At 39.8% G+C, this 66,299-nt stretch overlaps 2 protein-coding genes across 5 annotated transcripts in view; both read left to right on the top strand.

The window, feature by feature from the left end:
* Positions 1-5,773: 5,773 nt before the first annotated feature.
* On the top strand, positions 5,774-52,765 carry LOC131227213 (uncharacterized). Of its 4 annotated transcripts, XM_058222961.1 has the most exons (8): positions 5,777-5,935; positions 6,203-7,320; positions 10,979-12,338; positions 13,134-13,413; positions 30,180-30,287; positions 30,389-30,667; positions 33,186-33,329; positions 52,107-52,765. In XM_058222961.1, exons 2-8 carry the CDS (start codon positions 6,261-6,263, stop codon positions 52,293-52,295), a joined length of 3,420 nt encoding a protein of 1,139 aa, XP_058078944.1. In that variant the 5' UTR covers positions 5,777-5,935; positions 6,203-6,260; the 3' UTR covers positions 52,296-52,765. The 4 variants fall into 4 exon arrangements, with proteins under 4 accessions (XP_058078946.1, XP_058078945.1, XP_058078944.1 ...); XM_058222960.1 differs by having other exon boundaries at positions 5,777-7,320; XM_058222962.1 differs by lacking the exon at positions 33,186-33,329 and having other exon boundaries at positions 5,775-7,320.
* An 8,560-nt stretch (positions 52,766-61,325) lies between these two features.
* Positions 61,326-66,299, top strand: part of LOC131226645 (transmembrane 9 superfamily member 2) — an 8,047-nt gene continuing 3,073 nt past the window's right edge. Inside the window, exons 1-3 of the mRNA XM_058222239.1 lie at positions 61,326-61,549; positions 65,237-65,277; positions 65,996-66,299. The exon at positions 65,996-66,299 is cut by the window's right edge and continues 282 nt beyond it. Coding sequence (XP_058078222.1) covers positions 61,413-61,549; positions 65,237-65,277; positions 65,996-66,299 — 482 coding nt within the window. The 5' untranslated portion in view covers positions 61,326-61,412. The remainder of the gene's footprint in view (positions 61,550-65,236; positions 65,278-65,995) is intronic.

Genomic DNA, 66,299 nt, shown 5'->3' with positions numbered 1-66,299 from the left:
CAGAAGAAGGCGTCTCATACCAACCGAACCGAACCAAACCAAATTTATCTTTCAATTATTCTATTCATCATTTACGTTTCTTAGTATAATTATAATGTCCCAGATTTTCATCATCTGAAATAATTTTCTTAAAAAAATTTTCACTATAATTAGCTTATGTTGTCGCTTACTATCCCTTACCACTCGATGTTAAACTATACACGATGTTACCAATAAATAACTGCACAAATCCGGTTAATTAGCCATAAGAAGCTAACGAATTTGTCCAATCACTTAAACCTCGAGTCTAGTCTTGTGATTTATTCATTTAGGGCCCTAAATCTAGCTGACCTATCACTGACTAATTAATATAGTCATAACTAAATAAAGAATTACATAAAGCCGACACAACCAGGGGTCATATCTTAATTAACAAACTAAACTGACTAAGTTACTATTTTATCTTAAGAACCAACCGTTTATAGTGTTTATGATCGAATCGTTATTTTCACTAGTTGTAAATATACCACAATATGAACTTAGTTAATCCAAACCCTAATCATATTGCATAAGCAATCTTGTTACACATTCATTCCAAAAATACCTTGATTATCTGAACAAGTTCTAAACCGCTCGTTAGTGGGTCATTAAACTCGAGACTATAGAAAGACATTCATCTTAGTAGGCTTAACATCTATCAAAAAACATCGAGTCGAGATTGCATCTCGAATCATTCAACTTAGACTCACAAGGCCAGTGCATGAGATATGTATCTTTTTTTAATTAATCAAAAACTTAAGTTAATTGTTTATATATGGTCTTTGCCAAAGTTGTGTCTTTCGGACCGTTAGATGATGGACAAATTTAGGGTATCGATCAAGATTATAACCCTGCTCACATCCATATAGTTATAGACCCAATCGGCGCTTGGTGACCATCGATCTAAGTTAGGGCCTTCCTGATTGATTGACACATCTGATTATCAGATGGTTGTGTCCAAATATAAATCATCTATTGGGACACTTATCTCATGACTTAGATTGACCCATACACCTCCTAATGGGTCCTATTAGTTAGAAACAACCCCTCTATTGTTAATATAATGAATAAAGGATCATTGAGGACATTTGTGCACCTTCTACCACTATAAAAACCATTTTATTTCACATCCTCTCTCTATACGAATTTGTACCCTAGCTTTATAAGAGATAGAGAAAGAAGATAAATGATAAAGAGAGAGAGAGAGAGTGTGTGTGTGTGTGTGTGGAAGAACTTGTTCTTTTCCCATTCGATTAGCGATCTAGTCACAACTAGATCCTTCGTTGGAGTCTTCTCGACGCCGATTAGAGGTAATTGTTGAATCACAATTGTAATTTAAGATTTTAATAGTTGTCTACCCCAAATCTTACGAGTTCGTATGCCTGGTTAGGTTTTTCGACAATTTTCCATAAAATCCCAACTCTATAAGCACTAAGTCAGGCGAATCATTGCAAATGTGCAGATCATTATTCCTAAGTTGTCGTTTATCGACCAGTGAGGGTCTCAGTTAATGATTCTTGATTATAAATGAGTTGATGCATAATAACATGTCTATATTTCAATTTTATGTGCAAATAATGTTATTACTTGCTTATTAATGCTTGCGTGTTTGATAAAATTCTTGACTGAATAAGATGTTAAAATTAGGATTTATGTGAAATCTTATTATGATTATCTAATGGATTATTAGTATTTGGTGTCGTTTAAAACTGCCTACAATGTTGGGTTAGTCTGCAAATTACTTGAATTAAGGGGTGACCCAAGTTAGGTTGGCCATCTTAATCTTGTTTAATCGGCTTAGGCCGAACACGGACGATTGACAGTAATTGGACTATGTGGGATGGTTGCACCTAATGTTGGTTGTGCCGGGGTTCTCCCGGGTTAATCAAATTAGTCTAATAGTTAATTGATCATGCATGTTCACAATATATGACAACTATCAATTGAATTTAGAATACTCTCGTTCCCATTGAATGAGTATACTTATAACTGTTAACGATACGATCCTACAAAGACTCATGAGATGGATATGGTGGTATGAGACACCATATCTGAGTTGTCAGCCTACGCTGGGGTGACATGCCTACTATATTAATAAAAAATGAGGTGATGAGCCAGCCATACTGGTATAAAATTAGGTGACGAGCCTCCCCATAGTGACCATTGAGCACATGTGAAGGCTATGAGCGTACCGTATTATAAATGGAATTGATGTCATGACTCTACCACATTTGTGTTTGGGTGATGCCCCTTACATTATCTGTGGATGTCCTTGGATGACAAATTCTAAAATGGATCAATGGGACACATGTGAGGAGCCGCTATGGGTGCATCGAGCCTTGTGATCTAGGTAGAGACTTATGATATAGTGGTGATATCTTAGCTTCGTCAATCTGTTGTATGAATTGTGATTAATAACCAATAGGCTAATCGTATATATCAATCGCATTGCACTAGATTAGGCTGTTGTGATTTGGCATTGGAATTGCAAGATAATAGAGTGTTGGCATTTACGAAATAAGCATTAAAATTGCTTGTGAGGGAATGCTGGATTGTAAGGCGCACACATCATTTCATAATCTTAATCATGTATTTAACAAAAGTATTTAGAGGTGGTTGTTTACCTACTTTATTGTTATTTTGTGTTGATTCAGTTGATAACATATATAATTTAGAACTAATGAAATAATTGAGTTAGTTACTCACTCCCACCCAGGACGATGCTTTAAAATATCAATTAGATGATTTTATTGATGTAGGTGTTATCAATATCTCAAATGGGTAGGCTTAGATCAGTTTAAAACACCGCCGTTATGTTTTGAAGGATCAGGCGAAAATTGAAAACTTTACACTTTATTCGTTCTACGTATATATATTGTGACTTATATAATCTCCATTTGGCGGATACCACTTTTAAAAATATAAAATTTGAACATTAGTCTTATATTTTTGAGTTTAGTTATATTTAATTACCTTTTGATATCGCGTATTTAAAGCTACTATGATTTTAACCATATGTGAATGTTAACCAGACCTCGTGGGCACGTGTGAACTCGCCCATGTGTGTTTTCACCTGGTTTACACCTGCGAACTTGAGATTGGAGTTCTCATGCTCAAGTACTTATTTTCAGGGCGTGACAATAATCATTAGCTTTATCTGTCATTTACATTCCTCAGTGTAATCCGTAGTAATAATCAACTAGTTGTTAACTTTAATTATAATTCGAGTTTATACTCGTATACTAAATTCAGTTTGAATATCAATTAAAGTTTTTAATTTAGAGAAGCATTTTGTAGTTGCTCTCTATAGTTGATTGTAAGAATTTTATTTTTTGTTTTATCCGTATTGAAGAGAAATTCCTTTTTTACAGAAGACTGATGTAATCCATTCTAGAGGACGAACTCCACCCTATAATAATCACTTGATCGTCTTGAGCAACATTGTACAAGTGGCTGAATAGGTGATCAATTTTATTTGCTCTCAAGTAAATATGATCAATTTTCAACTTATAATCTGCCTATTTTAATGCTTAGATTTATAATTGTTAGGTTTGAAATGAGCCGCACGTTCAATTATACCACTGCTGTACTAATCATACTAAGGGAATTGAAATAACAACGATGAATGTCTTTGAGAAATAGGCATCGATATTTTTTAGCACAATGAGCATGTATTTTTCTGTCCTTTGTAGGAATACGCTGGACACGTGATGACATCTAATTTACTTATTTAAATTGCATCAGATCAAGTGTAAACATGGACTAAAAGCGGTCGGTATGAAGGAATCCTAGCCCTTCTTCTAACGACCTGCAAACGGTACGTTAGGGAAAGAATTGCTGCAAGGGATGGCGGCGACATTCCTTGTCCGTGAGAAGTGATGAAGATGGTCGATGTTCAACTCGTATTACGTGGTGCATAACACAATCACGATGTTGGTACAGTGTTGTTGTAGCAAAGCTTTGTGGGGCCCACTATCATGTATATGTTATATCCATACTGTCCATATATTTTTCCAAATCATTTTTAGGTCATGAGCCAAAAATTGAATAGATCAGAAGCCTAAGTAGACCACACCACGGAAAACAACGGAAAATGACACTCATTGTTGAAACCTTCCAAAGGGCCCACCATTATGTTCATTTTCCATCCAACCTGTTGATAAGGTAATATATACCTGGATGAAGGGAAAACACAAATATCAGCTTGATCTAAAACTTCTGTGGCCCTGAGCAAGTTTTCAACGGTAGGCGTTCAATCCCCACTTGAGAATTGGAACTGCCTAATTAGCCCAAAAATGATCCGGCAAAATGGATGGACGGTGTGGATATAACACATACATCATGATGGGGCCACATAACCGTGGCACTTCAACGCGAGTGCCGACCTCGGTGCTCTGTTCTACGCTACGCAATCCCAGTCCGTCCATCGAGGGAGGTGGGAAGGTTGATCCTACCAACGGTCTTGATCACCGAACCGTTGCAGCCTTCGCGAACTCAAAAGTTTCTGGGATTCCGGGCACGTTAATAGGGATCCGACAAATACCCCCCGTGAGCGCTTTAGAAATTCCAACTCGCGAGTGCATATTTTAAAGTGCAATCTCTAGGCACGCTCGCATTCCCCCACTGGCAATGTGAGATCCGGGCTGTTCATCAGATGGTCTCGATCCTTCCATATCCTTTTTTAAGAAAAGACTGGCCTCTCATGCAACGAACCACACAAGTACATCGAATATGGACTTTTAGGCGTCCATTTCTTTCCTGTACATTAGTCCTGCAAGATATGTTTATGTGATTGATGGTGGCTCAGGAAGTTTAGGCTGTGGATCCCACACGATGAGTGGCTTGGATCTCATACTTCGGCACGTGTGGACGCGAGTATATTTCAAACTCTGCTGACGCGAGTATACTTCGCATTTCTCATTTTGATTTTGGTCCGGGCGCTTCTCAACCTTCGTAATTCATTTAAAAAGAAAAAAGAAAGAAAAAAAAAGAAGAAAAACCACCAAGAGATAAGATGATGTGTGCAAGCACGTCTCTCTAAAAGATGCTCGCTCAAACTACTTGGCCCTTCTGGCCCACCATGAAATGATCCAGACCACTCATTTAGAAGCCCTTAGTGTAGATGGTTCATCTGAAAAAATCCCACTCAATAAGAGATCTCCTCATCCACAGAAAAATGTCTTAGAAACAACGGGTTACAGAGTCTGTTGACTCACATTCAAATGAACGGCCATAATCTCATTTGAAAGAGACTCTTCCATTTTTTCTATAGCAATCAATTACTGTAGTATCTTCCATATGAACGGTCTGGATCACAACATGGCAGGGCCGAAAGGCGTGAGCAGAGGGAGCGAACCGCTAGGGGGGAGAACCTTGATATCAAACTTCAAATCAAAGAGAAAGACTTTGATGCTCCGGCAGAGCGTTATGGATGATGCTCGGGAACATAAAAATTACAAGTAAAGTATCCAAATAATGGGTCCCAGTTTAGAAGAATATGCTTATTTGATCCTGTCTCCACTCTCTTGGACGGTCACGATTTAACAGACAAGTGTATGTGAATTTGAGGTCGGGATCATCCACATAATGTCAATTTAGGATTGTACTTTTCCACAATGGTTTTAACAATTCAGTCAGTTTAGTTTTGGGTTACTACATGCCACGTGTACAATTTCCAAGTGCCTGCGTATCAGGTGGCATAGTCTACCAGAGTATCAAACAACTTCCAGATAAAATACTTTCTGTACAGTTGGGTGTTGTTTGTTACCTCCTCTGCTGCTGCTGATGGCGATGCAATCCAAGGCCCAGCGACAGACCCCATCGTCATCAGCATCGTCCAATCATCTCTTCTCAGAAACGCACCATCAGCATCACCTCTTCCTCTGCTCAAATTCGATCTCAACCGTCCATTCATTCTGTAAGTCTTCTGCCCCTCTCTCCTCCTTCCCATCCATGCCCATTTCTTCCTTTTTCTTTCTTTTCTTCGCCTTCTTTGGTTTGGGGTTTTTTCTCCAGAACTAGGGTTCTGTTTACAGAAATTCTAGGGTTGTTCTTCAACCCGCTGGATCTCAGCATCAACAACTCAGATTCGTCGGCTTTGTCGTCCCACATTCGTTTCGGATTTCTGGAATTTCTTTCTATTTCCTCTTTTTCTCCCACAATTTTTTGGGGGGTTATTTTTCAGGCTTCGAAAGCTTGATTTTCTAGCCCCCGGCTCATTTTAGCGTCGATTGTTGGGCGTCATGGCGGAATCGGTCGATGTCATTTTGGAGTTCCTGAAACAGAATCGCTTCACGCGGGCTGAGGCAGCTCTCCGCCGTGAGCTCAGTGGCCGATTGGATTTGAATGGATCGGTTCCGAACCTTCTTTCGGAGGGAAAAGACGCTGGCAGTGATCGGATGGCAGAAGAAGGAAATGATGAGAAAACAGCGGTAAAAGGCGGCATTGGACACTCTCAAAGTGGCGAAGTTTCGAAAGAACTTATAGTCAAGGAGGTTGATTGCAGGACAGTTGGAAATGGGGCTAACATGAAATTTAAATCCGCGTCTGTTGGGGAAAGAAACAAGGCTGGTGAATTCTCTGGGTCAAGTGAAAAGAATGGTTTGGATGATCTGTACTTGTGGAATTCGAATCCTGAAAATGGCAACATGGGCCCTTTTCTGAAAGATGGCTGTGTGGTCACTAGCAATTTTTCGGAGCTTCAATTGTCTGGGCAATCAAAATCTCGTTCTGTCCCAGTTCCCAACCCAAGGAGTTCAGTTGGAACGGTTGATTTTGGACAGAGCTATGGGACCGGGTCGGGGGAGCAAAGAATGTCATGGGTCGGAAGCACAAGTAAAACAAGCAGCGAAATGAAGCATGAGAGTAATAGGACAGGGGACAGTTACTCTAAAGAGCATATATTGGATAATTTGTGGTCAATGGGTGAGGGACCCGTGCATTCTTCTTTGGACATATGGAAGGAGTGCTCTGTAAAGACTGTTTTGCCATTCCCGATGGCGGATGCGTCATCCTGTTATGATAGCATTTTCAGTTCCAGCGATAGTAGAAAAGAAGGGAGGCAGAAATCTGAACGGATGGATATTGGGAGCTTGGATTTGCCGCCTGTGGCAGAGAACCACAAGGAAGAGCTGCCACGGTTGCCGCCTGTTAAGCTCAAGTCGGAGGACAAAACAATGAATATGCATTGGGAGGAGAAGGACAATTATCGTGGGCCCGGAGCAAAGATGTCGAGTACTGACAATGACTTTTTGGTGGGATCATTTATCGATGTTCCATTCGGGCAAGAAATCAACTCTTCAGGTTTGTTCGAGATAATAATGTTTTGAGCTTATGATTTTCGATCTAGTTAATATTTTTTTGAGTTTGATCAGTAAAAAATGGTGAATTTAATATGCTGTACTTTATGTAGCTTTGGATATTTCCTTAATGGACTAGTTGGAACTTAACTGCATAAATATTCTACTCATCTCTGCTTCCTCTCCTGCTTCTTGGTTGTTTAGTTGCTTACCTTTTGAAATGGACACTTCCACTCTCCTGCTTCCCATCACACTTTGGGCAAATATATTTTAGAGTCCATTCACAGTCCTTGTTCTAAGCTTATATAGTCTCTATCATTCAATGATATTTACTGATGGATGAAGCATGCCAAGAACGAATATGCTATAGAGGCGTGCTTTCTTATTTTTTATTTTTTGAGAATTCAGGTATTTAGGTTTGCTAGTCCCACATGCACCATTACATAGCACATGTCAACCTGGCAAATTTAGGAGTTGTTCAAGTAATGTACTAGGTTGTCACCACCATGAATATGACCATACAAAAGATCAGGTTTGTCCACTCATCAGGTTCGCCACCCCTTTATGGAAAGAATGGATGGTTTAAAGGAACTTTCCAACAGTCCGTATTCAACTTGTACTTATGACCTGCCTGATTGAGCAGATAGGCTTCTTTTCTTGAATGGTCTGCCTTTTGCAACAATCAGATAGTCCCACTCACTTTCCAGGTTGGCAGGCATGCGGTGTGTGGAGATTGTGCATCGTGGCTAGCAAACCCTTAAATGTCATCCACTCATAGGTCCTATGAAAAGCATACGTGAGAAAACCTATCCTTGACTGCTAACTAGGCAAGATGTTCATTGGGTGGTGGGGATCTTCTTAATCTCAGTCAATGTACTTATCTTTGGAGCTATTCCTTCAATATGAAATATTTTGAAAGATTGCGAAAGATTGCATAGAAAGTGTAGATATTTTTGGACTGTGGGCCCTCTCTCTAGAGTCTAGACTGCTGGCCTTCTCTCTCTGGACCATGGGCCGTTTCTTGTTCTCCTGTTATTTCTCTTATTATTTTTCTTCCTTCTCTTTTTACTCTTTTTTTCCAAGGGTATTTTATGTAATTTGGGACATCATGTAATATAAATAAGAAGGGGACTGGATGTCCAACCCTAGTTAGAGTTTTTCCTCTCTCAAGGCGCTCTCTCTCTCTCTCTCTCTCTCTCTCTCTCTCTCTGTGACATGGTATCATAATTAAAAAGATCATAAGGTTTTCTCTGCATCCTCCCTTCTTGATCTCCCTTTCTCTTCTCTTCTTTCCTTTTTCTTCTTAGAATTTTCTCTCTCGGTTCGAGAGTCTTGCAACCTAATCAATGATTAAAATTGATTAACAAGGAGTAAGGTGTGCCAAAGAGGTTATGTAATAGTTGTATGAACCGTTACATGATGGTATTGGCCAACCCCGTTACGTGATATAGGGTCAAATCGGTGAGCCCTGAAAAAATGCACCAGAACGGTCTGTTACGGACCCGTAATGGTCATAATGGTGCCATTTACCACTTCTTTACATCTCATCTCTTCTCCTCTCTCTCTCTCTTTCTCTCTCTCACACTCTCTCTCTCTCTCTCTCTCTCTCTCTCTCCCTCTCTCTCTCTTCTTCTCTTGGCTGTAAGTGCATGTCTCTCTCTCTCTCTTCCTCTCCTTTTCTTTTAACTGTACGTGGCTGCTTTTTATCCATGTTTTGTATTTTTTTGAAAGGTAATTGTATTTTTTATTTTGTACTTAATACACTCAACCTGTGGGATTTCAATTTCTTTTTGTACTTGTAACTTGTAGTTTCAATTAGACATTATTAATTATAGTTTGCTTAAAAAGTTGTCGATATGATAATAATTTGATTTGGCTTATGTATGTGAATTGGACTTTTGATAAATGATGATTAATAACTTGTTTGATCGTGCTTATACTTGAAAAAATGAATAATCTTTTAGGATTTTTTATATTTCCATTTTTAAATTAAAAAATAAAAGTATCATGTAGCTTACACTACACGCTATGCTACTTACGCCACACGCTACATAGGGCTGAATGCTACGCAACATACTACCTCTATTTAAAACACCAGCCTAACAGCAGATAACTTCTAACCTTTTGTGTGTGTGAGAAATCCACTCCATCCAGTAGGTTTGCCTCATCACGAGGATTGCCTTTTGCAATATTCAGGCATATCCACTTGTTAAGTGGACCACACATATTTTTTTGCTATTTATCGATGGCTAGAAATTTTTATCTGTGGTATGGCCCACTTTCAGTAGATATTGAATTTTTTTTCACCAGGTGGCCCTCATTTTAAGGCCAATCTATTTGAAAGGTTGGATTTCACATGCTCTAATCAGTTGGAAGTTATTTGTTGGGTGGACTGTAGCTTGTGGTCCAAACCAATTTGACTTGAGAACTTCTCTTTTTAACTTATAAAATGCTCTGGTGGTGCAGTTGATACACGCACAGTTAAAAAATTTGGACATGTGACATGTATTAAATCAAACTAAACCCAGTAAAATGTGGGGCTTACTATTGCTGATTCATAATTCCAAAATATAACTATTGATTTGAGGACACTTGTTTATTGAAATATGACCATGGGATTTTTAAAATTTTCACTGTTGAATAAATGCCCACCAATCTGATAGTTGAATGGTGAAATAAGCATAATTTGGAGCCCGTTGTATTAGTGAAATGAGTGCCATGGATTGCATGTATTCTTTTTAAATTTAATTCTTTTTTTTTTTTTTAAAAAGGAGAAAATAATATCAAATGCTTAGGAATATGTATTAATGGGATGAGTGCTATATGTTGCATGAATTTGGGGTTGATTTGGGGGCATTTAGGTGGTCCCCCGAATTGGTGGCCACTATCCGTGATCTAGACTATTTGAGTGGGTCTTGTGCACTTTTCTTAAATCACATGGATTAGATGATCCTATCATCATCCAGTTGGTGGACCTTTATGCATCCAATCTTGAGCGTTGCCAATATGCATTCCTACCATCCATTTGCTGGTGCCCAATCAGTGAGGTTTTCCTCCCATACCATTCCATGGTGGGATCCATCCAACGGACTTCATGGATCATGGACTGCATGTTACTAATTGCAGTGCACCAGAATATGAGATTGATATACTGTATCAGGTTAGGCTTCTCTATAATTAATTTGCACTTTTTATTTTTTTATCATCCCTGGTATTTGCCATTGTGCACGTCTGTCACAACTGGGTGTGCATCTCTTTCTAAGCCTCAAAACAATGCTTTTTGTGTAATGCTGTGCCTGATTTTACAGCTGCAGCAGTGATGTGTGCATGGTTTTCACAATCCATTTATCAAAATCTCAATATTAGTCATCGATTCATAGTTCTACATCATTAACGTATCTGTTGTTTTCTTTTTTAATTGATGAAGGGTACTGTATCTGAATTGTCTATGATTTGCAAACTCATTGGCATCATAACAAAATTTGGGTAACCTTTTACTCAGATAAGAAGAATAGTATCCAAAGTCCATTTACACCCTTCAATTCAAGTGTTATATCTTAATCTTTGGTTTGAGAATTCTCCTCCTGATCACCACTTTCTGATTTGTATGTGAGTAGACTGCATTCTTTATTGCATTCCAACCCTGTAAATGTTCGCAACAGGTGGAAAGAGGACTGTTGGAAGTAGCTGGCTATCCGTAAGTCAGGGAATCGCTGAGGATACATCTGATTTAGTTTCTGGTTTTGCAACTGTTGGTGACGGCGTGAGCGAATCTATTGACTATCCAAATGAATATTGGGATTCTGATGAATATGATGATGACGATGATGTTGGATACATGAGACAGCCTATTGAAGATGAGGCCTGGTTTCTGGCTCATGAGATTGACTACCCAAGTGACAATGAGAAGGGAACAGGGCATGGAAGTGTTCTGGAACAGCAGGAAAGAGGACCAACAAAAGATGGGGATGATGACCAATCTTTTGCTGAAGAGGACTCTTTTTTCTCTGGCGAACGGTATTTTCAGACAAAAAATATCCAGCAAGTTTCTGCATCTGATGATCCTGTAGGGCTTTCAATGGCTTCAATGTATGGAAGAAGAGATGAAAATGATTTAATAGCTCAATATGATGGACAATTGATGGATGAAGAGGAGCTAAATTTGATGCGTGCAGAACCTGTTTGGCAGGGTTTTGTTACTCAGTCAAATGAACTTACCATGTTTGGAGGCAATGGGAGAGTTCTCAACGAGTGTGGACGGCCACAGCCAGATGATTTATGCATGGAAGATGATCAACATGGTTCAGTCAGATCTATCGGTGTAGGAATCAACAGTGACGCTGCTGACTTCGGCAGTGAAATACGAGAAAGTTTGGTTGGGGGGAGTAGTGAAGGGGACTTGGAATACTTCCGTGATCGCGATGCTAGTATTGGTGGGTCCAGGCATTCTCAGCATTACACAGACAAGGGTTATCTTGAGCAACCAGCCAGGGATAGATCAAATAAAACCAAACCAGATACAAATAAGTATATTGTAGGAGCTGAAAAGGGTTCTCTGGGAGTGAGTTTTACTGAGAGTGGATTTTCATTCCCACCCCCTTTGAGAGCTGTGGATGTGGTGCAGGAGGACCCTGGCAGAACTTTATGGTCAAGCAAGGGCAAGTTGGTGACCGGTGATGAAGCAGATAAACATGGCAATGGTTTGATGGGGACTGACGATATGCTTGCCACATGGAAGCGAAAAAATAGTGATTCTTCACCTGGGAAGAGCTCTAGGGATGAAAATATTGCTGACCCAGCAACAAATTCAACTGCATCGACACTCTCAAATGATGGTTATCCTGAAAGAGAGTTTGTCAAGAAAGATCAAGATGACAAAGCAGGTGATGTAATAGAAGGAGATCCAGGAACAATGCTAGAAGATGAAGAAGCAGCAGCTGTACAAGAGCAAGTAAGACAGATAAAGGCTCAGGAGGAAGAATTTGAAACCTTTAACCTCAAGATTGTGCATAGGAAAAACAAGTATGTTTGTTCTGTTCTGATTTCTTTGAACCTTAAGCATACTAAAATAAAAATTTGTATACCTTGGTACCTGGTTATGTTCATCTCTGGGGTTTGTTCTGCTAATATCAGTACCTGAGCTCTTCTTATGGGACTGACCTGGAAATGATTTAGAATCCTCTTTGGGGAATATGTGAGCATGGAATGCATAGCTGCACATCTAGTGGGCTGTACTGTTTGCCCCTTCACTAAAAAATAGGCCAGTCTTCTTATCATCAGGTGGGTCACATGTGTACAATAAAAAATGAACATGTAAAATAAAATGACTGATATTCCTCATTCAACATGAAAGTGTGGTTTACCTGATGAGTGGACGTGCCTGGTTTTGGTCAGGACATGTTCGTGGAGGAGCCCTCCTGATGAATGGCCTGGATGTTGCACACATATGCTCGGGTGGGTCCCATAGGTATGATGAGATGGACATCTAAATAAATTGACCACTGTTGAAATTCAACACGCATGTGTCGACATTCAACATGCCTGTGTGGCTCACCCGATGAGTGGACCGTTCTGATTTTGGTTAAGGGGATGTTCATGGCTCACCCGATAAGTGGATTGTCTGGATGTTGCATTCCATATACATTGAAGAGGATTCTCAATCCTCTTTGTGTGACTCTCATTTGCAAATTTCCCCATTCTTTGCTTGTTGCTGCTCATGCAGTTCTTGTTGGGGGAGGGGAATTTTCTCTCTCTACATTTCTGTTACTTTTTCTATCAGTTTTTTTAAAAACTTATTTTTTGTTGTCTGTTTCTCAGAACTGGCTTTGAGGAGGATAAAAACTTCCATGTTGTTCTGAATTCAGTGATTGCTGGTCGTTATCACGTTACGGAATTTCTAGGATCAGCTGCATTCAGCAAAGCTATTCAAGCGCATGACTTGCACACAGGCATGGATGTCTGTGTGAAGATTATAAAGAACAACAAAGACTTCTTTGATCAGAGCCTTGATGAGATAAAGCTTCTCAAGTTTATTAACAGGAATGATCCTGCTGACAAGTACCATATTCTCCGTTTGTATGATTACTTCTATTATCGTGTAAGTAAAATGTTTACTCATCACAACATTCCGTCGTGTTACGTTTTCATGTTGATGTATAATTTGTTTAATTTGGTTGTCAATATAGATTTTTTATATTTTTTATTTTTAAAATGCGGGTGCCTTCCATTAATAGGTTTTCTTGCTTTTATAGTAGACCAAACGTCAATTTTAAATTTTGTTCTTACCTTATAATTTATGTTGCTGATCATCATTGTTTTCATCATCTAAACCTTATCCCAATTAATTGGGGTCAGCTATATGAATCTTGTTCCACTATTCCACTCAAAACTTGAATTCAAGATCATCATCATCATACCCTTATCCCAACTAATTCAGGTTGGCTATATGAATCATTTCTACGCCATTCCACTCTATTAAGGGCCATAACTTCAGTTAGACCATAGGTTATCAAGTCTTTATATACGACCTCCACCCATGTCCTTTTGGGCCTTCCCCTTGCTCTTTTGGAGCCTTCAACTTGTACCAACTCACTCGTAACCGATGTAGTTTTTGGTCTTCGTTGTACATGACCAAATCATCTAAGTCTATTTTCTCTCATGATTTTACTTATCAGTGCTACTAATTCCCTTGAATGCGTTCATTTCTAATTCTATCCTTCCTTGTCTTGCCACTCGTAGAATTATAGATTAAAGAGAGAAAAAGAGAAGAAAAGAGAGAAGAAAGTTGGGCGAAGAGAGGAGAGGTGAGTTAGGGTTGGACACCCGCCCTCTCCCCTTTATATTAATAGTAAAAAGTGAATATGGCAAAAATACCCTTAGTAACAAAAGAAGAAAAAATATCTTACACATATAATAGCAAAAAGAAAAAAACTAACAAAAAGAAGAAATAATTAAAAACAAAGTCTAGGTGGGTCGTAGAGTGGTATGGCCCACATTTCCACATCTGTTAGCACTCTCCCTCAAGCTGGAGCATAGAAGTTGTCAATGCCAAGCTTTGAGTATATGTGTGTAGATTGACCATGACTAAGGACCTTGGTGAACACAAAAGAAGTGGATTTGAGGAGCAATCAATGGAGGAAATAGGAAAGGAGTAGAGAGAGAGAGAGAGAGAGAGAGAGAGAGAGAGAGAGAGAGGCTGATGCAGGACATGGAAAATTAAATATGATATGCAAGATTGCAGGCTTAGATCACACCAATTCAGAAACAATCACACAAATTCCACATCCCACATGAAAATCCAAACATTCAATTAAAGGGGAATCTATGCGGGTCCAAGCCGACACAGGCTAGGACTGGACCAATAAAATTATAAACCAAACAATGTCAAAGGGAAATAAAATCAACTACTCATGCATAAAAATCAGTCCCTAATCCAAGGGATTCCCTAATTTCAATTCAAGGAACCCTAAGGTGATAAAAAGGGGCAAATCAATTAGGGATCATGTAATATAGGGTTAGGATTCATGAAAAAATGACTATGAGAGGATAAAGAGGATAAAAACCTGAGCCAAAAGATGATCCCGCGTGTGGACAACAACAATGGCCCAAACGGACGTGCGTGTGATCCCAGCCGCACGTGTGTGGGGCCCACTATTCAGAAAAAGGCCACCTTGGCCCTGGTCAGCCAGGGATGGACTCCAAAACCTCCAAATTTCAGCTCGATCCGATGTACGGTTTGTGCGTGGTGCTCCGCCGAAGTTTCAGCTCGCCTGCGGGCCGAAATCTGGAAACAATGAAGAAATCTGATGCAACAAAAGGACAAATTCAAAGTACGGATGGTGGGGAAGATGGAAAAAAAAGATGATGGAAGATGGGGGTGAATTGGGATCGATGTGGCTTCGCACCACGGTAGTTAGCCCTTCGAAAAGGGAGGGCTTCGCACCCACTTTTGAATTCTTCCACAACTCACGAAGAGAGCAGAAAAATAAAGCAGGAATTTTTTATTAACTTCAATCAATTGAAAAGAACTACAAAGGGTGCCTATTTATAGGGAAAACCCTATACCCAAAAACTCGCACCATGTGCGACACCTATTACTTGGCGATGAAGTAAACTAAAATAAAAACCAAACGAGGAAATCTAAAGCGTTCACGATGTTCTAAATAATAACAATAAGCAAAACCTAAAATATAAAACCAATCTGACGAGTGGGCCACGATCATGAGATCCCATGGTGGGCTTTTCTTGACTATCGGGCCACTTTTCTGAACCAAAACTTGACTTCTAGCTAGGAGGCCCTTCCTGGACGTCGTCATCGAGGCAGATCGATGGTGGGGTCCTCCATCTACGTACGTACGTGCGTAGGGGGGGCGGCGTAAGTGCGCGTGTGCGCGTGATGTCCCCATCAGAGGCTAAGGCAACTTGTTGTGTTTGCATGTTAGTCTTTAAGCAAGCACACGATAACACACACATATTAACTTGAGAGAAACATACAATGCTCCATGGGAGTACAAAATGCACAAAAAAAACACAATTACATGTATTTCCACAAAAAAAAAAATCAACAAGTTAATCCTTAGACTAGACATATGACATAGAGAATTCTCCATTGGAGACCTTTTCACATATGTAGTGTTAGTTGACTTCAATATGTGTAGTTCTCTTATGATAGACCGAATTATTTGTAATACGGGATGCTGGCTGCTTATCACAAAGCAATTGCATAGGTAGATTCACTGCAAACCCCATTTCCTGCAATAGTTTCTCGGTTCACTCTAACTCACAGGTAGTATGAGCCATTGCTCTATATTCCGCTTCTATGCTTGATTGGGCCACAACACCTTTCTTCTTTCCCTTCCAAGTGACTAGATTTTCTCTCACAAATGTACAATACCCAGTAGAGACCGCCTATCTGTTAAAGAACCTGTCTAGTTTGCATCAGAGTACTCTATGATCTGAAGATGGTTGTTTCGTCTATATAGAATTCCCCATCTTGGCGCTCCTTTAAGATACTGCAGAATTTGAACAATTGCATCCATGTGAGGTACCTTTGGAGATATAAATTGGCTCACCATGCTCACAGTATATGTTTGGCCAAGTGATGGCTAAATAGATGAGCCTCCCTGGGTTTCCAAATATATCTCCTTGATCATCAACCATTTTGTGCTTCAGATCCATTGGTGTATCAACTGGCTTAATACTAAGAGGACCGATCTTCGTGAGCAGATCCAAAACATATTTCCGTTGAGACAAATTAATTCATTCCTCGGATCCCACAACTTCTATGCTGAGAAAGTATCGAAGATGACTAAGATCTTTCTTTAGAACATGCCTTTAAATGTACTTCTTAAGCTCCTTAATCCCTTTATTGTCACTTCCTGTAATAACAATTCCATCAATATACACCACTAATACAATAAGACCTGAGGTGCTTTTTTGTACAAAGACGTAATGATCAACATGACTTCGAACAAAGTCATAATTCAACACAACGTTACTGAATTTGCCAAACCATGCATGTGTTGACTGCTTCAGCCCACAAATCACCTTGTTCAATTTACACACCGTCTAACTCCCTCGAGTAACAAATCGAGGTGGTGACTTCATATAAACCTTCTCTATAAGATCACTATGAAGAAAGGCTTTTTTATTTTTATTTTACGTCCAGTTAAAAGAGGGGGCATCCATGATTAATGACCATGACAAGGATAACACGAATAAAGTTCAACTTGGCAACAAGAGAGAAGGTTTTAGTATAATCAACGCCAAGGGTTTGAGCATATCCCTTCGCCACGAAGGGAGCCTCTAAATGTTCAACCGTACCATCAGAGTGAAACTTAATGGTGTACACCCACCTGTAACTAATAGCATGTTTATCAATAGGTAACTTAGTGAATTCCCAACTATTGTTCTGATAAACAGTAACAATTTCCTCTTCCATTTCCTGCTTGCACCTCTTATGTAACAATACTTCCTATTAGACTTAAGAATAGAATGAGAAGATGAGGATAGAGAAAATCTGCGAAAATTGGGAAATAAGCATTGAAAGGACACATATTTGTACATGCATGCTTACCTTTTCCCAAGGCAATAGGAATATCAAACCTATCTAGAGAACTCATCGGATCACTAGGCTCGGAAGAGGATATGGGAGATGGCACATCATGGTTGGCCGTACTATCCATTTTCACCTTGAGTGGATTTTTAGTTAATGCATGGTGGGAATAGAGGAGTCAACAGAGGGAAGAGATTGGATTATGTCTTTTTCAATCGCAACAGGTACTAGCACATTTTCCATATCAAGATATTTATTGTCTTTTAATAAGAATGGAGTGGACTAAAAAAAATTATAACATCTGCACACGGTCTTTGAAGAGAATGACTATAACAACGATAACCTTTGTGTTCGGGGGTACACAAGAAAAATACATTTCATGGCTTTAAGATCTAGTTTGTCATGGTCCAATGGCAATTGATGAACAAAGCATGTATATAAAAAACTTTGGGAGGTAAAGGAAATAACAAAGTATCTGGGGAGTAAAACTTCATGAGAGGATTTACCAATTTAAACAACCAGGGGCATTCGATTTATAAGAAAACACACCATGAGTACTGCATCACGCATAAAACTCAGGGAACATTAATTTGAATTAATAAAGCACGAGTCATCATTAATTTGAATTAATAAAGCGCAAGTCACCTCAAGTAGGTGATGATTTTTCTATTCTACAACACCATTTTATTATGGGGTATGGGCACATGATGTTTGATGCAATATTCCCATTTTAGAAAAATGCAGACTAAAAGATTAGGACATATATTCCTTGGCCACATGATACTCCTCTCGTTGCTGATGTTGCCTTTTCAAATCAATAGTAAGGGGTTGATATGTATTCAACTCCTACATTTCTTTAAGTTTTGAATAATATTCTCCCAATGATTTATCTCCTTATTGAAGCTCAATTATTTCCTTAAATAATGGATACATTTGAGAGATATATTTGTCGAATAAATACCTCTCTCGTAATGCATCTCACACGTCTTTTACATTAAAATATTAAAAAAGATTACATTTGCAATAATTAAAGGTTCCATACTATTCCACAACCATGTCATAATCTGAGCATTCTCATGGATCCATTGATCATACGTATTGACACTCTCATCAAGCTTTTCGTTGAAGTATTTTAATTCGCCCTTAGCTGTTAAAAACATTTGGATGAATTTGGACCACTGAAGATAGTTCATTTAATTTAATTTAATAGAGGTTATTCGGACCCTTAAAAAATCAGATGGATTTATGAATCTAGTTACCGAATCACTTTTTTTTATATATTACATCTAGGACAATGGACTAGAATATATACTGCAAGCTTATATAAACACGAGCCAACCTTTTGTGACCAACAAATACCTAAATTATACGCTTTACATGGTATGCACACCATATTTGAAGAGAATAGTTACCCACACGTCTGCACGTTCCAACCAATCACGATGGTCAATGATCATGAACACTGCCTACAATGAAGGGAATCGGCCCATATGTTCACACGTCCCACACACAAGAGGTGATGATCACGAATACTTCATCTCCTTCTCATGCACAATCCATCATAAAGGCTCAACACAACAAAAAGAAGAGGAACCCTGAGTTTCTTAAAAGATTCTCAGCACAAGAGGGATGAGAGAGACAAAGAATAAAAGAAGGAAAAATAATTATAGGATGAAAGGGAGAAGGATGGATTAGAGAAGAAATAAGGATGCTCCGATACCATGTAGAATTATAGAATAAAGAGAAGACGAGAAGAGAAGAAAAGTGGGAAAAAAGAAAGTTGGGAGACTAGAGGAAATGTTAGGGTTGGACGCCCACCCTCTTCCATTTGTGTTAATAATAATGAATAAAAAGCCAATATGACAAAAATACTCTTAATAACAAAAATAAAAATATCCTATACATCCCAGAGCAAAGTAAACAACTAGTAACAAGAAGAAAAAATAATGCCTAGGTGGGTCGTACAGTGTTATGGCCCACATCTCCACATCCGTTAACACCACTCATCCACCTCAACTTACTCATTTCAGCTACACTCATCTTATGAACTTGATTGTTCCTCAACAGCCCAACATTCTACCTCATAACGCATGGATGGTCTTATAGGCATAGCCATCCTATAAAACTTCCCTTTTAGTTTCAATGGTCCATGGGATCTTGCTGATGTTATTCGGTAATTATTGATAAAAATGACCTTATTTGTCCTTGATAGAGTGGAATGGTGGAACAAGATTCATGTAGCCAATACCAATTAGTTGGGTTAAGGCTGCGATGATGATGATGATTGGTAAAAAAAACCTTATTATTTTTAAATTTTTTTTTTGAAAGATGACAATTCATTATATAAAAACGAAGGGAATACAAAAAAAGGGGTGCAGCCTGCTGAGCAAGCGAACAGGCCACCTAAATACCCCAGAAGAACATAGTATTACAAAAGCTTCTAGGCAAAACTATGATGGCCCATTCGACTACAAGAAAGTAGGTCCTCTTGATCAGGTACCCCACCTCATGAGATTCCCCTTTGAAGCACCTCCCATACCTTTCTTCCCAAATCGTCCACCATACGACAACTAGGACCATTCTCCAAATGACGTTAACTTGTTTGCCAAAATCTATTCCTTGCCAAGCATAGAGCAGAGCATCCAAAGAGAAAGGATGGACCCATGTAGATTTAAACCAGGATAGAACAATAGGCCAAATCTGTTGGGTCAGCGGGCAATGAATGAAAAGGTGATTGACAGATTCTGCATCTTCCATACAGCATAGACATATGTTGGGAATGCACATACCTCTTTTCCTCAGATTGTCAACTGTCAACATCTTTCTGACGCTAACCAGCCAGCAAAAAACCACAAACTTGGGGGGGATTTTGATCTTCCAAGGATAATCTAGCCTTGGACCTGATGGAGTGACTGAGTTTTTGTATAAAAGATTGTACAAAGACTTTACTCTGAACAGACCTTTCTTGTCAAGAGACCAGAGAGGATTGTCCTGGGCCTGCTGATTTATAGCAGGGTAACCAAGAAGGGAGAGGAGGCTCGCTAGCTGTTCTATCTCGCAGTCGTGAAGGTTTAGCAACGAATGTTCCACACTGCATTGGAGCTGGAGACGGCGATGGAGTCTGCCGCCGATATGTTCCGATCAGGAGCCAACTCAAAGATGGACGGGAAAGAATCTTTAAGGGGAATACTGCCAATCCAAACGTGATGCCAAAATGAGATTTTTGCTCCGTTGCCAACCGAGAACCGAATCCCTTTCACCACTTCTTGCTTCATATCAAGGATGCCCTTGCAGATCGCTGAGGCTCTATAGGAGGAGGACTTTCTAGTCCACCACCATCCAACTGCCTTACCGTATTTGCATTTAACCAGCTGGTTCCACAGGGAGTCATGCTCTGTTGCAAGTCTCTATGTCCATTTTCCTAAAAGAGCCCGGTTCATTAACTTCAAATTTCTGACCCCTGCCCCTCCATCTCTAGTATGAGAGCATACAGTGCTGCAATCCACCAGATGGAAGTTCTTCTTGTCTCCCTTGCAAAACCACAAAAAGTCCTGTCTAATTCTTTCGAGCCTGTCTATGATGTTTTGCGGGCATTTAAATAATGACATATGATAAAGAGGCAAGCTGGATAATACTGCTTTGATCAAAGTGAGACGGTCCCCTATGGAGAGGTACTTGCATTTCCAAGAAGCAAGGTGCTTCTCAAATTTGTCTATAACTTTGTCCCACATGAATTTAGGGGGCTTACCCACGGCTAGGGGGAGACCCACAAACGTTGTCGGAAGGGAACCCGTTGCACAGTTGAAGATGGCTGCAAAATCCTCAAGCTCCTCCTCACTCAAATGAACGCCAAAGATTGTGGACTTGGCCAGGTTGATTCTGAGGCTTGAGACCGCCTCAAAATAGTGGATGATGGTTTGAAGGTTGCTGACCTTCTCCCGGTTAGCTTCACAGAATAATAGAGTATCGTCCGCGTATTGCACGTGGGATATTGGTGCCATCCCACTTATATGACAACCACCGATGATATCACCCTCAATTCCTTTCAGCAGCATCTTGGACAACGCTTCTCCCACTACCAAGAAAAGAAAAGGAGATAGGGGATTTCCCTGGCGAAGATCTCTCGAATTGGCAAAAAAACCTTTTGGGGGAAACGTTGATAAGAACCGAGGAAAAGGCGGAACCCACACATGCTTTGATCCACCCGCACCATTTCTCTCCGAAGCCCATGCGCTGGAGCATATAGAGCAAGAAATCCCAATCGACGTGGTCATATGCCTTCTCGATGTCTAGCTTGCAAAGGATACCCTTGGATTGTGCTTTGTTGATAGAATGAAGACACTTGGACGCGATCAAAGCACTATCAATAATTTGTCTGCCTGGCAGGAATGCACTTTGATTTTCTGAAATGATATGCCCCATCACCCTTCTTAGACAAGATGCGAGAATTTTCGCCAGGATCTTATACGGACCGCCTATTAAACTGATCGGCCTGAAGCCCTTCAAAGCCACATCACCCGGGATCTTTGGGATCAGAGCGATGAAGGTAGCTCCCATGTCTTTGGATAGACAGCTTCTGTCTTGAAATTCCTGGATGAAGGCCATAATGTCACCCTGAAGGACTTCCCAAAAGGACTGAAAAAAGAGCATAGGAAACGCGGAACCACCATTTGGTAATTCATTTGTGATTTTACCTCATGTCTAATGGATTTGCAAGCAGGACATGTCTCCCAAAAGGAAACTATTAGATCTCTTCCCTTCCTCTATGCATGGGTTCATTTGTGGAATCTCTCCAACAAAGGCAATTATAACAATTTTCAGCACAAAAACGTCAAAAATATTCCCGCCAACCAGCATCAGGACTCTTTTCTAAGTAAGCTTTACTTTTTAAAGAGACAATTCACTGAATCAATTGTTATCTTGTGGTTCCTTTATAAGAATCCTGGAATCTTCCAGTGTTGGACATAGCAACATTGGTTGAAGGGTGCCACTGTCATGTCCAGCTGAAAAACCACTAGCGCAGTAGCTAGGTAGCTTTGTTACCCTTTCTAGCAAGGGCCTTTCTGCCATCGAGGAGACGTACCTTGATTTCGGATTTTCAAGATCTTATCAGTTTCTCAGCCTTTAGGATGAGCAGTCTGGTAAGGGTTATGAAGATCATGATTGTGGAATAGGAAATTTATGAATCTTATAAGTTTTACTATTTCTGTGCTATGGTTGAATTATGTGTATTCTATATGGATTGTTTACAAACCAGGACAAAATTGATTTGGCTTTTCATTATTCTAGCATGGTGTTGAAAGAACATTTCTTGTGAATCTTAAAGACAAGGGGATTCAGCCCCATTTTGACAGTGGATAGCCCTGATTTGCTTTCTCGTCTTTCTTCAACATGGCCTCATGGTTTATGGAGCGCCTGAAGAGTTTGCTTCGCTTTCCACCATCACATGGGGACAGCTGCAGCATATACTTGCTTCACTTCTTTCCCGTCATAGTTGAGCAAAACTTCTATATCAGCCTTGGTCTTTTGCAATTATTACTGAGGTTTTTGCCGTTAACTAATTGAGCTCCTGTTTATTCCATTCAGAAATTTGGTTTTTCATTGAGGTCGATGGTCAAAAAGGTCTTTTTCTTCAGCCTGATAATGCCCTATGATTCATAAAAGAAGGGCTCTTTTCTCTATGGACATGGTGGTTCCGCATTTCCTTTAAAAACGAAAGACCTAAAAAAACTCTCATGAAATGAAAAAGACATTCAACTACAACAGATATTTAAGATCAAGTATATATTTAGCTCCTTGATTGCATAGAAGAGATGGTGTGATGCAGGACATGAAAATTAAATATGATATGCAAGATTTCAGGCTTTAGATCACATTAATTTTAGAACAATCACAAAAATTCCACATCCCACATAGAGTCAAGCATTCAACAAGGGGAATCTACGAGGGTCCAAGCCTACACATGTTAGGGTTGAATCAATTAAAATTATAGACCAAACAATACTTAAAGGAGAATAGATTCATCCACATAAGCAAAGGATTACTTCCCAATCCAAGGGATTCACGTGTTTCAAATCGGGAAAACCTAGGGTTTGCAAAAAAAATGGAATAGGACTTGGGATTTAGGATTATCTAGGGTTAGAGTTATGGAAATAAGGCGAGAGAGGAGTGAAATAGAGAAAAAAGACAAACTCGGAATGATCCACACGTGTGAACAACAACAGGGTCCAAACATACGTGTGTGGGATCCTGCCCGCACGTGTGTGGGGCCCACGGATATGAAATCGGTCAGCTAGGGGCTGGTCGGCCAGGGGAGGTCCACATTCACGCTAAGTTTCACGTTGATCGGATATCCTGTTTGTGCACGGTGTTCCGCTGAAGTTTTAGATCTCATGCAGGGCTTGATTTTGCAAATTTGCTGTAGGGGAAGAATTGGCTGCAAAAAGGGGTGAATTTGGAGAGGGGATGGTTGTGGGAGATGATGAATATAGAGGGTAGGAGATGGGGGCGATTTGAGATAGGTGTGGCTTCGCACTACAGTAGTTAGCCCTTCGAAGAAGGGAGGGTTTCGTACCCAATTGGATTGAGAATTAGAGAAGCAGGAAAACGCAGAATTTTATTAATAATCTTCAATGAGAAAATCTACAAAGGGTTGCTTATTTATAAGAAAACCCTATATCCCAAAAGCCGCGTCATGTATGCACACTATTACTTAGAGATGAAGTAACAAAAATAACAACTAATCAAAACAATCTAAATCATTCATGATGCTCCTAATAACGATAATAAGCAAAACTCAAAGTCCTTAGATCATCTAGGGTAGTGGGCCACGATCATGAGATCCAATGGTGGGATCCACATGATGATCGGGTCCGCTTCGAGGAACCAAAACACAGTCCTCTAACTAGGAGGCCCTCCCTTGACGTTGTCATTGATCCCCTCCTTGTGTACGTGCGTAGGGGGCGTGCAAGTGTATGAGATGTCCCCATCAATTCTCCCCGGCTGCGAAGATTTCGCCATTGGTGAAACAAAACTCCTGAACCACTCCAAGATGTTAGGATCAACTTGGTGAAACTCCTCCTCAGTGAGCCACGTATTATCTGAACCTGGGCGTGACTTAACTCAGCCAGGTACTTTTGAAACCCGCCGTCCGACGTTGATACTATTTGATGGTCCAAAATATCCTTTATCTATTCTCTGGGTGTGGGAAGGGAAGGTATGAGAGGTAGAGGCTGGGAAGAAGGGTCGGGAAGAGGCCATGGATCAATGGGTCTGGGGAATCATGATGGTGAGGTGAGAGACTGGACAATGTATTAGAGGTTCCCTGAAATGTAACTAGATCATCCACATTGAATGTAAAACTAATTCCCATGGAAGGTGGAAGATCTACCACATACGCATTGAGACCGTTTCGTTTGATAATTTTGAATGGTTTAGTGCTACGCACGTGTAATTTATGAACGGCTCCGTGAGGGTATCGCTCTGGCCTGATGCAGACCATCACAGAGTCCCCTACATTGAATTCCTTGAATCGTTTATGTCGGTCTGTAGAAATTTTGTAATGTTTATTACTATTGATCTTTTGCCTGATTTCTTGATGCAATGAATGAATGGGATGTGCAAAGGACTCTGCAGACTCTGATGGCCTATGTGACAGGGAAATAAGGACAAGATCAATAGACTTCCTAGGTTTATGTCCCAAACTGAATAAGAATAACATCACACCAAAATGTGTCTTTATATGGTCCAAACTGAATAGGAACAAGACAATGGTGCAAGATTGGAATTGAAGTTTCATCAACCCAAGACACTCTATAGGGTTGGGGATGGGCTTCAAGCTTCAAGCCTAGACGGGACACAGTGCCAATTGATGCCATGTTGGCACAACTATCGCTATCCACGATCATCTTGCAGCTATTATCACTACATTTTGTGTAAGTATCAGAGATTGTGTTGCGGCGCCAATCGTTGGTATTCTTTGCTTGTGCAAAGGCGCAACGCACAACTGCAAGGGTCGCGGGCTCTTGTGCTACCTCTTCCTCATCACTAGGGGTTTCTGCTAGCTCATATTCTTTCTCCTCACCGTCACTTTCTGGGGGCACTACTTCCACTTGCCCCTTAAGAAGGAACACTTTGGTGCCAAGGTATCCCGTATCGGTATCGGTTGGCGTAACGGTGCCCTCCAAAACCGATACGGATACGGGGGCGTAACGGTGATACGGGGCCTTAACGGCCCGTAATGGCGCAAAAATTTTTTTTGCCAAAAAAAATGAAAAAATATGGATTAAATCCGCAATATTCTAAGTATTCCAAATATGTATTCATTTATAAATTGGAACATGTTTATGGTGGTGTAACGGTCCACTCTTTGGTGAGAAGTTGTATCGGACTGTCTGATTAATTTTTGAACCAGGTAACCTGAATTTGACTACAAACTTCATATATTGAATTTTCTAAATATTTAATTTATATACTTAACAATTTGATATCATTTCTCCCAATAGTTCTTTAAAAAAATGAAATTAAATTTAGGTAGATGGCGTTGCCAATTTGGGGCTGACTTGGAGGATCAATCTATGCCCCAAATTAGCCTCAAATTCATGCAATTTATTGCCATTATCCCACTTATGAATTGGTGGACATTTATTGGATAGTGAATCGTGAAAAAAAATCAAAAGGCCTTATTTTAAAAAATAAAAGTCCACAAATTAACAATTAAAACTATTCAAACAATTTGATTTTGACATTGTGAGTTAGCAATTGCAGTCCATAATTTAATTGGTAAATTTTAAGTTAATATATGTCTAGTGTACAATTTTTTAAGGGCCCGAATTAGGCGGGACTCGAATTGTGAAGTGTAGCACACGTGTCAAAGTTTTTTGGGCCCCACCCGTGATGAATGTGTTATATCCACACCGTCCATCCATTTTGCCAAATAATTTTAGCGCATGAGCCCAAAAATGAGGCACATCCAAAGCTCAGGTGGACTGCACCATAAGAAACAACAATAATTAAACATCCACCGTTAAAAATTTATTGAGGGGTACAAAAGTTTTAAATCAAGTTGACATGTGTGTTTTCTCTTCATCCACGTCAATGTGACCCAATTAATAGGTTAGATGAAAAATAAACATCACAGTGGACCCTAAGAAATTTTTAACGGTGAAAATTATCATCTCCGCTGCTATTTTTTGTGTGGTCTAGACGATCTTTGGATACGGTTCATTTTTTGGGTTATGCTCTAAAATGATATTTTAAAATAGATGAACAGTGTAGATATAATAAATACATCACTGTGGAGCCCACGTAACTTTGATCTCCTTTGAACCGTTCGTACAACTCGGAGATCGAGGAGTGTCAGCGCTTGTCTTAGCGTGACGCGTACCTACAGCAGCAGCTAAGCGCTCGTCTTAGCGTGACACCTGCGAAAAAAAAAAGAGAAAAGAAAAAGGGAGAGAGGGAAACCGGAAAGAAAAAAAGGGAAAGGGAAAGAACAGAGAGAGAGAGAGAGAGAGAGAGAGAGAGAGAGAGAGAGAGAGAGAAGAAGAAGAAGAAGAAGAAGAAGAATGCCAAGGCCGCAGCCGCAGCCGTAGTTGCCCGAGAAGAGGAAGAAGAAGAAGAAGAAGAAGAAAAGAAGAAGAAGAAAAGAAAGGAAAAAAAGGTAAGTTTTTTTTTTTTTTCCAGGGCCTGTAACAGCCGTTACCGGTCTGTGTCGGCCGTTACCGTTACGTATTAGCTGATACAGCCGTATCGTAACCGATTTGGGATACCTTGTTTGGTGCCCTCTTTCGTGCTACACTGGTGGGCAAAGTGGCCAAACCCCTGACATCTAAAACACCTAGTCGCATCGCTTCTGCCCGAGCTAGATCCGACAACTTCTTTACTCTTATCATCCTTGGGCCTAGACTGAGAACTACTGGAAGGCTTGTACTGATATCCAGTGCCAGGTTTATTCCCAGAAGGGTTGGCCTGAGCGTTAGAATCACGAGACTCAAACTGCTTTCCCACATATGCTTTGAGGTATTACTCGATCTCCAACACTACTTGATACATCTGTTCAGGAGTGTCTATGTCCTTGACGAGCAATTCTCTCCTAATGTCAGAATGGAGGCCCGTCTTAAATCAAGCAAGAGTGAGTACGGGGTCCTCATCCACTTCACATCGGGTCAAGTACTCTTTAAACTTCTCAATGTATTCAGCAAAAACCCATGGAACCTTGTCGAAGAGACTGCCATTCCTTAACCAACCTGATGTGATAAGAGAAAGGGAGGTACTTCTCCTTAAGAGTTTCTTTCATTTCTTTCATTTCTTTCGCTCAAGAGTAGCCCAAAACCTCTTTGTTTGGCCCACAAGCTTCATCTTGGCGAATCGGACCTGACGAGCATCCAACATGTCATACCACTCAAAATAGTGATCCATATCCGCCAACCAATATAGAAAAGCCGTAGGGTCCAAGTGGTCATCAAACGTAGGGGCCTTTATTCTAACTCCCTTGAGGAGTTGCGCATCTGGGTCATAATGATCATGATGCCCCTCGCGGTGTGGGTGTACGGGTACGCGCACATAACTAATTCCTTGGCCACCTCCATTCCCTGGTCTATCCACTTGACCACCTGCCTGAGATTGGACATCTTCCCCAATGGTGAGGTTTGCCTGGGTAGAGGTCTCTAATTGGGTGACGCGCACATTAAGTTGTTTAAAGCGTTGGTCCATACGTTATTCCAAGCACCTAGCCAAATGACTCAAACTGTCGGGTTATATTGTTCATTGATTCTTGCATTTGCTCCATGTTTAGCGTAAGGTGCAAGCCAAAACCACGATCAATACGTGTGGGCATACAACTACTCACTCAACTCAAAGACCCTCTAATGCAACTATATGCGTCTAAATGAGACTAAATGATCCTATAGGACTCTATATGAGGGAAATTACACAACGCTACTAAAATTCCAGCAGCATAACTGCCCAAATAGTTTGTTAACAGAAAATTCAGCCATGAAAATGATGAATTTCTGACAACAGAAAATTCAGCAGTCCATGTTGCGAATGATGAGTCCTAAACAACCCTATATGATGAGACTTGATGCAAAATAGACATAAACAAACTAAACCCTAAACATGCAATGCATTCCACCATGAAAACCCTAAGCTCTGATACCAAATTTGATGCAGGACATCTGGACATGAAAATTAAATATGATATGCAAGATTTCAAGCTTTAGATCACACTAATTTTAGAACAATCAAAAAAATTCCAGATCCCACATAAAGTCAAGCATTCAACAAGGGGAATCTACGAGGGTCCAAGCTTACATATGTTAGGGTTGAATCAATTAAAATTATATACTAAACAATACTCAAAGGAGAATAGATTCATCCACACAAGCAAAGGATTACTTCTCAATCTAAGGGATTCACATGTTTCAAATCGGAAAAACCTAGGGTTTGCAAAAAAAATGGAATAGGACTTGAGATTTAGGATTATCTAGGGTTAGGGTTATGGAAATAAGACGAGAGAGGAGTGAAATAGAGGAGAGAGACAAACCCGGAATGATCCACACGTGTGGACAGCAGTAGGGTCTAGACGTACATGTGTGGGATCCTGTCCGCACGTGTGTGGGGCCCACAGATCTGAAATCGGCCAGCTAGGGGCTCGTTCGCCAGGAGAGGTCCACCTTCATGCCAAGTTTCACGCTAATCGGATGTCCCGTTTGTGCACAATGCTCCGCTGAAGTTTCAGCCCTCATACAGGGCCTGATTATGCAAATCTACTGTAGGGGAAGAATTGGCTGCAAAAAGGGGTGGATTTGGAGAGGGGATGGTTGTGGGAGATGATGAATATAGAGGGTAGGAGGTGGGGTCGATTTGGGATGGGTGTGGCTTCGCACCACAGTAGTTAGCCCTTTGAAGAATTGAGGGTTTCGCACCCAATTGGATTTCTACAACTCAGAGAATTAGGAAGTAGGAAAACGCAGAATTTTATTAATAATCTTCAATGAGAAAAAACCTACAAGGGGTTGCCTATTTATAAGAAAACCCTATACCCCAAAAGCCGCGCCATGTGCGCACACTATTACTTAGAGATGAAGTAACAAAAATAATAACTAATCAAAGAAATCTAAATCATTCATGATGTTCCTAATAACGATAATAAGCAAAACTCAAAGTCCCTAGATCATCTAAGGTAGTGGACCACGATCATGAGATCTAATGGTGGGATCCACATGATGATCGGGTCCACTCCAAGGAACCAAAATACAGTCCTCTAACTAGGAGGCCCTCCCAGGACGCCGTCATCGATCCAGATCGATGGTGGGGCCCTCCTCCTTGCGTACGTGAGTAGGGGGGCGTGCGTGTACACGAGATGTCCTCATCATGGTGCTGCTGTCACAATTTTCGTTGAAGCGTACTCATCTTTTGTGAAACTTGTTCATGACACATCTCAAGTGAGATGTTACAGAGGCAGCTATCTTTGGCTAGTTGCTAAGTTGCTATGCAGATGGGATTTCGTAATGTAGCACCGAAGTTGAAATTGAACTAAAAGCATGTAGGTTCAAGTATGTACCACCTATGATGGTTGGTCCCATCTCTGGATGCTTTGATGTCTCCAATCAATCCAATTATCAGAAAGGAAATAAGAAACAATAGAAAATAAGGAGAAATATGTGGAATCAATCCAATTATCTTGTTTTTTGAGTATGTTAGTATTTGGAAGTGAACGAGGTCTGAAAAGTACATTTTCTTGTGACTTTGTTCTGGATTCCTCATTATAGATTCTAAAAGATATGATTTCTTGTTTTCCTGTGCAGGAGCATCTGTTGATTGTGAGTGAACTTCTCAAGGCAAACTTATATGAGTTTCACAAATTCAATAGAGAATCTGGGGGGGAGGTTTATTTTACAATGCCAAGGCTGCAGGTCTGTATTCTACCACATTTTATTGTTAAAACTTGAAACCTTTGGGTTCAGCTGGTCTCTTTGGATTTCTGGTTTATGACACCACTGTAACCGTCATGCAGTCAATTACCATTCAGTGTTTGGAGGCACTTCAATTTTTGCATGGCCTGGGTCTCATACATTGTGATCTGAAGCCTGAGAACATCTTGGTAAAAAGCTACAGCAGGTGTGAAGTGAAGGTCATCGACCTCGGAAGTAGTTGCTTCCAAACAGATCATCTGTGCTCATACGTACAGTCTCGGTCTTATCGTGCACCTGAGGTTATTTTGGGTCTTCCATACGATAAGAAGATAGATATTTGGTCACTTGGGTGCATCTTGGCAGAACTTTGCACTGGAAATGTAAGTTGCACCCACCTCTAAATTTACCAAGTGATGCGTCGGATATTACTTCTTTCGAGTGCTGGAATTTTCAAATATTGTCTATCAGAACCAGTTGAATTATGTCGTCTCATATACTTCTGTCACATGTGTTCCCTTCTTCATCATTATCATCTAAGCCTCATCCCAACTAATCAGGGTTGGCTATCTGTACCCTTTCTTACTATACATCCTGCATGATTGATTTCTCAATATTTGAGGACACTTCACACAATTAATCCACATTCCGTTTGATCCAGCAGTAGCTGGTTACTCACAGCACTTTAGATTGCTTGCTTCTGTGATAAGAGTGGGAGCAGATCTGAAAGCATCTAGGGCAGGGCTGGCTGGTTGGTAATATCAAGGGCAAGCCAGTTCGTTGATGATATGGCTATTGCATTATTTGCAAAGGAAATGGGTTTCTTCAATGCGAACTGCATCCTGCCCTTCAAATCTATCTCTGGTTTAACCAGCACTGAACTGCATGATGCAGGTTCACAGCACATACGAATGTCGAAATTTTGTCTGAGATCCAAGTCATTCAACATGAGGATCAAACATCAACCGTATCGTGTTGAAGTGTATGCCTACGTAGTGAGAGTAAGTAGTCCATAGAATTACTGAAACTCCTAGATGTTAATCAGCCTGTCTGTCCTTAAGAGAGAGAGAGAGAGAGAGAGTGAAGCGGCTAAAGAAAGGCCAAAAAAAAAGAAAGAAAGAAAGAAAGAAAGAGGAAATCAAGAAAATTAGGAAAAGCTCTGGCAAAGGGTGCCAACGTCACATAGGCAGTCCTTTGTCTGAAGGGTCCTAGCCTTCTAACAGACGCAACCTTCTTCTTGCCATAAATTTGTGGGCTTCTTCACTTGCATTCTCCCTTGTCCCTTAATGGGATGCACTTTTAAGTGAATTCACTGCAGTGTTTGCTAGGTTTGACTGCTGGAGAGGATTTCTTGTGGCAAGACTCTTTTCTATGACTTTGGCTTTTTTATTGTAAAGAACTTCACTGTAGCTTGTGGAGGAGACTATTATGGGATTGGGAAGGCTCTAGGAGATGAGAAATATAGAGGAAAATTTTGGTGGTGCTTAACATTCAAGGAGTTGGGAATGGATATTAGCTGAATGCATGGGAAGGATGAGAATAGAGCCTCTCTCTCTCTCTCTCTCTCTCTCTCTCTCTCTCTCTATTCTGGGAAAAAAGCTAAACAGAAATTGGAAATTAGAATTTGAGGTTGTAGTTGATAATTGACTATAACTATCATGTATTGCCACAGCTTGACAACCTCATGACTCAATGCATTGTCATGGTTGATACTGTCTTAGTTTTGGCAATTCATAACAATGCATGAATGCACTGCTGCTCCACATGCAAAAGAATGCTCTTCAGTTCCGTTGCATGTTGTGCTGCACCAACGTATCAAGGTTCTGTTATCCATGCCTGACTCGGGTCATTCCCATGGTCGCAAGTGGCCAATTTTACTTGTGGTTTGTCCATGGTTTTCTTGGTTGCTCATCTTTTTTTTTTTGGTTGTTGGATGGTGGGCCTCGACAATATCCTGATGTCAATCGTCGAAAATACCCAAAGACGCAAATCCTATAATGTGCAAGTCGGTGGAGGAAGCCCTCAAAATTACTCAATCTGGTGCTGCTTGTTAGCAGCTGTTCAACCTTTTTGCCATCCCTCGAGTGTGTTCTTTGGAATTTTGGGTGTGATCGTTGGTTTTGATCCTAATGAAAGAAATAAAGAATCTTTTGGTGCTTGTCAAAGGCCATGTTTTCTTGTAGGCCCTCTGGTAGAAGGGGCTTAAAGTGTTTAAGGGAGTGCATTTGAGAATGTGTTGGAGGGAAGTGGTCTGGAGTTGGGAGTTATAAACCAAAAGCAGTTGAAAGATGGAGACGCCTCATTCAGTATTTTGCAAGCTTGACTTCAACAAAATCTCCAATGGTAATCCTTGTCCAGTGGGTGCTCTAGATATTGTTCACAGATAGGTTCTCTTCCAGAATGATTCATTGATCAGATGCTGCCAAAATGATTCTAGACACCATAATCTTTCCACAAATACAGCCACCAAGTAGTTTAGGAATTGACTTCTACATCCATCCATCATATTTTAGTTGCATACACATTTTCCATTTCCTGGAAATGAAATAGTGAACTGTATACCCTTTCAAATCCCAAAATGGAAAATGTTGTACAAAAATAAATGAAAGACTGGGTGTATATACCCTTTCAATTCCCAAAACAGAAAATGGTGTACAAAAATAAATGAAAGATTGGGTGTAAAACTGTAAATAGTAACTCCCATGAAAGTTAATATCTGTATTTTATAAAATAGAAGACATTTTAAACTAATACAACGGACATTCACTTCTAGATATGATCGTGATTATCACTGCATGTGGTGTGGACTATGATCCAATCATTTATATATATTTTTAAATTTCATGTTAAAAAATCACGGTCGTTGGATATAAATAGCTTAAATAATCCCCTCTGGTGCAGGTTCTCTTCCAAAATGATTCGCCGGCAACGTTACTTGCACGCGTACTTGGAATCATAGGTTCCATTAACCAGAGCATGCTCGCCAAGGGACGGGATACATACAAATATTTTTCAAAGAATCATATGCTCTATGAACGGAATCAGGTACGGACTTTTTCCCTTCTATGTTCCACCATAGCTTTTCTCATTACAATTTCTGACAATATGGGTCCACAAACAGTCAAACCGTATCCAACAGTGGAAACGATTTCAGCAATTACCTTTCAGCTATCCAGTGTTTCATGAATAACTGAATTGTACTTGATATTTCAAAAGTTGCCAGTATAATCAGTTCACATCATCATCATTAGCGTCATCGTCATCATCATCTCTTTGTCCCAACCATTTGGTGTCGGCCTTATGAATCCCATTTGTCAATGGTATTTCTTACAGAAATCCTCATAATTAATTGGCAGAAGTTTTATGACTAGCTGCCTATATGACATCACACCTATTCCTTTACCTGGGTGGGTATGGGACCAGTTGGTGAATTGCTTCCAGGTGGAGTTACATTGGTCTGATGCAGGACAGATGAATCAAAGCATTACACTCTAACACCTGACTTGAAGTTTCAAATTTCAAGACACATCAAACCTGGAACTCCCAGTTTGTTGGAGCATCAGTCATTACAATTAATCCAAACATACAATTATGAAGAACCTTTTTATTTACTATAAACTATTCATTCATAAAAGAGTTCTTAAATGGATATGATATATACTTTTCCTATAAGCAAAAGAATATTCTAACCATCGATCATTCCTAATCATTTTTTGAGCCTCAAATCGAATGCTCTAACCACTAGGTTAACAACAAATTACTTCATTTTAGTAACGGAATGTTCACAACAATCTGGTTTGCTTCAGTGGGCCCCATTTAGATGAGCTGTAGGACCGAATCCACACCAATTGGCCCATCCTAACTGCTTGAGTGGAGAACTCGTGTCCATTGTGTTATTTCGACATAATTGGAGCCTGCAACTGCAAGAGGTGATCGGTGTTGTGAGTAATTGCTAATAGCTTTTAGGGTTTGAAAATATCCCCTAATTTTGTTTTATCTTTGGATGGATTCCATGGTTTGCACAAGACCCAGTTGATAAATCCAAATCCCAAACAACCATTCTTTCTTGTTAATAGCAATTAGGGCATGCTTGCATTCGTTGAAATTGATTAGGGGAAAATTAATTGCTTTGAAATAACATTTCCAGGAACATTGGTGGACGTGAACACCAAATTTCTTTTGGAATTGGTCTAATTTTTCATTTTTGTTGTTTGACAGCCCACCTCATTTCCAGAAAAAAAAATCATGGCTTTGTATGCATGTCAGTAAATATCTGCCATCGATGGCCAATCTCTTACTATCACGTGCTTGCAAACTTGTTTTAGTATTGAGAATGGTGGCCCCATGTAGTCGGGATCATCTAAAGATGGACAAACGCGGAAATGCATGTGGATAGGACCTACTCATGGTCACCCTATGTGGAAATAGTAACAGTGGCTCCACATGGTTAAGATCATCCAGGATGGACCCAAAGTGGTAATACAGGTGGTTATGGTTGACTAGTGATGGCTCCACGTGTTTAAGATAATCTACCAATGGGCCCCACAGGAAATACACATTGTTAGTGTTGACTACCAATATGCCCTTATGGTCAAATCATTTAATGATGGGTTTGTGTGGAAAACTGTAAATACACATGGTTAGTATCAATAAGGAAAGGGCCCTACATTTTTAAGATTATCTTACAATGGGCTCAACAAGGAAATACACATGTTTATGATCCACTAATGATGAGCTCCACATGTTTAATATCAACCGATGATTGGCCCAATGGAAATGCACATGGTATGATCGACTAGTGATGGGACCCGAATTGTTAACATCATTACCCGAATTGTTAACATCATCTAATGATGTGCCCAACATATACATATGGTTAAGATCACCAAGTCCTCATGCAGAAACACAAGTGTTTCGATTGACTAATGATGGACCCCACCTAGTTAAGATCAGTGTTCGAAATATCGGTATTGCACCATGTATTGCACTCTTGGGATACAGATACGTATCGGTTATTGCATGAACTATATTGTTTGTATCGTATAATTTATCGCACTTTTTGGGAAACATTAGGAAAATTGTTGAATTTTTCAATGAAACTTTAGGGATTATTAAAAAAGATCTTAATACACACTTTTAAATCATAAAATCTCAAAAAATATGTGCACATAAAATGTTTGCCTTGTAAAGGGTCCTAAGCTATGCGTTGGCTAGCCGAACTAATGCAACTATATTCAAATTGAATGCATAACATTAATAGATATATTAAAACATATATGAAAACGCAATTAATTCATTCAAAAGTTTATTTTTGTTTTTTCATTTTTTAAAAGAAATTGCAAACATATCCATCAATGACGTGACTGGCTGATTTTTGGGGCATGATAGACGTTTAATCCTCACTGTTTCATGTCGTGTGGCCCACTTGATCTTAGGATCTGTTTGATTTTTGGTCTCATGCCCTAATATGCTCTGGAAAAATGGATGGACAAAGTGGATTTCTCACAAACATCATTGTGGGCCCCACCATGAGCCCCATAGGACCATCCATCTCTAACTAGGTCCTGGCGGGATGCGGATTGCCTCCTAATGGTGTCAATAGCCAGTAGCTACTAGATTCAAATACAAGGGCCCCACCATAATATATACATTTTATCATGTATGTGTTTGTGCGGCCCACTTTGATGTATGTGTTTTAACCACGCCGTCCATTCAATTTAACAAATAATTTTAGAGCATGATCTAAAAAAAATAGGGAGATCTAAGGCTCAAGTGGACCACACCATAAGAAGCTGTGAGGATTGAACGACTGGCTACAGTTGAAAATGTCTTGGGGCCACATAATTTTTGGATCAAGCTAATATTCATGTTTTCTCCTCATCCAGGTCTGTCAGACCTTATGAACATATTTGATGGCAAATAAACATCATGGTGGGCCCTAGGAAAGTTTCAACAACGGGCATCATTGTTACTATGGTTTCCCGTGGTGTGGTCCACTTGAGCCTTAGATTTGCCTTCTTTTTAGGCTCATGCCCTGAAATAACTTATCAAAAATGGATGAACAGTGTGGATAAAACTAGAGCTGTACAGGAGTAGAGTATACTCGTTAACTCGCTCGACTTGACTCGGCTTGAAATGAGTTCGAGCCAAGCACAAGCTGATTTTTGGTGCTTGAATTGAGTTCGAGTCGAGCACGAGCTTGACCCTGCTCGACTCGAATAGTAATCGAAATCAACTCGACTCGGACTCGATTCGGTACTCGACCAGGGGTATATATACCCCAAAACAAAAAACCCTAAGGAGAGAACTTGACATGCACGAAAAGCCAACAGTCTCTGTAGACCCAAGGAGAGAAGACGAGACAGCCGACAACCATTTCCTAGTCAACACCCTTCGAAGGCCATCCGTCCTTCCTTCCATGAAATTCCCTTATCCCATCCATCCCAAAACCCTTCTAAACCCCTATTTCTTTCCAAAAGAGAAATCAAATCTATTGGATTCCACAAACGATCCAGGAGCTTTAGAAAGACAAAACCTCTGATATTTATTTCTTTTTTCCAGCTTCCTCTTTTAAGGCCTTCCCTTTACAACTGCTTTTCATATATCATTGAAGTGTTGAATTTTAGTTTCATTTGGATTCCATCCCTCCATCAGAAATTACCGCCCCGGATCGCGTTAAAGAAGAATCCAGAGATCCGGAGATGGTTTGGCTTTTCTGGTTCTTGGGCTTCCAACGCTGAGATTTTCAGAGCTTTGTTTTTTTATTCTTCTATTTTGGGATGGATGGATCGCAGGGTTCGAAAACTCATACTCGAAACATGCTCGAAGACTCGAACTCGAACTCGACTCGAAAACTTTGCTCGAACTCGGCTCGATATCTGCTCGAACTCGGATGAGCCGAGCACGAGCTGGGCATCCGAGCTCGAAGGCCGAGCCGAGTACGAGCTGGGTGTCTGGCAGTGCGAGCCGAGCACGAGCTGGGCAATACTTGGCTTAGCTCGACTCATGTACAGCTCTAGATAAAACACATACATCGTGGTGGGCCCTACAGAGCCCCCGAATATTCGGCTACCTAGTCTACCAGCGCCCGTAAAAGGACGCAGATTAGCCATTGACAGGTTGAGTGGCGATACTCTTGAAGTGACGTTGCCAAGTTCTGTGGGCCCCACCATGATGTATGTGTTGTATCCACACCGTCTATCCATTTGGAGAGATCATTTTAGGGCATGAGACAAAATGAGGCATATCTAGAGCAGTAGTGGACCCCGCAATAGAAAACAGTGGGGAAAGTGACACCCACAGTTGAAACCTTCCTAATGTCCACCGTGATGTTTATTTGAGATCCAACCCTTTCGTAACTTCACACAGGCACGAAATAACAGAAAAAAACAAATATCAGCTTGATCTAAAACTTTTGTAGCCATTAGAAGTCTTTAACAGTGGGCGTCACTCTCCCCACTGTTTTCTGTGGTGGGGTCCACTGCAGCTTTGGATTTGAATCATTCTTCGTATCATGCCTTAAAATAATCTCTCCAAATGTATGGACTGTGTGATGCAACACATACATCATGGTGGGGCCCGCTTAACTTGGCGATGTCACTTCAGTGGCGAGTCTTGCTACTCTAACCTGTCAGTAGCTAGACGTGGACTTCCTGCGGAAGCCTTTTTTAGGAAGTTATTGCACAGGGATGCTAGGTGGGGCCCACCATGATGTTTGTTATAAATCCACACTGTCAATCCATTTTGGGAGGTCATATTAGCCCATGATACAAAAATGAGATATATCCAAAACTCAAGTGGTCCGTACGAGAGGAAACAATTTAGATTCAGTGACCACCGTTTGAAACATTCATGTGGCCACAAAGGTTCATATCAGGCGATTTTTTGGTGTTTTCAATTCATCCGAGTGGGAATGACTTATAAACGGTTTGGATGGCATATAATTATCAAGCAAGATCTCAAAAAGTTTTCAACGGTAGGAAACTCTTTCCCTGTTTTTCCCTCTCGTCCGACCCACTTGAGTCCTGGATCCAACTCGTTTTTGGTCGCATGTCCTAAAATGAGCTCCCACTAGGGATGGATGGTTTGGATTTCTCACAAACATCACTGTAGGCCCCACCTTGCATCACAGCATAGAAGGAAATCCGCAGCCTCAGTAGCTAATCCGCGTCCGTAAAAAAAGCATCCGGAGCCTTTTTTTCGAAAGCAGAGAGGGTTCCGGTTCTTCCTGTCCGGAACCCGAAACCCGAAAATCTCTTTCAAATACACTCCGAAATCGAAGGGAATTGAAGATTTTTTCGCATTTACCTACTAACGGCGCCATTCGATCGAATGCCCCACCAAATGCAACTTCCTAGGCAATCCCTGCTACAGGTACCGAATACACTCTTGAAAGGCCCCCCCCCCCAACCAATATATTTTTTGATTTTCTGGGGTTGTCTCGATTTTTTTTTTCCTGATTTTTCCGGCATTCCCAGCCCTTTAATTGCGAAGAAAATGTTAAAATCCCCACAAAAATGGTAGAAGTGATAATATATGTCGATATCGCACGATATTTTGCAATATATAGCACGATACACATGATTTTTTGGAATTTTTTGTATTTGAAGGGCCTTCTGAGGAGTTTCGTATCACTCGCCATCGATACCGATAATATCGGCCGATGGTATCGATATTACGAACACTGGTTAATATCATCTCACAGCAGGTTCCATGTGCAGATTTTAATGATTAAGACTAAGGATGGACCCACATGGTTAAAATCATGTAAATGGTGGAGACAAAATAGCATTGGGATGGGGAAGGATAAAAAAGAAAATGAGAAATTGTATTTCTTAGCTTTAGAATGGAAATTGAAAAGGGCCATTTTTCTAGAAATTTGAGAAAATGGAAATTGATTTTCCACAAAAAAGAGAAAAAACAAAGAAGAAACTTTATTTCCATGTATCAATTTTGATGAGCCCAAATAGGCCTTTAAAGAACATTAATTGCCTCCCAATAGAACTCTTAACTAATAACAATCACAAATTTTCTAGTGGTAACATGCCTCATGGTCATAATATCAACATCTCCCATCTTAGTCAGGTAAGCCTCATATGCACTCTTGTCATAAGGTTTTTAGCCATATCCATAATTTACCTTTTGTATTTAATATCTTCTATAAGGTTTCTTCCTGTAGTTAGTTTATTTAGTGCACTTGGGTCCTTGCTCTTGCTCGGGTGGTAGACTCTCAGGAGTTTCAACTCCCGGTCAAGGGCTCGAGTACCCATAGGTGGTGAAATTCCACCAGCGTGAGTGTGTGGGTGTGTGTGTGTGTGTGCGTGTGTTAAAAAAAAAAAAAAGTTTATTTAGTGCACACAGGAGTTTCCTGCTCCTGCATGTACCATACACAGAGTTTTATCTTTCTCTTTTTGTATCAGGCTCTCTTTCGCTTTTGTATTGTAATAGGTTTCTCTATCCTACCTAGGGTAGGATTCCTCCTTTATCTCTTAAAATCCCCAAGTTCTATAAATAATCGAAGCTATGGAGCAAGGGAGATAAAATCTCTCCCTCCTTTCTCGAATTCCTCTTTTCTTTCTCTTCTTCCGTAGTGTTTTCATGGTATCAGAGCAACACTGATTCCATTTTCTTTTCTTTCTTGCCTTCTCAGTTTCTTCTCTTTGTTATCACATTGAGAGAGAGAGAGAGAGAGAGAGAGAGAGAGAGAGAGAGAGAGTAATGCGTTAGTGGATCATCCAGAAGAAATTTCTCCACCAGCTTTTTTCTTTGGAGGAGGAGATCTCACTAGAGAAGCTTTAGCAGTACTCAATCCAAGTCCAGTGAGTTTTCTGGCATTGGATTTACCTGGAAATCATCTTGTGTTGCTGGATCAGCCCTAGATATCTCCATTCCCTTCAGATCTATGTCGGATAGATCTCGTGTTGCTGGAATTGCACCGCAAACGCTTCATGTTATTGGATCAATGTCAGTTCCAACTCCATTCATCAGATCTTCTCTGGGAATCATCTAGCGTCACCAGAAACAGTCCCGTGCTACTAAATCTCGTTGGAGAGCAGTCCAATGCCATTGGAACTCGCTGAAAATAACTCCAGATCTTTGTTCCTGCCCTGGAACTTCACCAAGAATAGTCCAGTGCAGCCGGAAAATCGCTTGAATCCTTTTCCCTGTGCCGGATCTCGTCCCCAACTCCTGATCTACAAGTAGTGGTCCCTTGGGCCATTGGTTTTTTCTGTTTGGGGCTCTTTCTGGTCCACATTTGAGTCTAGGGGCCTCTATTATAGCCAGAAGTCCCTTGTGGGCCATCCTATTGGGGTCCGATTAAAAACTCGGACCACCTTCAGACCTCTGGACCACTCGTTGCTTCTAGATCTGTCAAGCAAGACTCCTTCCCACATTGATCATGCTTTTTGGACCTTTCTCGAACACTAAGAGAGGTTACTTTGAACTAGCGTTATCCTTTTTTTTTTCTTCTTCCCTTTATTAAAGGGGAGAGAATAAACACACCCAAATTTCATTTGGACAAATAGACAGCCCTAGTCTTACCATTATTACAGTAAAACTAGATGGCATAAACTATTTGGAGTGCTCCCAAGCAGCTCGGATGTATATTGGAGCATGGAAAAGACTATGATAAATAATAGGGACCAACAAACAACCCAATCCTGATCATCTCACTTTTGATGAATGGGGGAGTTAAAATTGGCTTGTGACATCTTGGTTGCTCACATCCATGCAACCCAAGATTAGTCGTGGTCTCTTTCTCTTAAAGACCGTGAAGGATATATGGGATAACATAGGAAAAATGTACTCATCTATCAACTTCACACAAAGATTAATAACCTCGAACAGGATGATGGAACTGTAGAAGAGTACTTTGCTAACTCGAACAAAAAAATGGGAAGAATTGGATAACTATCAACAATTATTCTAGACTTGAAGATCTAAAGAATAAAATTAGACAACTGAGACTCTTTAACTTTCTTGCTGGTCGTCGCTCGGACTTCGAACCTTAACATACACAAATCTTTGGAAGAGAATCTCATCCTTCCCTAAAATCTATATATAACTACATACGCACAGAGGCGAGACGATGAAATACCTCTCAAGCATCCTTCCAGAACAATTTGCCTTGGCAAATAACTATATAGGCGTCAAAGGGCAGGGATCTGGTTGAGGAAACATGGACAAGATAAGCTCAGATGTACACATTGTAGAAAAAGACTACATTTAAAAGAATATTGTTGGATTCTTCATCTTGACCTTTGGATAAAGGAAATTAGAACAAAGTCTTCCGCTAATGTGAGCATTTATGAAGAATCCTTGATGTAGGACAATGGAAATTAACCTAGGATGCAAGATGAGAGATAAATTACTCATTAATTTCAGTAATCAACATGTAAAATCAAATATATCCAAAAAATAGATTCAAAAATTCAGATTTGTAACACAAAGGTCCTAGGTTATCACATACGCAGTGCATGAAAATATAAAATAGTTTGATAGCAGTCCACTTGGAAGTAGGGACTTTCAATCTAGCGTGGGTAGTGCAACAACCCCATGAATAAATAATGATGCAAGCAAAATTCTGGTTTGGGGAAAGGTTTTACAAAAAAAGATTTCATTAGGGTTTTAGGTTCACGAATTGAGATTTGGAAATTGGGGTCCTAGGGGTTTAAAGAATATATAAATGAGGTAGGGTTGGAAGGAGATCAATGAGGGAAAGGATACGAGACGAGGCTCACACGTGAAGGTCCATATGGATGTGCGTGTGTACATGTGAGCGGGTCCACACATGGATGGGTAAGGAGAAACAAGAAGAGGAATGGATTAGGTTAGGGTTTGGACAAGTTTAGAAAGGTTGTAAGCGATGGGAAAGGAGGAAGAAAAGAGAAGAAGAATAATACCTTGTTGGAGAAGAGAAAGAAGAAGAATGCACCTTTGGGAATCCACCACCAAACAAGCCTTCACCCTTCCACAATTCAATTGGAATGGAGGGTTTCTCACAAACCCTAAAAAACAAAGAGGAAAACACCTCCACTAAAGAAAACCTTCGTTTTTTTTTTTTTTCTTCAAAATAATGGCAGTAGGGCTCCACACACCTTATTTTTTCTTTAAAAGTCCTAGAAAAGGTCTTTTACAAAAAGGCGCTCTCAGATAAGATTCTTAACATAAAGACGCTTGATAAATTTAAATGTGTTCCCAACTCCCTAATGTCAACACAAATATAAGCTATACCAAAAATAACAAGGCATGTAAATAATCTAAACAACTAAACTATTTCGTAGCCCATGGGAGTTCACGTTCAAGATGTTTGATGATGATGATCCAACGGTCCGATCATCGTGTCCATCAAGCTCCTATATACAGCCTGCATGCATCTTCCCAATGTGGGGTCTTCAAAGATGCACGAACATGCATGTGGGGTCTTCAACATGGCTAGGAATGTGAATTGGCCCAAGTGGGCCCCAAGTAATGGCTATCTAGCCATAAGGAGATGGGCTCAGCCCTCCTCCTCTGGTATGATACTCGGATGACACATGATTTAATCCTAGCATGCAACATGGAGATTATGAAAAGAGTCCATAAAGTAATTCAATTAACAAAAGATGCTAACCCACCACATAATTAAGAGTAAATAATGAGAAATAAAATATGATTTAACCTAAATCATATGCTCGTATGCTAAGAAATCACATAAATCAATTAAAATTAGGTTGGATGGAAGGATAGAACTTCTAATTTAGCATAGGCACGTTTCACACTCGAGGGACTGACTTGTAGATTCTATGATTACGGTTAGGAAGGGAAAATTTTGAAAATCGAAAAATTAGGGTTCATGAGAATTGAGAATTTTGGAAAAATATGAAATTAGAAATAAATTAGGTGAATTGGTTAAGGGGATTGATGGATTTAGGTATTGGTAGAGGGGAATTAAGGTTTTGGATGAAAGGAAGTTAGGGATTTTGGGGTCCTCAATGGTTAATTTCGATCGGGGTTGAAGTTGGATGATGAAAAGTTGAAGAAAAGATGATTTGGATGGTTTTGGATAGGAAAGGAAGAAGAGAGATGAAGTTTTTGGGAAAATACTCTTTTGGATAGAAAGGAAGAGAGAAGGAAGATGATAGATAGAGTCTCGCACCTTCGTTAAATGGGGAATAGAATCACATCACACCCAAGTTCCAAATCACATGGAGTATTATTGAAATCACATGAAAAAGACAAAAAAAAAACAAAGCTTTTTTTCCCATAATAATGGCATTAGGGCTCCACACACTCCATTTCGTCTTTTATAGTCTTAGAAAAGATCTTTTACAAAAAGGCGCTCACAGATAAGATTCTCAACATAAAAACGCTTGATTAATTAAAAGTTGTTCCTAAGTCCCTAATATCAATACAAATATAAGCTATACCAAAAATAACGAAGCATGTAAATAATCTAAACTAAATTATTTCGTGGCCCATGGGGGTCTACGATCAAGATGTCCAATGATGATGATCCAACGGTCCAATTGTCGTGTCCATCAAACTACTATATGCAGCCCACATGCATCTTCCTAGTGTGGGGTCTTCAAAGATGCACGAACATGTACGTGGAGTCTTCAACATGGTTAAGAATGTGAATTGGGCCGTATGCCCCATGTAATGGTCGTCTAGCCATAAGGAAAATGGCTCAACCCTCCTCTGGTATGATGCTTGGATGTCTTCATCAATTCTCCTTGGCTGAGGAGATTTTGCCTTTGGCGAAATAAAGTTGCGGTGATGCTCGAGGAGATCTGGGTCCCATCGTTGAAGCTTCGCCTCTGTGATCCACATATGTCTGATCAAAACCCAAGGGACAAACCATCAGTTAACTACAACAAGTGGCAACTTTTCAAGCCTTTATTTCCTTTGCTAATCTAGTAAGGCAATCAGGTGCTTCTGCAACTGTAAATCACATATCTCAAACATCCTGGATCATTGATTTAGGCGCTTCTAACCACATGATGGGTATAACGACTTGATATATTTCCTACTCACCTATTTTTAGTAATATTAGATTAGTTAACGGTTCCCTCTCTACAACTTTGGGATAGGAAACTTTCCGACTTCTTGATTCCCTATCCAGCTCCTTTGTAGTTCATGTTCCCTTGTTCCCATCTGGTCTTCTTTTTGTTAGCTCCCTTACCAAACAACTGAATTGTTGTGTCATTTTTTATCCTTCCCATTGTGTTATCTGGGGTCTGGCAACAAAGGAGAAGATTGGTTGGTCATAAAGATCAAGAGCTTTATCTTCTCAATCAAGAAAAATATAGTTCTAGTCATGTTTTTGCTTCCAACATAGAAAATAAAGAATGGGTGACTCTCTGCCACACCAGTCTAGGCCATTTATATTTGAAATCATTATATCATTTATTTCTGGAAAATTTAATAAAATAGATAGCTTACAATGTGAAATTTGTCAATTGTCCAAGCATTGTTGAACTACTTTTCCTTTAAGTAATACAAAGACATTGCACCTATTTCAACTTATTCATTCTAACGTATAGGGACCTGCTCCATTAGTTTATGTATTTGGTTTCGAATATTTCCTATCATTTATTGATGATTTCTCATGATATACATGGCTTTATCTCCTAAAAAGTCTTGACAAAGTCCCATTGATTATAAGGATGTTTCATTAAATGGTTTCTACCCAATACAACAAGAAAATTAAAATATTTCGATTTGACAAGGCATGAGAATATTTACACCTTGTTTTACAAAATTATTTTGTAGTTCATGGAATAGAATGCCGATCCTCGTGCCCCTAGACACTACAACAAAACGGAGTGGCCGAACATAAAAACTTTGGCACTTGTTGGAGACCACCCTGTCTCTTTTAATAGGCATGTCAGTACTAAAATCATATTAGGATGAAGCCATTAGTCTTTCTACCTATATAATCAATTAGACTCCAATTGATGTTCTTAAAGGGAACTATCCGTTATAAGTTTTGCAACCTCACACGTGTCTATTTGTTTTGCAACCTAAAGAATTTGGATGTACCTGCTTTGTTCACATCGTTGGAATATCTCACACCAAAATAGGACCATAATCAATAAAATGTGTATTCTTTGGGGACTCAAAACTCTTAGAAGTGGTACAAATGTTACTATCTTGTGAGTCGAAAAATTTACATTTCTAAAGATATTACATTCTTTGACATTGTGCCTTATTTCAGTTTGCGAGACAATATGCAAATGTTTTCTATTTTGCTTTTCCTCCGTAGCATAGACAAGTCTCATATTCAAGAGGTACCAAGTTCCACTCCAACAAAAGAACTGAAGGTCTATTCGCGTAGGAAGAAAAATTCTAGTCTTCCCGAGCACCACCATCCTTCAATGTTGGAACAATATCAAATGGATCTCCCAATTGCACTTCGCAAAGGAACTCGATCATGCACACATCATTTCATTGGTAACTTTGTTTCCTATAAAAACCTATCTCATTCTTAACAATCCCATCTTTCATCTATATCGAATTTGTCTATCCCTAACAAGATTATAGATGCCCTAACGACTTTAAATGGAAAGCAACTATGGAAGAAGAGATGTCTACACTTAAAAACAACATACTTGGGAATTGGTCACTCTTCCACCAAGAAAGCATGTCGTCGGGTACAAATGGGTGTTCATAGTTAAGTACAAAGTAGATAGATCGATTGATAGATATAAAGCATGACTGGTTGGTAAGGGCTTTGCTCAAAAGCCTGGAGAAGATCACGATGAAACTTTTCCTTAGGTGGCAAAATTAAACTTTGTTTGCATATTATTGTCTATCGTTGTCAACTGTAACCAGCCCTTATATCAACTGAATGTAAGTGCTTTTCTACATGAGGATCATCAAGAAGAAATATACATGGCCATTCTTGTTGATTTTTGACCTAAGGGGGAGACCAGAAAAGTCTGCCGTCCTCAGAGAGCATTATATGGCCTCAAAAAATCGCCTCGTGCTTGGGTTTGAAAAGTTTGGCAACTCGATCTCCAACATCGGGTTTAAAAGTACCTTCGTTCACTCTCTATTTGTAAAACATATGAATGGCAACACAACAATTTTAGCCGTTTATGTCGATGATATTATTCTAACTGGTACAAGTACAACTGCGATAGAAATTGTTAAGAAATTCTTAACCTTGTCATTTGAGATGAAGGATTTAGGGCTACTGAAATACTTTTGATTGAAGTTGCTCGATCAAAACGTTGAATATTTTTTTCTCAACATACGTATGTCCTAGATCTTCTCTCCAAGGCTTACTTGGGGCTTGCCCAGTGAGTATATCTATCGAAGTGAACCATAAGTTGCAAGAAAAACAAATGGATGAAAGTGATAATTTGGGCATGTATTGCAAACTTTTGGGTCGTCTAATTTATCTCAATTTTACTGGTCTAGACATCTCTTACATGGTTGGGATTGTAAGTTAGTTTATGCAAAAACCTCGTTGCCATCATCTTAAAGCAGACTATTGGATTCTTCGCTATTTAAAACTGCACACGGTCGAGGTCTTCTCCATTCAAATCATGGCCCCTTAAATATCAACTGGTTTTGTGATGATGATTGGGCTGCTATCAGCACTTCACTACAGGATTTTGCACTTTTGTAGGAGGAAATCTAGTTACTCGAAAAAGCAAGGAGCAATCTATTGTTGCTCGCTCCTTTGCTAAAGAAAAATATCGGGCGATGGCTTGTGCAATTTGTGAATTACTATGGGTGAAGGCCATCATTAAAGATATGGGTTTCTCGACTCCTCCAATTCCACTACATTGTGATAATCAGGCAACCATACATATTGCATCCAACCTAGTCTTCCATGAACGCACACAAAGCACATTGAAGTTGATTGTCACTTCATTCGCGAAAAATTAGTTGCCAGCTCTTACAGATTCCCTTTGTTCGTTTGGAAGATCAGCTAGTTGTTATACTCACCAAAGCCACTTCATCAGTGCATCTCAAGACTATTAGTAACATGCTTGGCATGAATGATATCCATTCGCCAGTTTGAGGGGGTGTGTTAATGTACACAGTAGTTTCCTGCTCCTATATGTACCATAGAGTTTACACTTATCTCTCTCTTTTCGTATTAGGCTCTCTTTCCCCTTTCGTATCGTAGGTTTCTCTATCCCAAACAGGGTAGGATTCCTTGTTTATCTGTTGTAATCCCAAAGCTCTATGAATGATTGAAGCTATGGAGTAACTGAGTAAGTGAGATATATACGAAATCTCCCCCTTCTTTCTTGAATTCCTCTTTTCTTTCTCTCTTCTTCCATAGTGTTTTCAAGTTTTACGCCATACATTGAATGCAACATTCGCAGTATTGGTTGCCATGTCATGAGGTTTTGTCCTTTTTAAGGATTAGTCCCTATGTTTATTTCTTATCATGAGGTTTTACTCTCACTTTTGGCATTGACCATCATGAACCATGTGAGTCTCCCAACTTAGATATTTGAAAGTTCCAAAAGTTTTCAACGCACATAACCTTTTCATGTCATGAGGCTTTTCACATTTTCACAGAATCTCATGGTAGATAAGCACACCAGGATACAACAATTTAGGCGTCCCCAAATCCCGCCAAGCATACATGCTTTGAGAACCATATTCCGCACTTATACCTTTTGACGAAGGATCAACAATCATATCTGTTAACAAAGTTATCTCACATCTTCTGTGATACAACATTACCACACCTGAGCTATTGGCTCTACTTTTCATCTCATATCATCATAATATATGTGACTCAGTACTCTTAAATGTGTGTGTGTGTGTGCGCGCGCGCGCTCGCGACAACCCCTCCCCCAAAAAGGAGAAACAGGTCCTAAAGTGAACTAACCATCTCGCCCAATCCAGATCTCCTGTGAAAATTGCACAATTGTCCCTGGGTTTTTAAGTACTTAACAGATTAGATATTTAGTCTTTAATCATCTATATTATCCATAATGATCTAGCAGACCCACTTCCACTATTCTAATGATGTATTAAAGCCCTTGGCTACATCTAACATCTATTCTAGCTAAATAGTAGGAGAATCCTAGTAGTGATCCCATCACCCATAGAAACACGTCATATCGTCAAGGGGAACTGGTTATCATGGACCACATGATGATTTGTAATAAGGCTACATCACATTACCATACATCCACAGCATCACATATACAAAATAACTAATTTGTATCACAATATGTGCATCAATATATGATGGGCTCATGATGCACATTGAATGTTCTTGTTGTTTATTCACACATATGTTGATGGCCATCAAAATCCTTGTACACGTCCAAACATACAAGTGGACTTTCATTAGTTGTCCACTTCAGTGTGAACCCATGATAATTATACTGTGAACTGCAATCATGCATCATAAACATTACTAGATCTACCATTCATTGTCCCATCAAAAATCCTCATACACATGTCCAAACATATAAGTGGACTTTCATTAGTTGTCCACTTCAGTGTGGACCCATGATAATTATACCATGAACTGCAATCATGCACCATAAACATTACTAGATCTACCATTAGTGGTCCCATCTTAATGGTTTGGTCAGTCAACCAACCATTAGCATGCTCATCCAATCTCAAGCTTAAATCATTGACTAATTACAATATGGTCGCACTTGTACTATGTACTATTATCCGAAAGAATCTTTCATGCAAAAACGAGGCAGTCTCCACATGGGCCACCAACATTCTCTTGAGGTTGATTGGTCTACCATCAACACATGTAATTCTGAAAACATCATGGATGGATAAATATGATACATAGATATAAACAAACATGATGCATTTGAATGTTCACACATGTCGTAGAATAATAACCCAATCAAGGTTGAATGGTTGAATGTACACCCTATGATGCAACTGTTGGATCATTGATATATGTTATCTATTGTTGGATATATCCAATGACCAACATTTCAATATGACTCGAAGGAGATGTTAATCAGAAGATTTGACTTTTATCCATCCACTTGGCCAAAGATTTAGTCTAATATTGTCTCACATTAATCAAGGCCAAACATGTGCATGGCAAAGGATATCCATCCATGCAATAAACTAATATGACATGAGGTGGTCTCCTAAAAGCTCCTTGCGAGAGTGCCAGCTTGGGTTCATGTGTAAAGGTTGTGTGCCCACTTGAATTTCACACCTAAAGGGGGTCCATACTCAATCCACTTGTGCAAACAAGGGCCTTCACACATCATCCAAACATGTGGCGGACTGCTACCAGTTGTCCATTGCAGTGTGGGCTCACAGCTTTGACACCAAAAACAATAATCCGTCATCAATAAGGCTCAGATCCCAATCTGGGCCCACCCCATTTCTACCACATCTGGATCGCCCTAACTTAACAAGGGCCGTTGCCCATGTGTGGCCAGGTATGAGGAACACACTATACTATTGCCAGGCATTCTGGATTTGAGACTGGCTTCTGATCATGGTTAATCAGGGCAAGGCTGAGTTGGCCAAGCAAGCCCACCAAAGAAACCCAATGAAAAGATTCGATGTCCAAACATACCTCGAGATCCAGACAATAAAAGCAGGAGTGAATCATGGAAACAGACTTCCATCTGAAAAGTATCACTTTCGAGAAAGGCAGGCCCCATGTGATTGATGATCCATCTTTTGATGGTTCTTCTGATTGTTGAACTTACACTCTAACTTTGTGCTACTCGACAAGATGAATGCAACAGTTCAAATAGATTGAAATTCAAAGTTCAAACAAGGAGGATATGGCCCAAGAAAGATTACGTAGAAAATAGGCAAAGCGAGCTCGAGGTTAGGGCTAGACCTTGGCTTGGGTCTTGGCGTCTTGGCATGGGCATGCATCTGAGCTCTTCACTAGACTTGGGCCTGGCTTTGGATCCCAACTCCTGAGGTGCACCAAATGTAGCTACTCTGAAGGAGCACATGAACCCTAGTCTTATAAAAAAGTAAAAAATAAAAAATCCAATGCCCCATTTAGATTGTCTTCACAATGTGTTTCTAAAACTAAAAATTCATCCTCTTTTTTACTTCATTGAGATCAAGTTCATTATGGATGTTGAAAATGAGAGGAGATTTGATCTATCTGATTCGGTTTCAACCAGTAATGCGGGAAGAAAGTTTGGAGATCCACTTTTAGCAAAAGCTCGAAAACTCCCACTGATCTCTGTGATAAGGGATCAGTTTATTTCATTGCTGGAAACAATGGCAAAGGATTACCATAGAAGCAGTAAGAAGGCCGTATCAGTGGCATTGCAAGAAGGATGGGGACGCACGGTCCTTGCCTACTTCAGTGCACTGATGGGAAGTGTGGCCAATAACTCGAAGATGATGTGCAATTAGCTGTCGCGATCATGACAATGGTGAGGATCCATTTTTGGTGGTCTTGTCTTCGGCTACACCTGTTATGCAAATGCAAAGTCATGCTAGGTGAATGCAGATGTCCTGATTCTGTGGTTTTGGTCTGAAAATAGTACGATGTAACGTGCAGTGTTTGTCTTTTTGTCACAGAGAACGTTTTGATCGATATCACTGTTACTGTGATAGAATCAAAGCCCAAGGTTATTGGTGTAGTGAGATTCATAATCACTAATGGCTATTAGGTTTTGAAAATGACCCCTGGTTGTTGTATTTTCAGATGGATTCCATGGTTTGCACCATAGTTCAAAACCCTAAAAACTCAACTTGGCTTGGTGTTCTGCCGGGTTGGGTTGACTTGACTCGATATTTAATTATTATAAATTGAAAATATTAGGATTGTTAGTAGATATTTAGAATAGTTAGACCTCATTTAGGTATGTAACTCCTAACTTGAAGCAAGAACATTGTCGATACCTCATTAAGTTCCATGCTTCCTTGTTGAGGTTAGGGGTTTGAATCTCGCTCCCTACACATTTAATTTTTAATAAAATCTCGAAATTTAAGGTAAGTGACTCATGCCGAGCGGTGTCAAGTCGACCAAACCATCAAGTCAACTTGATGAGTCTCTTTGAGTGAAGGCCGAGTCGGGCCCAGTACCCAGTTTCCCAGAGACTCAGCTCGAAATCTCACTAAGTTGAGTTGAGTCGGCTGAGGTTTGAGTCAAGTCAACAAGTTTTAGAACTATGGTTTGTGCAAGATCCATTCTATAAATCCAAATCCCAAACAGCCATTTTCATTCTTAATAGCAATTAGAGAATATTAGTCAACTCCTTTCAATGTAATTGTCAATGATATGTATTACCATTTCTGTAGTTGTAACTATCCTCATCATGGCCACAATATCAACACACTTAAATGTGAACTGTCGGTCAACTTGTATTTTTTAAATGTCCCTCTTTTCCTTTTCAAACTCATCTTGTCTAACATTATGGGTCATCAGTGGTCTCTTTATTGAGCTATACGGTCCATCCATGATCAGGCCCACCATATGCAATCCGGATGTTACCCATGTGCCAACTGTCCCAAACGGATGTGCGGATGTCAACCACATGTGATGCCTGTGGGCGATTTCAGCTATGTTTTTAAGACTTGGCGACTTCGATCGACTTGTTTGGTCCCAAATCGAGTCACGACTTGCCCAAGTTGGAGGGTGTATTGGCCTGACTTGCCAAGTCAGGGATGACTCAGGGGCACGACTTGTGATGTTGAACCAGATCGTGTAGTACTGAATCTGAATCTGACTCAGATGAGTCGTATCAGACTTGTCTGATTATTAAAACTATGATTTCATCATCCCACTTGAAAGTCTTGCTCAGCACAGAAACCACCACTATCACTTTTATGGATATCATCTGCATTTCAGTTTTAGCCATGGCTTATTCTGATCTGATGCTCTTGTTTCAGGACACCAACAGGCTCGAATACCTGATCCCGAAGAAGACGTCTTTGCGGCACCGATTGCCAATGGGGGATCAGGGCTTTATTGACTTTGTTGCCCATCTTCTAGAAATAAACCCAACAAAGCGTCCGACTGCATCTGATGCTCTGAAACACCCATGGCTCTCCTATCCATATGAACCCATCTCATCTTGAGTCGTGCCAGCTATGATACCCCATCAAATGTTTAGATTGTTACCATGAGCTGCACTGAAGTTGTGTTTTAAAAGAACAGGGGCTGGTCAGCGATCCTACGTGAGAATGGGCCTTGCAGAATGTCCAGCGAATGCTTTCATGATGGAGACTTCGCAGGCCCTGCCATGTCCCCGATTTTGTGGATCTCTCTGTCTCTCACTCCTGAACCATGTTGAATCTCCTAACCTGCTGTAACTCGGAATGTAATTTTTATTTTTTTATTTTTGGCATGCACGAGTATTTTGTGGGGAGAAGGAAATCTCCCTCTTGTGTGTATATATAATGTGGTTATGATTATTTTTTTGAAATGCTTTAGTGATGGTTTTCTGGATTGGAGTGAGAACTGTTAAGTTGCGGGTTTTCATTTCTTATAAATGATTCAAGAATTATGGCTGGGGAAATGGCCAATCAGATGTACATGGTTTCTTTGATGGCCTTTTCTTTGTGGGGCCCACCCTAAAAACAATCCAAATCATTCTCGCAGTTTTTCTTCTAATACCCTATATTGTGATTATATTTATTTGGCTGAGATTTTGAGCAATGTGGATTGGATTTCCATTAGGATTGTATGCAGGTGAGCTAATGTAAATGAAATCCCACTTGAGTTTTCCGATGGGTTCTTTCTCTTCTGAATGGGCTTTGCGGTTGCAAATGAGCTGTCGCTTTTGGACGCCAGATGCCTAACTAATGCTTATCTGGCCAAATTACTAGCAATGGATGCACTGCTTGTGATTTGGGCAGATATCTCTACTTTGATGGATTCAGATATGAAAAAAGCAACACTATCCGATTTTCAGCTGCATTTCCTAATCCAATGCTGATTCGGCCGGCAGACAGAACTGTTCCAAACAATACTCGAACGTCCCGGCGGGGTGGGATACAGGTACGAAATTTGAACCAATTAGCATCTCATGTGTTCATCACGCTGCAACGTTGGAGCCAAATTCCTTTGGATCTAATGATCATAACTCGCTTAGTAGTAGCCTGTAAACAGTGGGTAAAAGTAAAAATGAGGAATTGTCACAAATGCCCAAAAAAAAAAAGAAGAGATCAGGAAGTCTAGGATAATCCAATAAATGTGATTTTTGGGCTGTGGCCCACTTGTGCTGAGTCAGTGGATGAAAAACTAAAGAAATCAGATGTAATTTTGAGATTGAATTGTTGGATGCATCCAACATTGGTGAATTTTCGGCTTATTGTGTAACCAAATCAGAATTTTCTCCTCTCTTTTTTTGTTTTTGGTGGAACAAAATGCTAAAATCTTGGACCTCTATCTTTTCTGTTGATGCAAAAATTTGGTCCACCCTTTTATGACCTTCAGAGTACTTATATAGGAAGAAGACAAAGGAGACCCATGCTAGATAGGGGATCTTCTGATGCCAAAGTCAGGCTAAGAATTTAGGTCTAGTAGTATTGAGGGGTTTTACGTGAGATATTTTGCGTACCTTTCACCGTAGGCGGAATACTTATTTATAGCCTTTTGAGGGCGGTGGTGTATATTGCAATGACTCTTGGATAGTGATCCAAAGTTGGTTCTCGAAGCCGAGGGCGGTATCCGAAGCCAACCTCCAAAGTTGGGAACCGAGGTGGAGTTCTTTGGTCGAGGTTGGTATTCGAGGCCAAGGCAGCAGTGATTTTTCAGCCCTTAAGTATTCCATAGTCTTCGAGTCTATTCAACTGGTTAGTCCATTTTTACCTATAATATTCTCCATCTTTGTTTTTTTAATTATAGAAATTTAACTATTTTATATCTTTATTTCCTACAAATACTATCATTTAGAATCTAGATTTTAATTAGGCAGACAATTATAAGAATTACCTATATATTTTTAATGTTTTAATATTGGAATTCAACGTTTTTGGTTGCGTAATCATGGTTAAACACTCGGCGTCTTGTATCGACTCATTCGATCCTGAGTTGTTTAGTGAACGGGTATCGAGTCTACTCGGAGGAGATGGCTGAGATTCGTCTGAGTCTTAAAACCATGTGCATGATGCAATGTACGTATCCCAGGTTTACCGATTGAGAACCATATACAGGAGCGTAAACACCAATCCAAACCGTTCGAATAGTTCAGTCCACCGTAGATGAATCAAAGCCCAAAAAATACACATAGGGTCATTGTATGATCGGCAGCAAATGGACAGTAAAAGTGAAGACAATGGTCCAAATTCAAAATAAAAATGTCTATAATAAGAGTTTAAGATCATCTAATTAGTATGATCTTTGGGATATGGTCCATTTACAGTGGGACCCATAAGTTGGTCGGTTTGGACGGCTAGATGTATATCACTCACACAATACTTGGGGATGGGGAAGCCCACCACCATAGAAATATTTTCTCCGTATGACATCTCGTCCGTCCAGCAAGGTTGTATGGGATGCACCAAAAATCAGGTCGGTCCAACTATTAGGTGGGGCACACCATCGAAAACCATGATCAATCACTTAAAAAACTCCAAATTCACATGCGGCAGAAAACATTATCAATCACTTGGAAAACTCCAAACACGTGTGGCATTCATGTTTATGGTTGGATCGACCTGATTTGCATCCCATTTCCATGCTGAAACAACGTAGCTGGATGGGAGAGATGTAATAAATGCCATGGTGGGCCCCACATGCCAATTAGTTGAACGTACCATTAATGTGTGAGCATTACTCTACACACAGAGAATGCCTCAAGTACAACCGGTTGTAATGTAGGTTATAGTTCACCTAGCTGATAATTTCTAACTTATTAAGTTCATGGGACATCCAACCTATTCAATAGATTTCCCCCTTCATGATGAACACTTTACATAAAAATCATACCTATCCATTCTTCAAGTGGACCACACTTGTATTTTACTATTTATCAATGGATACGTGTTTCTCGCCATGGCGTGGCTCACTTGATGATTGGATAGAACCGATTTTTGCATCAATTGACCTTCATGGTGGGGCCAACTTACTAAAAGGATTGGATTTCACAAGCACTTAACAGGTTCGAAGTTATCTACTAGGTGGATCGTAAACTGAGGTCCGTCGATATTTGTGGGCCCTACTGGAACGTATGCCAAACATCCACACCATCAATTAGATATACCCTTCTATGATGGGCCACAGGCCTAAAAATCAGATCAGTCCTTGACTTAGGTGGACTACATGATAGAGAGTGAATGCCTACCTCTCTTTCACTCTAGACTATAGGAGATTTCTTTGCAGCTTTTCTAAGCCCTCTGGAACCATGACCGTCCAAAATAGAAAAGCATTTCATTTAGAGTTGCGTGGAAGATAGGACTTTATGGTATATAATTCAAAAAAGAAAAGAAATTAAAAGGAAGACACATCCATTACTAAGGCTGCCTACATTTGAAGGAAGTAGTTGACTTTGATGGTAAGCCCCATCAACCTGAGAAAAAAAGTCCCATGTTCTCGTGGCTTGATGGACTTTTAGAGACTCTCTCTCTCTCTCTCCCTCTCTCTCACTCAATGCTATACGCGATGTATACGCGATGCCTTACTCATCTGCTGCAAGATCGCTTTAAGGAAAGTAAGCTGCTTGTTAGATATCTTCTTGGGCCTCCAGTAGTTAGGGCATCCAAATTAACACTCCTACCTGTTTCATTAGTGAGCCCTCCATTACATGTTCTAATGGCATCGTAACTAAGCTAGATGAAGTGGAAAATGAAAAAATAAAAAAATCGAAGCTGGTAAGACGTACAAAAGACTGATCTCGTGATGTTTATATACCATTCAATCGGATTATAATGTGAGTAGTACCAAAGCCAAGGAAAGGAAATATCAACTTAATTCAAAACTTTCATGAGTGATAAGAAAGTTAAAGGCATGTTTGGATTACAGACTACAAAAGTAATGTGATATAAAAATCATATCATTACATCTTACCTTTGATATTGTCATTTATCAAATATCGATAATCTTTCGTAATCATGATAGAAAAAGGATTTCCCAAGATGCATTGACATGGTATAATTTCATGGGATTCACCATAATTTGTGTTATATGCACCCATCCTGTATGATAATTGTATGAAATGAGACAAAGAATGAGACAAAATTCAAAGTAGAAATGGACCACGCCACATAAAGAAATGGATTGAATGCCTGCCATGGAAAAGTTCTTGAGGTCCACATTAGTGTTGGATCTCCCTTGTGTTTTAGGAGATGCCCTAAAATAATATTGTAAAATGGATTGATGGTATAGATATAATACATATTGACAAAATTACATCCATGTATGTCTAATTGTGAAGAATACTTTATTAGTTAAGAGTTGAAGGAGGGTATTGCATACGGCCACTGACTCCTGGTAATGATAATCATTACTCATTTACTATATATTATAGCACATTACTATTGTAATCGATAATTCAAATAGGCTCGAAATGATGTCCATTTCATTCCCACTTTTTTGCGTGGGTCATTTGATTTATGTATTTGCCTTATTCTAGAGCTCGCATCCTAACATAAGCGGGGGTGTAAATGATGTACGGAGTGAATATCACACACACATCATAGTGAGCTCAATGAATCTTATGTTGTCCAAGCTTGTTGAAAGGTTTTTATTGAAGGTGGGTCCTATTTTCACTCCACCCTCGTTGCATGGCCCACAATGGAAATTGGCTCATTAGTCCATCAATGGAAGGAAATGGAAATTGGCCCATTATTCCATCAATGGAAGGAAATAGGCCATCTGAATTGGTAGTCCTCATTAAAGAGGTGTACATTATCCTAGCGGTTGGAGTTCGTAAGCTTCTGAAGCCCACGATGCCTTTCTCTTCCTTCAAGCTTAATCAAGTCAAAGTGGGAAAAAGCAAGACATGCACGGATTCACTCCTTTATACTCTGCGTTCGCAGTGTATGGTGCTTCATACGCATTCACTCAAGATCTATATACGTGGAGTTCATAAAATTAAAATAAACCGTCCAAATTAATAGTGAGACATACTTTAGATGATTATAAAAAAAAAAAAAAAAACCCTAATTTGATATCATGACCAGATGATCGGTTGCATCTAATGGACCGTTAAGATGAACATAGTTAACAGTCCTTAGTGAATGTAAAAATGTACACTGATCAATGGTTAGGATCATTTCATAATTTTATTTTGGGCTTATAATATATCTAGAGTGGGTTTATGATTTTGACGATTTTGCTTTGTTAATGTACGCCACGTGTACAATTTTTAGTGCATGTGTATAGACCATCACACTCCTTCGGACTACCGAAGGACTCGTCTCAATAAGAAACCGTCGTGGAATCTGGATCTGGGTCGGGGGATTCGTGACTAACTAACAACACGAGGCCCGATTCACATAACAAAGCTTTGTAGGAAAAGCTTAAAATGCAACCGAATTTGTGGGGCCCACTCTAATGTTTGCATGTCATCCAATCTGTAAATCATGTATAACCCTTCATGTTTCCCATGCAACCCAAAAATCAGATCGATCCAAAACTCAATTGGTCTACATCATTTCAAACATCCCTAAAATATTTAAAATCTCATGTTCTGGTCCACCTGAGTTATTGATCGGTCTGATTTTTGGCTGTCTCATTGATCCTAGTTTGATATATCTTATGAACTGACTGGATGTGATATAAAAATTATTTGGGCCCTACAAATCATTTGGAAGGTTTTTGATGGTGGCATCCCATCCTAGATTTTCCATGTGGTGTGGTCCATATGAATATTGGATTTGCATGATTTATGGCCTATTATGAGAGAATGAGAGGATGAGTACGATGAACCGATTGGATTTTATGAATACATAACTATAGGGCCCACATATAGCAGTGTAGTTTAAGCTTAACCTGCAACGGTCTGTACAAAGCTCTGTAGTGCCCAAACGGCACATTGACGCACCCAAACTAACGGATTAGGCTCTCCGTCTCTGTCGTAAAAGACTCGGGCCCTTACTTCTTGAGGACTGGTTCGGTAGTCCGTTGTGCCACATGAAATTATGGTAACAAGACCATGAGCCGTTCATGTGGGCCACCTACTGTCATCACAGCCTTTCATCCAGTGGGTCCCACTATGGATGGGCCTTGGTGCAAATTTTACATAATTCCGACAAACCTAGCTGCCTGATTTGGGTTTTTTTTCCTCATCGATTGATAGCCGTCCACCTTTTATTGCGAGGGCCACCATTTTAGTCCATTTGCATGGGATGATACCAACAGAGTTGCTCAGCTCTGGTTCATTATCTGCATGATGCTCTGGCAGTGTACATTGTATCATACACATGCGCACGTCCATCATACGTGTATATTAATTTTGATCAATCAAGACCGTCGAAAATATGGATACCCAATGGTAATGGGGCATAAACCAAAATCAACACTGATCTGAAAATCCTAACCACCAGATAAAATGGCATTTTTCAGAGTCCAAAAGGCAGGAAAATTAGATCTGATAATCTTAAAAAAATCTAACAATTTTCTATTCCAGAACTTAACGGTATAGATTGAGCACAAATATGCCACGATCGTTGGTTTTGAAGCACGCATGTGTATGGACTACCATACTCTTCCAGAGTATGGCACATTAAGGGAAGGTAGTGTGATGTACAAATAATTGTACCCGTCCAATACATTTAACTGAAAATAAACCATAAAATTAGTAGGGCCCACTTTAGGTGGGTCATGAACCAATAAAGAAATAGAAAAAATCCCTTCATTGGGCGATCACTGGATTTCCATTGGACATCTAAAAAGAAAAATATAAACCGTCCAAATTCAACGAACGAATATCTATTAATCAAAGGTTAAAAATAATTAATTAATATTAGATTAGGTTTATATCATCTATCATGCATTGGGTTTTATATCAAAGGTTAAATCGATGTGTAGAACACTGCATCTAAGTGGCAGTATCAAAATTTTATTGGATGAGAAATTTGATCTGTGATTCGTGGACATTTGTTTGTTGAAATAGGACCGGTCTATAATTCATTTCTAGCCGTCCAATAAATGCCCATCAATCCGATGTTAAGATAATAAAATAAATTATATTTTCGATTTATGATACATCTAAACTTGGACCCATAGTTATGGAAGTTTAATTTGAATTGATTCTATGCCACGTATTCTAATTGTTAGTATATCTAAAATGCCTGCGTCTCATCCATCATACTCTTCCTGAGTATCAAAAATTTTCTGAAAAAAAGCCCCAGCCCGGTACGGCGTCACCACACGGAAATAGAGGTATTACACACACTGGCACATTACTCATACAACGATTTTTTAACAGTACGTTTGAGCTTTAAGTTTGTATTTTGTACAAGTGGCTTGCTTGGAAAAGTGATCCAAACCGTTGATATGATGGACCACTGCATTGATAGACCATGTACCAAAATTTAAATTTTCCTGGTTACATGTGAACGTTTGATATGTTATCATCTTAGTTTTTGGCCACATATTTGAGGTTAAATATATATATTTTTTTCCATCCAGGATATTTTCGTTCGTAGGCAATCCAAAGTGGTTCACATGATATCAACGGTTTTGATAACTTCAAAATGGGTCCCACTTAGAAAGATCAAACGGTATTGTACGAACATTCGGGCGGAGCGTTGTATTTGTATAATAGCTCCACGAAAATGACGGGCGTTTCCTTGACCGTGAGGCCCACCTTGACGTATGTGTTATATATCCAAGCCATACATCAGTCTTTTCATATCACTTTTAGAGCATGTTCTCCAAAACTAAGCAGATGTATATCTCATGTGGACCACACATTAGGGATTGAATTTCCAAAAAAAAAAATTCCTAAGGTCACAAAAGTTTCGGATCAAGATGATATTTTAGTTACCCTTCATCAAGGTATGTTTAGGTGGGATCTTATCAACAGTTTGGATGGAAAATAAACATTACGGTGGGGTTTAAAATTTTTTTAATGGTTGTCGCTCAATGATCACTGTTCATGTGGTGTGGTTCAATTTAGATTTTTATCTGCTTCATTTTTGAAAAATTATCCTAAAATAATCTTGAAAAACGGATGGTCGGAGTGGATATGAAAATAAGAAAATGTAAAGTGGGCCCCACGGTCAGGGAAACACCCACTGCGGTGTTACCCGGGTAACACCTACCGGTAATAACGGGCGCCGATTAGGTACTACCCCTACTGAGGGTCCACCGTGATATATGAATTTTATCCACACCGTCCATCCATCTTTTCATATCATTTTAAATTATGATTTTTAAAATAGATACGACCCAAGTGTCAAATGGACCACACATTGGGGATTAAATTCCTACCGTTGAAAAATTCTTAGGGACCATAGAAGTTTTGTATCAAGATGATATTTGTTTTTTCAATTCTCCCAGGTATACAAGACCATATCAACAGGTTGGATGGGAAATAAAAAACACGGTGGACCCTAAGAAGGTTTCAATGGTGGGGTCCGTAGCAGCCCTGCTTCCTGTGGTGTGGTCCACTTGAGAATTGGATCTAATCTATTTTTGGTCCAGGAATCTGAAATGATATGGGAAAAGTGATGGACGGTGTGGATATAATTCATAGATGACGGTGGCCCCTTAGTGGCCCTCCGAGCCTCCGCCCGTCACGAGCTCCGAACAGGCAGGATCCCGGTGATAACTTGGTTTACACTCCTGCGTTAGTTTTGTACTATTTAAAGATGATGGTGATTATTCAACCGTAGATATCGTATAGACGCACGGAAATTTCGTACATATGGAAGAGATGTACGGAAAATATACGGTCCCGATCTCTCCCCAGACTTGTGGATATGCATGAACGAAAAAGTTCATTGAGAAAATAATATCAGTCGCCTGATCTTTTCTTTCTAATTTGGACCGTGAGCTATTTTACTTCCAGCCATCCAATTAATATCCAATATTTTGACGGTTAGGATTGTGCGATTTCAGCTATAAGCTCTATTCAGTCAGCACCGTTCTTTTAAGTGGCGCAAAACTAACATTGGAGTCCAACGGAGTAACCATCCGATCTCAGCAGCCCTATTATAATCTCTGCATTTTTCTTCGGACATAACCCTCTCTTTCCTCGTAGAAGACACAGAGAGAGAGAGAGAGAGAGAGAGAGAGAGAGAGAGATGGGTTTGGTAGCGGTGGCGATTCTCATATTGTGTTTCGGAGTCGGAGTGAAATCAGACGGCTCGGATCACAAGTACAAGGCCCGAGATCCGGTCCCACTCTACGCCAACAAGGTGGGGCCCTTTCACAATCCCAGGTCAGAACTCTCTCCATATCTCTCTTTCTTGATTTTCGAATCTGATCTCTGCAGTTTTATTTTTGTTTGAATTCTAGGGTTCATATGTTTCTATTGGATCTGCGGTTGTTTCGTGTTTTAGTTTGTCTCTCGATTCATGGGGTGAGAGATTTCTATCTAGGGGTTTTAGGGTTTTGATGTTGAGGTCGTCTGTTCGGTGGGCCATGCACCACCTGTGGCCGTTACCATCTCCCACAAGAATTTGGCATGTGGACTGATGGTCTGTGATCTGGACTCTTTTTCGGATATGCCGTAGCATGGATCACCCACGGTAGGAAAGGGTCATTGATTGGAAGATGTTCTGTTCGATCAGTGACCTGTGGTGGACGGTGGAAATGATTTTTTGTATGAATTGAGAAAGGTCTTCATGTTGGACGGACAGTGTTGTCAAATCTGTGGGATTTTCCAGCAGTTGTCTCCATGGTGGGATCATGTATTAATAGTATGGGTATTGGATAGATTGTGCCTTGTATGCAATTTGCGTGCTGCACTTGGGTTAGATTTACCCTTTGATTATTGGGTTTTCTTTTTTCTGTTCTTTAGCCAAGGAAAAAGAAAATTATCTAACAACGCCCATTTAATTTTCACGCCTTCTGCACAAATAGTTGATGCATGGCATAGTGGTCCATTACATCCAACCCGCTCATTCTCTGCATCTTTTCTCTTGTGTGGTTTGAACTTCAATCTAGTATGTTGAACTTCATTGCAATTAGTTTCTTCTTTGATCCAATTTCATTATTTTGGTATTGAAGCAAGTCTGCTCTTGGGAGGTTCTTTTCTTTTCACTTTTCTATTCTCTTCCCCAAAATCTGTCCGAATATTCTGCCCAAACATGTCTTCAAAACAATTCCCTAAACTAGCATGTTATTTCAAACCCTTAACCATAGAACAACCTCCATCTCACCTATGCCGTCACCCCATTTCTATCTCGAATATTACCAAAACTTGCCCATTGTTTAGTCCGTAAGTAACCCATAATCTATCATAAACAAACCCTACCAAACCTTTCCCATTCCCAAATAAAAATAGAAACCCTACCTAAAACTTCTCCATTCCTCAAATCCAAAAAAAAGAACAAAAAATGAATCTCAAACCCAATCTCTCTCTCTCTCTCTCTCTCTCTCTCTCACACACACACACACACACACACACACACACACACATTGTGCCTAAATTTGCTATCATATGCATGGTGTGCCGTAAAGGCTGTTATGGGGCCATAAAGGATGTTATGTTAAAGGTAACGGTGGCAACCGTTACACGTTATGGGGTCGTAAAGGCCGTAACGGTCTTTATGGGAAAAAATGGCTCGTAAAGGCCGTTACAACCCCTGTAGCAGCTTGTAACGGTCCATTATAGGACTGATACAAGTTTTTCAGATTTTTTTTTTTTCAATTAAAAAGAGGCCGTAACAGGCCCTGTAACGGCCTTTACAACATGTGTCGTAAAGGTAACGATGGTGACCATTACGGCTACCGTTACCGTTACGCCTTGGTCATATGAGCACCGGAAGAGAGACGACATACAATTGTGGGATGGCTACTGAACCTCAAGATGAGACTATATCGACCTTGCAACAAGTGCTCAATTTGATCACGAAACGGTTAGACAATATAGGGGCTCATTTCATGATCAGAGTAGATACTCTAGAAGGATTGGCTGCTTTTCTTGAAGAAGTAAGAATAGGAATCAATTTGAACCATTAAACATCTATCAATGGCCTTGAGGGTGACCTTGAATATGGGAATATTGAACCAAGGCATCTATTCATAAACATATGGATAGACTAAGGTCATCATAGCAGTCTTGGGAATCTTTTTCCATGTTTGGTCAGTGATTGCATCAGTTCATGAGACATTGTGTTATTACAAGCTGAGTTTCTTTATAACAGTTTTGTGAATTGCAATAAGGGACTTTCATTTTGAAATCGTCACCAGTAATCGATTTCAACAACCCATTGATTTACTCCCATTTCCTATTGTGGCTTGATCCAGCCAAGATGCCATAGCTTTGTATAACATATCAAGGAGATGCATGAAGAAGTTAGGCAGAAGATCACCGTTAGTGATTAAAATTACTAAGGGCATGTAGATGTTTGGCAGCGTTTTGTGCAATTTCAAGAAGGGCATAGGGTCATGGTGTGGCTCAAACTTGATGAGCTTCCAGCATTCTCTAACACCAAGCTCCACTGTAGAAAGGCAGGTCTTAAATGTATTTTAAAGAAGTTAGGTGATAATGCATACTTGATCGAGCTTCCACCCGAAATGAAGATCTACCTCATTTTCAATGTGGAAGATCTTATAGTTTATCTCGACTTCATGAAGACGAGCGTACAAAAGAATTAGCTATCCAGATACCCAAGGTACCAAGTTAGTTCGAAGAAATTACTGAAGATGTGTTGGATGATCATATACTTTCCACATGTTAAGGATGGTATTAGAAGTTTCTTGTCAAGTGGCGGGGCCGATTGATATTTGATGTGGATCTTAACAGACGATTTTAAGTGCAACCCGAAGCTATATGAGGAGTAAATTTCTGTTAACTCAACAGAGTTGAGCTTTTCCAAGCCTGGGGGAATTAATGCAATTGTGCCATAGCCCATATGTTTGTGCTCTACATGCGTGCATAAGAAAATGCCCAATTTTCTTTTTTCTTCTTAGCTTGTTTCTAATGTCCTTCCTTGCACATTCCTATGTTAGGAAAAATATCTCTATCTAGGAAATAAGTATTATTAGGCTTTCATGTTTAAGGTTTTCTTTTTTCAGAGATATTTGCTAGAATGGAATTCTATTTTTAGATTCCTTAGGTCATGTTAGAGATTTCTCTTAGGAAGGAAACCTTGTAAACACTCTTTATAAATAATGCATAGGCCTTTTGAAATAAGACATAGTGATCTCTAGTATATGACTAGAGGAATGTTAAGCTTGTTCACAGTAATTGCATTCTTTCTCATGTGATTCGAACTTTCAATATTACCACGTTGAACTTCACTGCAATTATTTCTTCCTTGATTCAATTGCATTAAAGGGCCATAACTTACAAACACCCCAGAATAAGTTTGGAATGCCATATTGTTAGGATCCATGATGAAAGTTATGGCAAAAGTTTGATGCTAGCTGCTGACCTGATGCAATCATCCTCCATCCGGGCTTGGGATTGGCAATGGGAGCACAAAACTACCACATGCACCATGTAATATTACATAGGTTGATTTCAATCAAGCCCTATCGAATAGTATATTAAATAGGTTGATTACAATCAACAAGTCGTGGCCTACAAATGGATGTCAAGGACAAAGATCCCACCCTCAACTTGATTTTCAAATTTCAATTTATTGAACTTTCAGGGGATTCTATGGAGAATTTCTGATCTATTCATTGCAAAACGGAAAAACATTGTTTGTGATTTTTTGAGAATTTTGGATTGTGTAGTTTGGTTTCCGGCCTTGGTCTTATAAAATTACACCATCTTTCAAAAAAAAAAAAGTTTTTGATGTTTGTTCTGGAATTCGTTCTATTGTTGGTAGATGTCAATTCTGGAATTCATCTATTGTAGTTTCTAATTGTTTAAATATTGGTTTCTTTTGGATTGTGACTGTAATCATCAAGGGAATTCTTCAGTGTTTTAATGTGTTGTTTCTGATTTCAGCGAGACATATCGATATTTTGATCTTCCTTTCTGTTCACCAGGTTCGCATTTGCACACTGCTGTTTGGGTTTCATTCTTACTGGGGTATTATATGATGCTCAACTGAACAAAACAGTGGTTTCTCGTAAGCCAGCAACTGTACTTTTTGAGGCCCGCCTGTTTTCTCTGAAGCCAGCCACTGTACTTGTGAGGCCAACCTGTCAGTGTTCCAGCCACTGTACTTGTGAGGCCAAACGCCCTTTTTACCGGACGATCCTATCTATATCATTGGTGGCTTGAAAAATTATGGCTTACCCAATGATTCATATTTGAGACTTAAAAAAATGCCCTATACACCCCCTTTACTGGACAATCCTAACTATATCGGTGGTGGCTTGAAAATAGATTGTTCATATTTGAGACTTTAAAAAAAGTCTGCTTGTGATATGCGTGTATGGGCTATGCCACCAAAATCTCCTCTGCTGGGTGATCTCAGCTCTCACTGGTGGCCCACATTCAGCAAGCAAAAAAGTAAAATTTTTTTTTTAGCTAATGATGTTTGCAAGATTTTCTGACGTGAGAAGATTTTTGGGGCATGGCCCATGCATGATTGTTTTCCCAGATGAATGGCCTTGGTCCTGGGAAAGTGGGCTTGCCTGTACTGTTGTTGCTGAAGAAGAGCTCCTTTAGTTCAAGTTCAGTTGATTATCATATGTTACCCATTTTTTCTTTGATTTGCTTCTGGTAGACTTCTATTTCTTAACTGATATAAAATCGCAGCTCATGGGACTGAGAAAAAGGAAGCTCTCGGTGAGGTTTTAAATGGTGACCGCTTGGTTGATGCTCCCTACAAACTCAACTTCCGAGAAGACAGAGACTCTGAAGTTGTTTGCAAGAAGAAGCTCTCAAAGGAAGAAGTTGCTCAGTTCCGTAATGCGGTCACCAAAGACTATTACTTCCAGATGTACTATGATGATCTGCCCATCTGGGGTTTTATTGGAAAGGTCGATAAGGAAGGGAAAGCAGATCAAAGCGAGTACAAGTACTTCCTCTACAAGCATATCCATTTTGATCTTCTTTACAA

Source organism: Magnolia sinica, chromosome 15 (assembly GCF_029962835.1).
Source record: "Magnolia sinica isolate HGM2019 chromosome 15, MsV1, whole genome shotgun sequence".
Lineage (NCBI taxonomy): Eukaryota > Viridiplantae > Streptophyta > Magnoliopsida > Magnoliales > Magnoliaceae > Magnolia > Magnolia sinica.
Note: the sequence above shows the minus strand (reverse complement) of the source record. Positions and strands in the feature narration are given on the sequence as shown.

What these genes read in the sequence shown, in the direction of transcription:
- LOC131227213 (XM_058222961.1), top strand. Translation starts at nt 6,261, where the DNA reads ATGGCGGAATCGGTCGATGTCATTTTGGAGTTCCTGAAACAGAATCGC. An exon ending in GCAAGAAATCAACTCTTCAG is followed by an intron (nt 7,321 to 10,978) that starts GTTTGTTCGAGA and finishes TGTTCGCAACAG; the next exon opens with GTGGAAAGAGGACTGTTGGA. An exon ending in CAGAACTTTGCACTGGAAAT is followed by an intron (nt 30,668 to 33,185) that starts GTAAGTTGCACC and finishes CCTCTGGTGCAG; the next exon opens with GTTCTCTTCCAAAATGATTC.